Raw genomic sequence first — 72,089 nt, 5'->3', positions numbered from 1 at the left:
ATCTCATACTGGCTCTGCCATAATGAACAAATTAACACACAAAGACATGTTCTTTCCTTCTCTTTCTCTTCGTTTTGTTAATCCATCTTGCTGGACTGTCCTTGAGGTTGCAATCCTCTGAAGCTGGCAGGTAACAAGGCCTCCTTGGGTAGGCAGCAGAATAGGGATCAGGAGAGGGTGAAGGGAGGAAAAGGAATTGGGGAACTTTGCTTATTTGCCTTACACAGCACGACTCTCTAGATGGCTTGCAGACTCAAATAGGTATAAGAAAAAGCCTGCTTGGTTAACAAACAAAGTAATGGAAGCTGTAAATGATAAGAAGGATTCCTTTAAGCAGTGGAAAGCTAGTCCAAGTGAGGTTAATAAAAGTGAACACAGGCTGTGCCAAATCAAATGCAAGACTGTAATCAGGCAGGCAAAAAGGGACTATGAGGAGCATATTGCAGAAAACATAAAGACCAACAATAAACATTTCTTCAAATATATTAGAAGCGGGAAACCAGCCAGGGAGGCAGTGGGGCCCTTGGATGACCGAGGGGTAAAAGGATTACTGAAGGAGGATAGGGAAATGGCTGAGAAGCTGAATGCATTTTTTGCCTCTGTCTTCACTGTAGAAGATGAGAAGTGTTTGCCCACTCCAGAACCACTAATTTTGGAAGGGGTGTTGAAGGACCTGAGTCAGATTGAGGTGACGAAAGAGGAGGTCCTACAACTGATAGACAAATTAAAAACTAAGTTACCAGACCCGGATGGCATACATCCAAGAGTTCTGAAAGAACTCAAAGGTGATCTTATGGATCTCCTGACAAAAATATGTGATCTGCCTCCGTTCCTGAGGACTGGAAGGTAGCAAATGTCAACCCCATCTTTAAAAAGGGTTCTGGAGGAGATCCAGGAAATTACAGGCCAGTCAGTCTGACTTCAATATCAGGAAAGTTGGTAGAAACCATTATCAAAGAGAATGAGTAGGCACATTGATGAACACAAGTTATTGAGGAAGACTCAGCATGGGTTCTGTAAAAGAAGATCTTGTCTCACTAACCTGTTAAAGTTCTTTGAGGGGGTGAACAAACATATGGACAAAGGGGACTCAATAAATGTTGTTTACCATGACTTCCAGAAAGCTTTTGATAATGTTCCTCATCAAAGGCTCCTTAGTAAGCTCGAGAGTCATGGAGTAAAAGGACAAGTCCTCTAGTGGATCAAAAACTGGCTAATTAATGGGAAACAGAGAGTGAATATAAATGGGCAATCTTCGCAGTGGAAGACGGTAAGCAGTGGGGTGCCACAGGGCTCAATACTGGGTCCCATGCCCTTTAACTTGTTCATGAATGATTTGGAGTTGGGAGTAAGCAGTGATGTGGCCAGGTTTGCAGATGACACTAAATTGTTCAGGGTGGTGAGAATCAGAGAAGACTGTGAGGCACTCTAAAGGGATCTGTTGAGGCTGGGTGAGTAGACGTCAATGTGGCAGATGAGGTTCAATGTGGCCAAGTGCAAAGTAATGCACATTGGGACCTGGCAACAGTGATCCATGCAACGGTCACCTCGAGGTTAGACTACTGTAATGCCCTCTACATGGGGCTGCCCTTGTGCTGAACCCGGAAACTGCAGCTAGTGCAGAACGCGGCAGCCAGATTTTTATTGGGACTCCCGAAATGGGAGCACATACAGCTGAGGCTACGGGAACTGCACTGGCTGCCAGTTGTGTACCGAATTCATTACAATGTGCTGGTTATTACCTTTAAAGCCCTATATAAACCAATTACCAGAAGAGGTGCGGGCCTTGCGGAGCCTTAGCCAATTCCGCAGGGCCTGAAGGACTACCCTCTTTCAGCTGGCTTTTTCTTAATGTGGAATTTATTGTACCGTCGTCACGTAAAATTGTGTCAAGATGAGTAGCATCGAGATTGTAGCACTGAATTAATTTGTTGGTTTTAAATTTGATAGTTTTAATCAGATGGTTTTAATGTAATAGTACATTTTAATTGAGTTATATAATTGCTATGTAATTAGTGTATTTTTATTATTGTATTATTGTAATGTCTTCATTTTATGCCATGTAAGCTGCCCTGAGCCTGTTTTGGTGGGGAAGGCGGGATATAAATTAAAAATTATTATTATTATTAAAAATTCCAGCTACAAATACAAGTTGATGGGTTGTGAACTGGCAGAGACTGACCAAGAGAGAGATCTTGGGGTCGTGGTAGATAACTCACTGAAAAAGTGTGCGATTGTAATAAAAAAGGCCAATGCCATGCTGGGAATTATTAGGAAGGGAATTGAAAACCAATCAGCCAGTATCATAATGTCCCTGTATAAATTATTGGTGTGGCCTCATTTGGAACACTGTGTACAATTTTGGTCACCACATCTCAAAAAAAGATATAGCACTGGAAAAAAATGCAGAAAAAAGCAACTAGAATGATTAAAGGGTTGGAACACTTTCCCTATGAAGAAAGGTAAAACACTTGGGGCTCTTTAGCTTGGAGAAATGTTGATTGCGGCGGGGTGACATAATAGAGGTTTACAAGATTATGCATGGGATAGAGAAGGTAGAGAAAGAAGTACTTTTCTCCGTTTCTCACAATACAAGAACTCGTGGGCATTCAATGAAATTGCTTAGCAGTCAGGTTAAAACAGATAAAAGGAAGTGCTTCTTCACCCAAAGGGGGGTTAACGTGGAATTCACTGCCACATGTGGTGATGGTGGCTACAAGCAAAGACAGCTTCAAAAAGGGAATAGATAAGCATTTGGAGCGAGGTCCATAAGTGGCTATTAGCCACAGCTTATCGTTGGAACTCTTTGGGGCAGTGATGCTCTGTATTCTGGTGCTTGGGAGCGGGCACAGTGGAAGGGCTTCTAGCCTCACTGGTGAACCTCTTGATGGCACTTGGGTTTGAGGTTTTTTAGCCACTGTGTGATGGACTGGATGGGCCATTGGCCTGATCCAATATGGCTTCTCTTATGTTCTTATGCTTACCTCACTAACCCTCCACATTGGGGCATCCCTGCAGGGCAAACACACTCCCTTTGGAGTTCAGTTATGCTTGTCATAACCTTTCTCCTGGCTCCACCCCCAATATCTCCTGACTCCACCCCCAAACACTCCTGGCTCCACCCCCAAGGTCACCAGATATAACACTAATGATAGTCCAGAATGTAAACAAAAACTCATAGGACACCATCTGGGACTTCTGAAAAACTTTTAATTTAACTTATTGTGTTGTTTTTTAATTTGGGTTCTGTTTTTTATTATGCACATTTTGTAAGAACATAAGGGAAGCCGTGTTGGATCAGGCCAATGGCCTTTCCAGTCCAACACTCTGCGTCACACAGTGACCAAAAAAACAACAACAGGCGTCATCAGAAGGTCCATCAGTGGGGTCAGGACACCAGAAGTCCTCCCACTGTTGCCCCCCCCCCTCCCAGCACCAAGAATACAGAGCATCACTGCCCCAGAAAGAGAGTTCCAACAATACGCTGTGGCTAATAGCCACTGTACATCACCCAGAGCCTGGCGTAAACTGGGGTAGGGTTGATTGATTGATGATGATGATCTACATATGTTGTTCCTGTTCTTTTGGAGTTTTTTTATTCCATGAGGTACTGTTTCCTTTCAGATTTTTTCCTGCACACTTGGGACTGCTTTTGGTTTGAACAGAAATCCCTCCTTCTGGTCTGTCCATTCCTCCATTTTGCAGCTCTATCAATCATACTGTGGCACAGTTGCAACACAGATATGTGTCTAATTCCAGGAGAGTTCTGGGCCTCAGGTAGGATAGCACCTGGGTAGGGTAGCACCTGGGGATCTCTTGGAGTTACAGTTCATCTCCAATCTCTAGGGATCAGTTCCCCTGGTGAAGACAGATGCTTTCTAGGGCATTTTTAAAAACATACTTCTGCATCCCATTGATTTCAGCAAAAATTCAAAAGTGATACTAAATGGGTCTACTCTTGGGTTGCCAGATCCAGGTTGAGAAATACCTGGAGATTTTGGGGATGGACCCTGAGGAGTGCAGGGTTGAGGAAGGGAGGGGCTTCAATAGGGTGTAATGCCATAGGGTCCAGTTTCTAAAGCAGCCATTTTCTCTAGGGGTGAACTGATATCTACCACGTGTAATCTCATATCTCCAGCTACTACCTGGAGTTTTGCAGTCAGACCTAAGTCCTAGGGGCTTACTCTCAAGAATTTGTCCTTAGTATTGCGGCCTCAAAAGTGCCCAATTTTGGTTGGCTAATCTTGGAAGTTTTTCACTTTTTAGGAGTTGGTGTTGACTATGATTTAATCTGCTCATTTTGTACCTTGTGCCTATGTAACTGTTGTGTGGGATGAACTAACTAGAACATTCATTGCTGAAGTCTTTTTCTTTTTTGTGAGGAAGAGAGAGAGAGGGCTTTTTGCAATCTATCTCATAATTCTTGTCCTTCTTTTTAATTTCCTCCTCCCCTCTTGATAATTGTCTGGTCTTTGCTCGTGTTCTGAAAGACTTGCCCACACATCCTTCTGTTAGGGGGAAGCCAAGTGCAGATATTTGATAATCGGTCTTCGTGCTCTGTAAAGAACAGCTCGCACGCCTCTCCCGTGGACGAATGGGGAACACTGAAATATAAAAGCATGTCAGAAGGGGGTGGTGAAAATTCAGGACACAAGTCTGAGAAAACCAGCTCTTGCCTGCCTTCAGAACTGAGAAAAATGGAACACAGTGAAAGATATAAATTATGGTTGCTTTATTCATTTACTGGGTTTATAGTCCATCTTCCTTACTGAGACTGAGAGGGGATTACACAGCATAAATGGATAAAAATACAAAAAAAAAAAACATAAGCAGTGCACTAGGACTGGGATTACAGAAATCTGAATAAACACAGCATACTAGATATAGAAAGAGTGCAGGTATAATGCAGAAAAATGGTATTTCACAATTATACAAAACAATCCTCCACAGGATTTGTGACACATATGGTGGATGTATTAACAGAATGGCTGCCACAAAATGGCTGCTGTAGGAGGCTGAACCAGCATGGAATGGCTGCCACAGTTTACCTTCAATCACACAGTGAAGATCCTTCTGTTGTGGTGACTGCTGCCACCAAAGCAACATTTTTAAAAATCTGTGCGTCCAATCAAATCGCCAGTGGCCAATCAGGCATCTTGCTGGGCAAAAGCCCCATCTGGTCCCACCTACTTCCTAAAAACTCTTGGGGGTGCCAGGAAAGGTCTTGATTGGCATGCTGGGGACCCCTGAACCAAGGACTACAGGGTAATGTGTGCAGTAAACAGATATTTCCTGTATACAATGGTATATCTCATGGCAGCGTTTGACACAGTTGATCATGAATTTTTGACTCACTGCTTTGTTGACGTGAGTATACGTGGGGTGGTCTTACAGTGGCTTTCCTCCTTTCTCCACGGTTGGGGACAGAGGGGGCACAAGGGGGGGTCCCTCGGGGGGGGCACCAGGACCAGATCTACATGTTTTTGAGGGGGGGCAAAATTAAAAAATGACGACCCCCTTATGGGTTTATTCTATTTTATAGGCCCATAGAATAGAATGGACTCCATACCCAATTTGGCGACTCCCCTCCAGTGGCACCCGGGGCCAATGCCCCCTCGTCTCTCCCCTAGATCCAGCCCTGGGGGACACTCCTTTCCCCAATATTGTTTAACATCTATATGCGCCCCCTTGCCCAGCTGGCTTGGAGCTATGGGGTTCGGTGCCATCAATATGCAGATGACACCCAACTGGGTGACCAGTTGACCACTATCCCACAATCAGTGGCCACGGGGTTGGAAGCCATGGTAGGCTGGCTAAGAAAAAGCAGGTTGAAGCTGAACCCATCAAAGACGGAGGTTCTGTGGCTGGGAAGATTGGGGTTGGAGTTGGAGATGAGATTCCCAACTCTGGACGGGGTGCCCCTTACACCGATGCAGTCCGTGAAGAGTTTGGGAGTGACAATGGATACCTCCCTTTGTATGGAGGCCCAGGTCACACATATTGCCAAGGTGGCGTTTTACCATCTTTGCCAAGCCTGGCAGTTGGCTCCCCTCCTGTCTCAGACCTAGCCACAGTAATCCATGTGACGGTCACGTCCAGGCTAGATTACTGTAACTTGTTCTATGTGCGCCTACCCCTGAGTCTGACCTGGAAACTCCAACGGGTTCAGAATGCAACAGTGCGAGTCCTGACGGGAGCGTCACGGATGGCACATATTCAGCTAGTGCTGCACCAGCTACACTGGATTCCAGTTGAGTACTGACTCAGGTTTGAAGTATTGGTTATGACCTTCAGGGTCTTGAGTGATCTGGGACTGGCGCATCTACAGGACCGCCTTCTCTACTATATCCCTCTATGAGTAACAGCTTATTGGTCGTCGCTGGCCCTAAAGAGGTCCAGTTGCCTTTGACAAGAGCCAGGGCTTTTTCAGTGCTGGCTCCGACCTGGTGGAACTCTCTGCCAGCTGACACCAGGGCCCTGCAGAATCTGCTGCAATATTGCAGGGCCTGTAAGGCTTTCCAGTAAGGATAGCAATGGTTGCCAGGCTGGTACCTTATTCTCCCATCCCATCAGGCTAACCCTTTCCCCACCGTGATGGAACAACAGAATTGAGAAAAATCCATCGGGGTGCCCATAAGATGTAATATTTTATTTGGAATTTTTAAATGTTTTTAAATCAATGTATATTGTTGGAGTCAAGCAGCACCTTTAAGACCAACAAATTTTTATTCAGAATGTAAGCTTTCGTGTGCATGCCCACTTGGATCTATCCACAATGTATATCGTTATTAAAGATTTCAGGTTTTCACGGCTGGTAACATCATTGGGGTTTGTAGAATCTTTCGGGCTCAAGTGCAGTGTTCTACTGGAGAAAGTTTTTCTTCCAGACGTTTCGTTCTCAGCTGCGGAGAACATCCTCAGTCATGGCGTTGCAACCGGAGCAGGCGCTCTGACCTTCTTGGCTGCTGTGCATTGCATCAATGCTAGCTATCAATGCACAGCAGCCAAGAAGGTCAGAGCGCCTGCTCCGGCTGCAACGCCACTGAGGATGTTCTCCGCAGCCGAGAACGAAACGTCTGGAAGAAAAACTTGCCCGAAAGATTCTACAAACCCCAATATATTGTTATTGTACATCACCCAGAGCCTGGCTTTGGCTGAGATGGGTGATTAATTAAATGATAGATAGATAGATAGATAGATAGATAGATAGATAGATAGATAGATAGATAGATAGATAGATAGATAGATAGATAGATAGATAGATAGATAGTCTTCACAGGCTGGTGGATAGTCTTCACAGGTTTCAATCCTTTGAAAGGGGTGTAACTTTTCTTAGGGTTTCACTGCTAGCTGCTCAGGTCATAAACACTTGGATAAGAGATTGAGAGTTCTTTGGCAGTCTGTGGGGTTGGATCCAGATAGCTTTTGCCCTGGCACAAAAGGTAGTAGAGGGTCCTGCTTGACCCCCACCCCAATGGCTATGCTGGGAATCATGGGACCTGCATGGACAAAAGATGTGGAGTGGAAAGTTATGCTAAGAAGGGGAATTAGGTGAGACTGAGTGAAAAAGATGGCTAGACCCAACTTGACCTGATGGATAGAATTCTTGACTGCATTCCTGATGATGGCCAGCAGGGCATAATTTGAATGAGGATTGGGTCCCAGACTGCTTGTCAATCATAATTGTTGACAGGGCTTTTTTTTGTAGCAGGAACTCCTTTGCCTATTAGGCCACACACCCCTGATGTAGCCGGACCTCCTGGAGCTTACAGTAGGCCCTGTGCTAAGAGCCCTGTAAGCTCTTGGAGGATTGGCAACATCAGGGGTGTATGGCCTAATATGCAAAGGCGTTCCTGCTACAAAAAAAGCCCTGATTGTTGAGCAAAGGATATCAGCAAATGCTATGTGACTAATCTACCTCACAGGGTTGTTGGGAGAATAAAAGGGAGAAGTGGAGAATGTTGTATGTTACTTTGAGTCCCCACTGGGGAGAAAAATGGGATGGAAGTGAAATAAATAAAAGAAAACTGGAGGGACGAGTTTTTATTTTGCAGATCTAACTAATGTCGGCTTAGCCTGACCAGTTATATTGTCCTCCAACAGCAATTTCCTTCTATTTCTTCCAAGCAGGACGCAAATGGTATTCCTGTAAATTAACAAATTTTATTTTTCAGGCACAAAAGCTGCCCTCCCCCCCCAGTTGGAATGTAATATCATTCTGACATGCTCATGTCCTATTAGTGGTAGTTGAAACACACAAGTCATTTCCGGGAACCACATGGAACAGCAGATTCACCAATAGGTCATAATCTTTATTTACAAGGCCCATAGCAACCAGCCTGTACTGTTTCCTCTCCGATGGAAAAGAAGATCTTGTATTTTCAAGTTCCAGAAGATTTGTAGATCAAAAAGACAAAATTTACCCGCCCACCCCCTCCAAAAAGCTGCAAGTATTCCAGAAAGAGCAACCACCCACTCCTTTTTCACTCTCTAGAACCACACGCTGCGTTTCATTCGTGGACAGCTTTGCATCTTCGCCTCGAGAAGTCACTTTTCTCTCGTCGCCTTTGGAGAGAGAGCCAACATCCCTCCTTAACTAATCGACACATCTGCGAAGAGGAAGGCTGCTCCGGCCCTATGGAGCAGCAGAGATCTTGAGTGCAGCGTGGGCGGGAAGAGACAAGAGCTGCCTCTAGAATGAGAGAACAAAATAGAACTCCTTAATTTGCAGTCTCTGACATGTCTTGCTTTCCTCAGTTGCTTAGGAGAGAAGTGATGGTGGGGGGGGAATAGAAAAGAGATGAAACAAACAAACAAACCTCCGATTCAAATCCAACAAGGAGTGGGAGTTTTGAAGCAGGATCCTTCCACACATGAGCAAATTTCTCTGGGGTGGGGTCAAGTCAGAAGAGTAATTTTACAGGGTTGGTTGTTGTTTTTTACTACCTGCCAGTCATTTCAACAGTATTCCAAAGCACTCAATGTTCACATCTTCTTCCCACCCATCTGCCCTCAAAGTGCAGTCAGAGAGGGGTGCTTTTGGGATCATACAAAAAAAAAAAAGTCAAACTATGGCATTAGAAGAACATAAGAGGAGTCCTTCTGGATCAGACCTGTGGTCCATCTTGTCCAGCATCCTGACTCACATGGTTCCTCTAGAGGTCCAACAATAAGACATAGAGGTTGAGACCTGATCCTGAACAGAGGTTTAGTGCCTCTGAGGCGATTCCCCTTGGTCACCATGGCTAGTAGCCATTGATAGACTTGTGTTTGACAAAGGGAGCTTTGAATCTCGAAAGTTTATACCCTGAAACTCTTGTTGGTCTATAAGGGGTACTGGGCTCAGATCTAGCTGTTATTTTTTTTTACTTCAGACCAACAGGGCTTCCCTCTGAAACTAACATCCCTTTGAACATTTCACCAGTAGATATTGGGGCATCCAGGTGTGGAATTCTAGCAGGAACTCCTTTGCATATTAGGCCACACACCTCTAATGTAGCCAATCCTCCTGGAGCTTACAAAAAAGAGCCTTGTAAGCTCTTGGAGGATTGGCTTACATCAGGGGTGTGTGGCCTAATATGCAAAGGAGCTCCTGCTAGAGTTCCACCCCTGCTGTTTATCACACCCCTATGCTCACGCAGTGGATCCCATTGCAAGTCTACATGGGGTAATGGTTTGCATGTTGGAGTAAGATCAGAGAGGCCCAGGTTTGAATCCCCATGGAACTAGGGAGCTTCTCTCTCTCTCTCTCTCTCTCATTCTAACCTGACTCACAAGATGGTTGTTAGGACTAACTGAGGGAGGGAAGACATATGCACTGCTCTGATCCCCTTTGAAGGATTAAAAATGTGTAGATGAACAGTTCTATCCCCTGAACGATAAGCAGGTGTAGAATTCTAGCATATTAGGCCACCCCCCTCCAGATGTAGCCAATCCTCCAAGAGCTTACAAGGCTCTTTTTTGTAAGCTCCAGGAGGATTGGCTACATCAGGGGGATGTGGCCTAATATGCAAAGGAGCTCCTGCTAGAATTCCACCCCGATGATGAGATTTTATTTATTTAGTTATTTAAGGTGTTTGTCCCATGCTTTTCTCCCCAAAGTGGCCTACAGCATTGCTCTCCCATGTTGCTGAATGTTCTGTGTTGCCTGACTGGATGCTGCAGGCATTTGTTTTGCAGATATCACCCCCCACCCCCCGCTTAAGAGACAAGAAGGTTCTTTCAGTTGAAGAAACAGTAGACCAATGAAAATTAATATCAGTTCAAACCCTATCTGAATAAATGCTTGTATCTGAAGAAGTGTGCGTGCACATGACAGCTTATACCTATAATTAAACTTTGTTGGTCTTAAAGGTGCCACTGGACTCAAAATTCATTCTGTTGTTTCAGACCTACATGGCCACTCACCTGAATCCAAGTAGATGCTGTCGAATATGGCCAGCCCTGCCCCTCCATGGTGGCTCGCTTTTGATGGGCACCCATTTACATGTGTGTTAGAGACATGATACCTCTGTTCTCCACCAAAAGATTGAGGATTGGTTATCCTGGGGGAAAGAGCCCCGTGGCGCAGAGTGGTAAAGCTGCAGTACTGCAGTCCTAAGCTCTTCTCACAACCTGAGTTCGATCTCGGTGGAAGCTGGGTTCAGGTAGCCGGCTCAAGGTTGACTCAGCTTTCCATCCTTCCGAGGTCGGTAAAATGAGTAGCTTGCTGGGGAGGGGGGGGAAGTGTAGATGACTGGGGAAGGCAATGGCAAACCACCCCATTAAAAAGTCTTGCCGTGAAAACATCGTGGTGCGACGTCACCCCAGAGTCAAAAACAACTGGTACTTGCACAGGGGACTACCTGTACCTTTACCTTTATCCTGGGGGAAGGGACATGAACCCCATGCTGCACAACCACTGAATGGGACAGCGACATTAGTGCAGAAGTCCACAACACAGTGTATGGGGGGGGGGGCATGGCACCTTCTGAAGCTTTTCCTGCTGTCCATCACATGCTTTTACAAAGTGGGCAGGGCTAAGTTGGGGCTTTTCCCCAGGAGGACTTCTGACTGGCTGTGCAGATTAAACAGCATCCTGTTAAACAGAGCTTCTGCCTGAAATGTTGCAGGAGTCCCATTAGAGTTCATATATAACCTTGCTATCTGACATTTTGTGATTGCCTCCTCCTGTAGCAACCATTTTGTTATAGTGCCAACCTCCCTGCATCAGAATTTCAAAGGTGCCCACAAGCTTGAAAAAACTGGGGATCCCACATTAGTGCATTATACTTGTTCGGATGTTATGTTCTGGTTTTATGTACTCCATTGGTTATCTAAGGATTTGTTCTCCATCTTAAATGGTTTTCCTGGCAGACAGCACTGTCTTTTGTTTGGAAACTGGCTTGAGGCAGATTGCCACTTTGGGGTCAGGATTGGAGGCAATTTTCTCCAGGCCAGTTTGGCCGGAGATCCTGGAGGGTTTTTTTGTTTTTGGGGGGCCATCTTCTGGGCATGGAGCAAGGGGCACTGCCGGTGTGTGTGAGAGAGGAGGTGTGCAGGGGATTGGACTAGATGACCCTAGAGGTCCCTTCCAGCTCTTTGATTCTATGTCCTAAATCAGTATACAAATGTCCTAAATAAAGAATAAGCAAACTAACAATATTCAGCAGAGTACCCCTTAACGGAAAGAGAAATGCCGTAATATGTAGTCTAGAGCCTACAAGTCTATAAAGAATGTTTGCATTTCATCTGTCAAGCGAAAATTGGAAAACATCTCTATTTCTGAGAGTCATTCAAAAGGAATGTCCAATTCCTATTGTCTTGCAGAACTGCCTCATACCGTCAGACAAACTGAATTATATTGGTATCCTACTCTTCCTCCACAGAGGACAGGGTGCCATACAGTGGCTTCCTTTCCCACACTTTATTCTCACAAGAATCCTGAAAGATTCATCTATGAGAGAGTGAGTAGCTGGCCCGAGGTCACCCAGTGACCTTCATAGCTGAGTCAAGTGTCCTAGCTCCTAGTCCCGCCCTCTAACCATTATATAAGATTGGCTGTGCCCAGTATGGATTTTCCAGGACCTCAGACATAGGTTTTCCCTGGGAGCTTTTAACTTGAGGTCAAGATTGTATTTAATACACCCAGTTAATGAGCATATTGTTGGAACTTTCTGTTTGGGGCAGTGAGGCTCTGTATTCTTGGTGCTTGGACGTGGGCACAGTGGGAGGGCTTCTAGTGTCCTGACCTCACTTATAGACCTCCTGATGACACTTGGAGTTTTTTGGCTACTGTGTGACACAGAGTGTTGGACTGGATGGGCCATTGGCCTGATCCAACATGGCTTCTCTTATGTTCTTACACTGTGTCAACTAGGGATGGGCACAGAATGCGAAAATGGTGGTTTGTTTGTTGGTTTGCCCAATTCAGTGGTTTGGTTTAATTCATGATTTTTTTGGTTTTAGTTCCTGATTTTCTGAACGAATCATGGTTAATTTTTGAACAAATCATGTTTGGTTCAGGAAGATGTGGAAACCCTCCCTCCCCCAGAGGGCTAGAATGCACAGGCGTGCTATGACATGCCTGATGTTATGACATCACCTGGAAGTGACATTATTGCACCGGGCATGTTGCTAGGGGGACACTCTATCACTTGAGAAAAAACTCTATGATAACCATAACCATAGAGTTTCCCCAAAAACGATAGAGTGCCCCCATGGCAATCTGCCTGATGTGATAACATCACTTCCAGGTGATGTTATCACACCAGGCGCATCGTGGAGCATGAGGAGGATCCCCCACCCATAACAACACAAACTGTCCAAAAAACAAGCCGCTTCAGCAATTTCATTGAGTGTTCACGAGTTCTTGTATTGTGGGAAAGGGAGAAAAGTACTTTTTTCTCTACCTTTATCCCATGCATAATCTTGTAAACCTCTATCATGTCACCCCTCAGTCGACGTTTCTCAGTTGACGTTTCTGTTGCGCAATGATGTTGCTGTTGGAGGGCAGGGTTTCCCCCCCAGGCCTGCAGGCCAGTTGCAGGCAGAAGCCCTGAAAACCGGAGGAGAACCCCTGCCCAGACCTGGGGACTGGCAACACTATTTCTCTATTGTATTCTCACAACAGCTCTGTGAGGTAGGTGAGGCTGAGACCGTTTGACCCAACATCACCCAGCAAGCTTCCTTGGCAGAGAAGGGATTTGAATCAGGGCCTCCCAGAACCTAGTCTGACACTCTAATCCAGGGGTGACGAACTGATTTGTTATGAGGGCCAGATCTGACATAAATGAGAACTTGGTGGGCTAGGACATGTCAGGCTGGGCCATGTGTGTACCTATTTAAGATTAGGTAGTAGAGATATAAATTTTATAAAGGACACAAACACAAATATATATATTTTTAAAAAACTTACAACATGCTTAAAACATTAGCACTCATTGGTCTTAAAGGTGCTTTCTTTGTATTTCCCCCATGGGATCCAGGGAACTGGGAAAAGGAAACTGGCTCTTTCCTTCCTTCCCCAGGGGACTGGCGGGGGGAACCTCAGCCAATAGAAGGAAGAGAGGCTTGGCTCAGTAGCTCTGCCGTGCAAGCTATTCCTCCCCCCTTCCTGCCCAAGGGAGGAGCCTCAGCCAATGGAGAAAATAGAGGTTTTGCTCTGTAGTTCCTGTGCAATTGAGCAAGCCTTGCAAAGCAAGTTGTTACGCAGAAGGAAGCAAGAGAGAGGGAGAAGGAAGCAGTTGACAGCCAGTTGCTCGGGGGCCTGATTCGGACCCCGAACTGCATGTTTGACACCCCTGCTCTAATGAGAAGTAGATGACCCTGCCATGTCTCCAAGAGGACTATTGCAACTACAAGCTTGGGACCTGTACGAGTATTTTACAATGCTTAACAGAAGTAATGGACGATAGAACTCACGTCATGTTAGTTACTGTGAGCTGGGTGGGGAGTCCTTGGCTCTGTGGTCTAATCAGCTAGCCTGATTCAAGGCCCCTTGGGTATTGGCAGTAGGGTTGCCACCTTCAGGTTGGGAAATCCCTGAGGATTTGGTGGTGGAGCCTGTGCAGGGCAGACTTTGGGGTGAGAGGGAGCCCAGCGAGAAGAAGAAGAAGAAGAAGAAGATATTGGATTTATATCCCGCCCTCCACTCGGAAGAGTCTCAGAGTGGCTCACAATCTCCTTTACCTTCCTCCCCCACAACAGACACCCTGTGAGGTGGGTGGGGCTGGAGAGGGCTCTCACAGCAGCTGCCCTTTCAAGGACAACCTCTGCCAGAGCTATGGCTAACCCAAGGCCATTCCAGCAGGTGCAAGTGGAGGAGTGGGGAATCAAACCTGGTTCTCCCAGATAAGAGTCCGCACACTTAACCACTACACCAAACTGGCTCTCCAAGGATGTGATGCCATCAAGTCTGCCCTCCAAAGGTGCCCCTTTTCTCCAGGGCAAACCAATTTCTGTAATCTGGAAAGCAGTTGTCATTCTGGAAGAACTCCAGTCCCCACCTGGAAGGTGACAATCCTAATTTGGAGCCACCTCTAATTGCAGAATGGTGGGGGCTAGGGTTGCCAACCCCCAGGTGGGGGCAGGGGATCCCCTGGTTTGGAGCCCCCCCCCACTTCAGGGTCTTCAGAAAGCGGGGTTGGGGTTGGGGAGGAAAATGTCTGCTGGGCACGCCATTATTTCCTATGGAGACCAATTCCCATAGGGTATAATGGAGAAATGATCCACGAGTATCTGAGGCTCCGGTGGGGGGGCTGTTTTTTGTGGTAGAGGCACAAAACCTTCAGCATAGCATCCAGTGTCTCTCCAAGGTTCAAAAGCATTGGACTAGGGGGTCCAATTCTATGAGCCCCGATCCTTAATTATTTGCAGTGGAGGGAAGGCAATTGAAAGGTGTGCAGTTCCTTAAATTTGATGGCTAGAACTCGCTTTGGAGTTCATTTGTGCTTGTCACACCCTTGCTCCTGGCTCCACTCCAATGTTTCCTGGCTACACCCCCAAATTCCCCAGATATTTCTTGAATTGGACCTGGCGACCCTATTGCTGCCTCTCCACACCCCCTGCCTCCCCCTCTCCCATCCACACTGAGCCCTTAAGGAGCCCCACTTTCCCCTCAGCAGCCAACTCTGGTTTCTGCTTCCCTGCCGTGCCCAGAAACTGCACCTGGAGGAAGAACGAATCTCCCCTATCCTTCATTATTTCCAGTGGAGGGAGGCATTTAAAAGGCATGCGGTCCCTTTAAATGTGATGGCCAGAACTCCCTTTGGAGTTCAATCGTGCTTGTCACACCCTTGCTCCTGGCTCCACCCCCCAATGTCTCCTAGCTCCACCCCTAAAGTCTCCTGGCCCCACCCTCCAAAGTCCCCAGATATTTCTTGAATTGGACTCAGTAACCCTAGTGGGGGCTGAAAGAGTTTGGAAGCTTGAATTTAGACATAAAGTTTAAAGGTTTTCAGCCTGTCTATTGGGAAGCATCGGAGGAAGCAATGAAAGAGAGAGAGAGAGAGAGAGAGAGAGAGAGAGAGAGAGAGAGAGAGATTCCTTTCCTTTGGCATGCTTGGAACTCTGGGTCTGTGAGTTTCCTGCATTGTGCAGAGGGTTGTGCTAGATGACCCTGGAGGTGCCTTCCAGCTCTATGATTGTATGGATTCTATGACCCACTATCATTAGCTCTTCCCTGCTCAGAAAATTGGCACACTTAGCAAATGTAATACATGAGATGGCCCTGAATTCTGTGGTGAGTGCGCTGTTCATCTGGGAAAGCAATTTGCTTCTGCGATCTGGCCTTTCACCCCCGCAGATTCCAATTTGCAGTGTTCAAGTCTTGCTCCCAGGCAAACAGCCTTTCTCAAGATACTTGCCACCAGGAGAATTCCCTTTCAGTGAAGTGACTGCTAGGCTGTTATGCTAATATTTCCACATGATGCGTGAAGGAACTAGTTGCTCTAGGCCCGGAACAGTGAGTCAGGCTGGTGGCGTTCGTGTCATGATAAAGTTGCTGGAAGAACAAATGTGCTCATGGTTGAGTGGAGAAAGTTCTGGTTATGTTTCCAGCAACTATAATGTGGGTAAGGGGGGATACTGGTGAAGGTGGTCAAAACCGAGCCTTCCTTTCAGGTAAATAGGATACTTACTGATGGGTAAGGGCCAATGGATGCCAGCTAGGGTTGCCAAGTCCAGTTCAAGAACTATCTGGGGACTTTGGGGGTGAAGCCAGGAGACATTGGGGGTAGAGCCAGGAGCAAGATTGTGACAAGCATAAATGAACTCCAAAGGGAGTTCTGGCCATCACACTAAAAGGGACCACAGACCTTTTAAATGCCTTCCCTCTATTGGAAATAATGAAGGATAGGGGCACCTTCTTTGGGGGCTCATAGAATTAGACTCCCTGGTTCAATCCTTTTGAAACTTGCAGGGTGTTCTGAGGAGAGGCATTGGATGCTATGTTGAAAATTTGGTGCCTCTCCCTAAAAAGAAACCAGCTCCCCTAAAGCCCCAGATACCCATGTATCAATTCTCCATTATACCCTATGGGAATCGGTCTCCATAGGGAATAATGGAGTGCCCGGGAAACATTTCTCTCCCCCACCCCCGCTTTCCGAAGAACCTGAAGCGGGGGGAGGTCCTCCAAACTGGGGATCCCCTGCCCCCACCTGGGGACTGGCAATCCTATTGCCAGCTCTGGGTTGGAAAATAGAAGAAGAAGAAGAAATAGATGGAGAATTAGGGGGTGGAGCCTAAGGAGGTCTGGGTTTGGGGAGCAGTGGGACTTCAGTGGGTATAATGCCATAGAGTTCACCTTCCAAAGTGAATGGATCTCTGCCTCCTGGAGATCAGTTGTAATCCTAGGAGATCTTCAGTCGTCACCTGGAAATTGATAGCTCTAGGAAAACCTGTAAATATCAGGGATGGCTCTTGGAGAGATCTGTAAGGTTGTGAGTCGATTTTGGCAGAACTGAGCTCTCTGGTGTGCCCAAACCAGCTTTGATTACTGGACAGAATATGATTTCCCAATCTGGATCTGCAAAATACTAGTAAAACTCTTAGAGAAATGACAGAAAACCTGCCCTAAAATCCATGAAGTTCTCTGTGTTGTTGAGGGCCAATTCACAGCTTACAAAGTCCTTGTGTCTACCTACATGTGATTTCAACAATTGGGTTCTGGGAGTCTTGTGCTCAGTCAGAACTTAATGACTCAAATGTGTGCAGAACATGAGAACATAAGAAAAGCCATGTTGGATCAGGCCAATGCCCCATCCAGTCCAACATTCGGTGTCACACAGTGGCCAAAAAACCAAGTGCCGCCAGGAGAATTGATCCTGTGGCCCAGGACACTAGAAGCCCTTCCACTTTGCCTCCGCACCCCCAAGTACCAAGAATACAGAGGATCACTGCCCCAGATGGAGAGTTGCATCAATACACTGTGACTAACAGCCGCTGATGGACCTCTGCTCCATATGTTTATCCAATCCCCTCTTGAAGTTGTCTATGTTTGTAGCTGCTACCACCTCCTGTGGCAGTGAATTCCATGTGTTAATCACTCTGGGAAAAGAGGAGGTCGCCCTGTCAGGCTGTTTTCCCAGCCTGAAATGGCCCCAGGGGTATTTGACTTAACTCATTGATACCATGTAGCCTAGGGATCCCCAACATGGCGTCCGTCAATTCCATGGTGCCCCAACACCTTTCCAGATGCCCACCAAGTGTCTTTAGAAAATGGACAGGGACAAATGAGACTCATGCCTAGCAGAGTTTCTGATTGACCAGTGCAGATTTGATTGGTTGTGCAATTTTTTTTTAAATGCTGTTTTGGTTGAAGCTATTGCCAACAGCACAAAGATCTTCACCATGCAACTAAAAGTAAGCTGCAGCAGCCATTTTGTGGCTGGTTCCCCCTCCTGCAGCAGCCATTTTCTGGCAGACATTTTGTGGCTGCCCCCACCACTACCAGCTCCAAAAGATTGGGAATCCCTGATGTAGCCCATCAGTACATTTGAGTTTCCAGATTGGGCCATTCCAGCTCAAGAAAATGGTGCATAGGAAAGAATTTAAGACCTGTCTCCCTATACACTGTGGTCCTGCTCTGAATTGGGTCCTCACACATCTGGGGATTAAGTTCTGGGAATTGAAGAGCATAGAACTCATCAAGAACACTGGATCTACAGGATCAGGGTTGACACGGGTGAAGGGTACAAAGGCTTTGTAACATGTGAATCTGCTTTTAGCCTCCTCCCAATAGATTATTCCAGTGGTGGCTAAACTTGCTTAAAGAAGGGACACATAGAATAACTGTCAGATGTTTGAGAGCTGCAAGACGTGAATGTCAGATGTTTAAGAGCTGCAGAACAAGAAGGAAGGAAAGAAAACGGGGGAGCTGAAGGTGGAAATAAAGCAAATGTAACTTTAAATGCATTCTCCAAACCACCAGCTGGCTTGGCTTGGAGAAGTGATTTATAGAGAGAAATGCCTTCTCCAAGCAGGCCAGGGGTGATGGGGGTTCGAGAACCACACAATATGTGTGAAAGAGCCACCTGTGGCTCTTGAGCCACAGTTTGACCACCCCTGGATCATTCCATATGTTGCCCTTGTTAACTGCTCATCATTAACAGTCTGGACCAGTCCATGCAGACTTTTAATGGTTGATGCTCTAAAGAATGGTATTCTAGTTGACAGAGAGATTTCATCTCTTCCTAACCAATACAACGCCGTATTGCTTGGTTGTTTTGTCTCAACTCCTTTTCAAACAACGTGAGCAAATTGAATGGGGCGGCAGATTTCATAAGACTATATGTCACAGTCTTCGATTTGATAATTGGACATGGAGAGGGGAGGGTGGAAGGAGGAAATTGCTTAGAGTTTAAAATTGAATTCTGGAAAGAGAATAGGGTGCTGTGAGGAGCTGCGTTAATGTTGCCTCAGAATTGTTGAGGTAATTGTGGCGCACTAGAATGACCCCGGTGCTGGCCGCCTGCTCTCTTTAATTGCAACGGCTGTGGGATTTGGTCAGAGAAGAAATGCAGGAAAACAAGGGACAATTTTGCCTAATCACTCTTTTCTTCAATGAAATCAGTGTGTAGTTAATGTGCCATTATAAATTCTGGCAGAAAAGGCCCCCTAAACACGAAGGTTTGTTTAATCGGTTGGGCCAGAATCCAAGTTACCGGAGGGTTTGCAGCTCACACACTGCTGCCATTCACTCCTATGAAAACGCCTCCCCCCCCCTCACTTTTCCACATCTGAGGAAATAGCTGTGGCTGGCATTAAAATGTATTTTTGGCACAGATTCCTCTGAGGCCAGCCCCAGATGTTTACCGGCTTTTAAAAATAACTTTAACTTTTCAAGCTTGTCTTTTTAAAAAATATATTTTAAAATACAGAGAGTTATACATAACGGGAGCTGTGTGTACATATAGATAGATATGTTCTGTGATCGTGCTGAAGAAGTGTAAAACTGGGTACTTTCAGTCTCCTGAGGTTAGAACTGTTCGTTCGCCAGCTATTGTGTCCGTGGGAAGCCCGGCTGCCACTACAGTGTGGCAGCGGAGGCGGTTTTTCAGGGGAGATGAGGTGAGTGGGAGGAGGGACAGTTAACCCTTTTCCTGCCAGCCTCTCCACCACCCCCCCCCCCACATCCTCCCCACAGACATCTTTCTCCTCCACCTGAATTCTAGATCCAAATCTCTGACATGCGGATTGAAAGACCAAAGTAGAGTTACTTTATTCAATGCATCCGTACCCCGCCTTTCTTCCAAATGGGAACACAAAGCAACATACATTGTTCTCTTCTCCATTTGTTCCTCACAACAAGCCTGTGAGGAAGGTTAGACCTGAGTATGTGTGTGACTGGCCCAAGGTCACCCAGCAAGCTTCCATTTCAGTGGTGGGGATTCGACCCTGGGTCTCCCAGATACTAGTCCAGCACTGTAAACTACCATATCACTGTCTTAGGGCCTGTTCAGACGCACAGGCTGTCTTAGGGCCTGTTCAGACGCACAGTTTAATCAGTTGTCTCTGCTGTTTCCTACTGGATTAAAAGTGGCTGATCAGACAGCAACATCTGCCTCCTGGCAGTCAATCGTTGTCGCCCCCCTCCAATCCTTTTCCAAACTGGATTATTTTGTTACCTGCTCCTTTGTGGTGTTTTTTGAGTTGTCCGGTTTCACCTCGTAGTTTTCTCCATCTGGATAGTTGTGCTGCGATATTAACCAACTTCTGGATGTCTGAAGACTGTCCCAGAGCAAAAGAAGCCTCAGAAATCCGGTTTACGGGTGCCATTTTTTTTACTACTTAGCAATATGCGCATAACCGCATAACCACATAATGCTTTTTACCTATGCGCATGTGCATAATGTGTGCATGCGCATAATGTGCGCATGTGCACTATGCTCTTATGTGCCTAATGGTAGAGGAAACAAACAAGCAAAAGAACTGCATGATGCTGTCATGTGGATGGCAGAAGACTGTTTCACCGATTCGAATTGCAGTGTGGCAGTCTGATCGATAATATCCGGAACAAAGATTCTGAACAGAACCGGGTCAGCTTAACACGGACTCAACACGCTGTGTGAACAGGGCCTTAGACAGTTAAAAGTAGGAGTATCCACCAATTAGGGTGGCCAGTCCCTGATTTGGAGGCTCTCCTCCACTTCAGGGTTATCAGAAAATAGTGGGGGGGGGGGTGAGTGTCTGCTGGGCACTTCATTATATCCTTTGGAGATTGGTCCCCATAAAGTATAATGAAGAATCAATCCATGGGTATCTGGAACTTGGAGACCCCCTGTTTTTTGATGAAGAGGTACCAGATTCTCAATGTAGTATCTGGTGCCTCTCCTCAACAACAACCACCAAGTTTCAAAAAGGTTGGACCCAGAGGGTCCAGTTCTATGAGCCCAAAAAAAAGGTGTCCCCATCCTCTATTATTTCTGGTGAAGAGAAGGCATTTAAAAGAGGTGTGGTAGTCAGACCTCTCTTTGGAGTTCAATCATGCTTGTCACAACCTGTCTTCTGGCTCCACCCCCCAAAGTCCCCAGATATTTCCTGAGTGTGACCTGGCAACTCTACCACAAACAAAAAGAGTTTCAGTTTGATTCTGACTGATAAATGTTAATTGTGTGAAATGTTGTTAGCCGCCCTGAGCCGCCTAGGCGGGGAGGGTGGGATATAAATAAAATCTATTATATTATTATTATTATTATTAAGAATAGGTTACTTTTTAAAAATTTGACTAGTGCCCTTTTTTCTTGAAACCCTCTTTGAGAAACAGAAGAAAGAATGTGAACGAATATTCCATTTTATGCATTGAAGAGGTGCCACATTTTGTTAGAAGGAAAGGATCTTTGTCGTCTTAGTTGTGAGTCATCTTGAGCACGATTCTGAAGAGGCAGTGTAGAAAAAAATTCTAGACAAATTTAAAAATGATCTCAGCAGATGTTGGTGAAGATGTTTCACTTCTTGAGATGTTTCACTATGAGGATAGACAGTATTTATGTTCACTCGGAAATGGTTTTTAATTCTTCCTTTCTTTGTTCCTTTGCTCTTTCTGTCTGTGTTTCACTCAAATTTCCCTCTTGGCTTTCTCATTCTGCCTACAACACATCTCTGTAAAATTCAAATAGTCCATCCAACATTCTTTTTTTAGAATAAATGCGGCAAGTGATGCTCTGTATTCTTGGTGCTTGGGAGGGGCAACAGTGTGAGCGCTTCTTGTGTCCTGGCCCCACTGATGGACCTCCTGATGGCACCTGAGTTTTTTGGCCACTGTGTGACACAGAGTGTTGGACTGGATGGGCCATTGGCCTGATCCAACATGGCTTCTCTTATGTTCTTAACCATTGATTCATGTATAGCAAACCTAAACTCATTAGTGAATAATGGGATCATGATCATGTGAAGGTGCCCAGTATTAGCCCTGTTAACAGGATACAGTGAACACACATATTATCCACATACAGTGTATGCTTGATTTTTCTTTATACGTAAATCATAGCATCATAGAGTTGGAAGGGACCTCCAGGATCATCTAGTCCAACCCCTGGCCTGCACAGTGCATGACCTTGACAAATACCTCCCCCCCCCCCCCACACACACCCATCCCCAGTGAACCCTTCTCCATGCCCAGAAGATGGCAAAAACCCACCAGAAACCCTAGCCAAATGGGCCTGGAGAAAAATTGCTGACTGACTCCAAAGTGGCAATCAGCGTTTCCCTTGGTGTGTAAGGAAGGTCCACGGGAACTAAGCACTGACGTAACCTTTCCTGCCCTCCTTCTTGTGATCTGCCTAATTCACAGAATCAGCATTGCTGTCAGATGGCCATCCAGCCTCTATTTTAAAACTTCCAAAGGAGAGCCCACCACCTCCCTTGAAAGCGTGTTCCACTGAGGAACCGCTCTACTGTCAGGAAGTTCTTTGTAATGCTGAGCTAGAAACTCTTCTGATTTAATTTCAGCCCACTGTTTCTGGTCTGTCCTTCTGGAGCAACAAGAAAACAACTCTGCACCATTTTCTATGTGACAGCCCTTCAGGTACTTGAAGATGGTAATCATATCACCTCCCAGTTATCTCCTCTCCAGGCTAAACATACGCAGCTGCTTCAGCCTTTCTTCATAGGACATGGTCTCTACACCCTTCACCATCTTTGTTGCCCTCTGGACATGTTCCAGCTTATCTATATCCTTCTTAAAATGTAGTATCCAAAACCGAACGCATTATTCTAGTTGAGGTCTTACCAGAGCACAGTAAAGTGATACCATCACTTCATGTGATCTGGATACTATTCTTGTGTTGAAACAGCCCAAAATTGCATTTGCTTTTTTAGCCACCACATCACACTGCTGACTAAAGCTCAGTGTATGGCCTTCTAAGATCCTTAGATCCTTTTCACACATACTACTGCTAGGTCTCCAGCATCCTATAATTATGCACTGGATTTGTCCTGCCTATATGCAGAACTTTACATTTATCCCTGTTAAAATTCATTTTATTTCTTTTTGCCCAGTTTTCCAGCCTGTCAAGGTCATCCTGTCTCTGTCTTCTACTGTATTTGTGGCCCCTGCCAATTTAGTATCATCTGCAAATTTAATAAGTGTCCCGCCCAGCCCGGGCAGGGACTGCGCGGAGGAGACCCCCCGGCGCCTGCCAGCCGCTCCAAGCCCCCGGCATCGCCCCAAGAGCCCCCCCCCACCTCTCCAAGCCCCTGTGGAGGCCCCACCGCTCACCTCGACTGACGGGGCGAAAGCAGCCACCCGAGCGACGCCTCCCAGACGGCGAGCCCGGCTTCGAGTCCGTGAGGTCTGGCCGGGGCAAGACGCCGGAGAGCAAGAGGGAGAGCCATTCAGCTCGTCGCAGCACGAGACGCTCCCTTGCAGCACGCCGCTGAGGGCTGGGACGCCCGAGGCACGCCCAGTCAGCCCGGCCCCGACGCACCTCTCCTGGGCGTCTGGGGCTTTGAAGGGGGGAGGAGCCAGAGAGGGGCAGGTCCTGGGAGGGGGGAGGATGGGTCGGGAAGCATAAAAGGAGGGAGGGAGGAGGTCGCTGAGGAGAGCTGGCTGATGCGCAAAGAGGCTGCCTCGCGCGAGAGAGGGACAGGAGCCATAGCACAGCCAGGAGGGAACGGGGGCCTGCGGTGAAGTAACCCAGTGCCCACCCCCCTGTTTCTGAGACCTCCGGGGAACGCCCCAGAGTGCCCGGGTGGGGCAACGGCGACGCCGGGGGACCGGGAGGGGCACCAAAGACCTGACAATAAGCATTCCCTCCATTCCTCCATCCAAATCATTTTTAAAGATGTTGAACAAAACAGGTCTCAGGTCCCTGAGGCACTCCACTTGCCACTCCTCTCGAAGAGGATGAGGAACCATTAACAAGCACTCTTTGGGTGTGATCTGTCAGTCAGTTACAGATCCACCTAACAGTAACAGGATCCAAACTGCATTTTATCGACTTGTCAACAAAGATAGTATGTAGAACATTATCAGAAACCTTACAGAAATCAAGATAAATTATGTCTACAGCATTCCCCTGATCCAGCAAGGTAGTAACTTTCTCAAAAAAAGAGATAAAGTTAGTCTGACATGACTTGCTTTTGAGAAACCCATGCTGGCTCTTAGTAATCACAGCCGTCTTTCCTAAATGTTCCAGTACTGACCATTTAAGGTTTTTTCTAAAACTTTTCCAGGTATAGACATCAAACTGATGGGTTGGTAGTTACCCTGTTTCTCCTTTTTCTCCTTCTTAAAAATGGGGACAACATTTGCTTGCCTCCAGTCTTCCGGCACCTCACTTATTCAACAAGAATTCTCAAAAATAATGGCCAGGGGCTCAGAGATTACATCCACAAATTCTTTTAAGTACCCTCATCTGGCCCTGAGGACTTTGTTTAATTTAAAGAAACTAGGTGTTGATATACTACCCCAATGCTGATCGTAGGCTGCAGCTTCCTTCGCTCATCATATGGTCTGTTTGAGTAATTCACATGTTACATTCAGAGTATGTACAGCTGAACATATGATCGAAACTGCACACTTATCCAAGTTTCCTGTTTCATCTGTAAAGTGAACATGTGTTGGCTCTTTCTTGTATGCATGCACTTGCAGGATGTATGAATGTTCAATGAAATGTGTGAACAGGGCTATTGAAAGACAGGTTTGTCCTTTCCCCCACATACACTCTGCTGACATTCTCTTCCAGAGTTTGTGTTTCAGGTTCAACCAGATCAAGCAAAGATGGTTAGTCTCATTCTGAATTAAAAAATGCAAATTGTTAGTTCATGCTACCTCAGTTTGCCTTAGGGTTACATAGGAAAGAAAAAGAGGGGTTCAACTTCTGTTGTGTTTTGATGATCAGATAAAGGCTTATCAATTTGTTATGAACATTTTGAAGGACAAAAAGAACCCCAAGTTTTAAAAGGACACGTTTCTTCTCCTTTTAAATGCTAACAAAAAAGAAGGAAGCTTGGTTCTTTTTAGGAAATTATAGCAGAGGTTAAAGGATTAAACCTGCTTTTTTTCCCCCACGCAGCCCTGAGACAAATTGAGGCTGCACGAGTCTGCAGTTTGTACTTTATGGGCAGAATGAGATGTGTGGACTTCGTCTAGATTGTTTGGTTGTTCGAAGTCCTCAGAATCCTGGTTACCAGTAGAGTGCTAATTTGGGTTAACCTGTCTGCCTTCATTTGTATGACATCAGTAGTGGGAGTCAGCTTCTAAGTGGGATTCCATCATTATGCTTTATGTGAGAATGGAGGAGAGAGGAGCAAGTTATTTGTGTAAACCCAACAACACAAAACTCACAGCAACATGCATAGGATGATCAGCACCGGCCTGAGGGCACATGGCGCCTTAGGCAGACTCGCAGCCCACAGCCCCCCTCCACAGCACCCCCGCGTCTCCCATCGCGGTGCCACGCCCCTCCGTGCTGCCATGCCCCCCATGTCTCCCTTCCTCCCCTTCTCCTCCCTCCCCTCCCCACCCAAGGTCTATTTCAATGCCCGGAATGGCGGCTGAGCATTGCTCCCAGGCTATCTAAAGACTGGGTCAGCTGATTGGCGGGTAAAACCGCGCGGCGCTAACTATCTGTCAGCACCAGGGCAGGCCAGCAGCAGCAGGAAGGATCAGCATCCTGAAAGGCACTGCCGCTGCAGCCGTTCTGGGCATTGAAATAGACCTGGAGTGGGGAAGGGAGGGAGGAGGCAGCTGAGAAGCAAGCAAACTAGGCTTTTGCCTAGGGGGGAAGGGAGGGGAAGGCCAAATTCGGTACCCCCGCCTTCCGACACCCTAGGCAACCGCTTAGTTTGCCTAGTGGGCCAGCCGGCCCTGGGGATGATGAGGAATCCTGTTCAGACACTGACCTGATCCAGATCTGCCTGAATTCAACAAGGTTGTTGTATCAAATGCCTTCTGACCATAACCTGGGCAACGATTTTATTTTACTTGTCTATTCAGCTTGTGAGTCTATGTTATGGATGTTAGAAATGCTAATCGTAAAGCTGAGTACAGAAGAGCATTTACCTTCCTTAGAATGGATATTTTACCGTCAGCAGTCATGGAGGGTAAATACATAAAGCAGCCATATGAGGAAAGACTGTGTATCCATGGGGATGGGAAACTGGAATCCAAGGAACATGTTTTGTTTGAATGTAGGCTTTTCCAAAATATTATGTTGTTGTTCAGTTGCACAGTCGAGTCCGACTCTTTGCGACCCCATGGACAAAGTCACGCCAGGCCCTCCTATCTTCCACCATCCTCTGAAGTCTGCTCAAATTCATGTTTGTTTCATCACTAACGCTGTCCAGCCATCTCATCTTTTGCCATCCCCTTCTTCTTTTGCCTTCTGTCTTTCCCAGCATCAGGGTCTTCTCCGGGAAGTGCTCCCTTCTCATTTGGTGGCCAAAGTATTTGAGCTTCAGCTTCATCATCTGACCTTCCAGAAAACAGTCTGGGTTGGTTTCCCTTAGGATTGACTGATTTGATCTTCTTGCAGTCCAAGAGACTCTCAAGATTCTTTTCCAGCACCACAGCTCAAAAGCATCTATTCTTCTGCGCTCGGCCTTCCTTGTGGTCCAGCTCTCACAGGCATACATTACTACTGGGAATACCATCGCTTTGACTATACGGACTTTTGTTGGAAGGGTGATGTCTCTACTTTTTATTATACTGCCCAGGTTTGCCATAGCTGTCCTCCCAAGGAGCAAACATCTTTTGATTTCATGGCTACAGTCACCATCTGCAGTGATCTTGGATCCCAGAAATGTGAAGTCTGTCACTACTTCCATGTCTTCCCCATCTATTTGCCATGGTGTGATGGGGCCGTATGCCATGATCTTAGTTTTTTTGATGTTGAGTTTCAAGCCTACTTTTGTGCTCTCCTCTTTCACCCTCAATAAGAGGTTCCTTAGGTCCTCCTCACTTTCTGCCATTAGAGTGGTATCATCTGCTTATCTGAGGTTGTTGATGTTTTCCCCAGCTATCTTAATTTTGGCTTGTGCTTCATCCAGGCCAGCATTCCGCATGATGTACTCTGCATATAAATTAAATAAGCAGGGTGACAATATACATCCTTGTGGAACTCCTTTTCCTATTCTAACCAATCAGTTATTCCATATCCCGTTCTGACCATTGCTTCTTGACCCTTATACAGGTTTCTCAGGAGGCATTTGAGGTGGTCTGGTACTCCCATCTCTTTAAGGACTTCCCACAGTTTGTTGTGATCCACACAATCAAAGGCTTTAGCATAGTCAATGGAACAGAAATAGATGTTTTTCTGATACTCCCGTGCTTTCTCCATAATCCATCGAATGTTGGCAATTTGATCTCTAGTTCCTCTACCTCTCTGAAACCCAGCTTGAACTTCTGGTAGTTCCCAATCTACATACTGCTGAAGCCTAGCTTATAGGATGTTTAACATGACCTTGCTGGCATGTGAAATGAGTGCAATGGTTCGACAGCTTGAACATTCCTTGGCATTACCCTTCTTTGGAACTGGAATATAAACTGACCTGCATATAACTCCGATCTATAATTATTTTCCGGGGAGAAATATCAAATTTTATTTAGATAAGCTGCTAGCAGAAAGGGACCAAAAATTACCTTAAATGTGGCAAAATTTGCTATGCAAACTATAAGATCCCGGAAGCAAATTGCTGGGAGAACTACTTAACTAGTTTATTAACCCTAAGACTCAAAAACACAATGTATGTAACTGAGGTTGATTTTATACTTAGATGTTCTATTCTGAATATATATGTTTTTATCTAGAACGTATATTCCATCTGATTGATCTTTGACCTTACTAAACTATACCATTACTAGAAATGCTAACTTTTCAGGCCCTCTTTGGTATTGTAGGTTTAGCAGTTTAAAGTGTCCCCTTATTGCGGATTCTAATTATTTTTTGTATTTCACCTTGCCCAGTTTTAATTAGAAATGCGGCGGAGCAATGCTATATAGCTATAGATACATATATGAACAGTGATAATAATTCAGCAGCAAGAGTCTCCTATATGTGACTGCCCATAATTCTACAGAATCTACAGATCGGTTATAATACTTCTTTAGATTATTGGACCGATAGTCTGTGAGACTATCCCATTCCCAGGGCTCAGAGAGAGAGAGTACAGTGACTTGAACCCTGTGGTCTGTATTCAGTGATGGGAGGGTGTTTCCCTTGGGAGAAAATGGGTGTGCCTTCCACTGAATCTTTCCACCACTGCTGCTGATGTTCCACTTTGCCCTTCTGCTGTTTGTGAAGGTCACATGATTTAGTGGGCTGCAGTAAGAGGCGGGAGGTAGGAAAACCCCAGTCTGCAAGCTCCAGATAGCTCATGGATTGCTTAGGCTCCAAATCAGCAAGTGTCTTCCTTATGCTATCTTCAAGTACTTGAAGGGCTGTCATATAGAGGATGATGCAGAGTTGTTTTCTGTTGTCCCAGAAGGTTGGACCAAAACCAATGGGTTGAAATTAAATCAAAAGAGTTTAGGGTAGGGGGCCTTGGGTTAGTCATAGCTGTCCTTGAAAGAGCAGCTGCTGTGAGAGCCCTCTCAGCCCCACCCACCTCACAGGCTGTCTATTGTGGGGGGAGAAGACATAAAAGATTGTAAGCCGCTTTGAGTCTATGATTCAGAGAGAAGGGCGGGGTATAAATCTGCAATTCTTCTTCTTCAACCAGTTGCAGGAATTCCATCAGATAACCTTAATGGCTTTTTTCATGCACAGGAATAGTGGATCAGTTTTCTATTTGGCACTGGAAATAGAAAACTCTTCCAAAATACCACTTCCTTCTCTCCCTCCCTCACCACTGTCAGGCTGGTCGTATTCATCCTTTCCAGCAGTGTCTTCCCACTCTGTCATTCACACTTGTGCCACCCTGCCATTCACTCAATTTTTTTTTTTTTGTCTTTCCCAGATACATTTTGCCTTTGGCATATCTTGTGCAACGCTTCTTTACCAAAGCGAACGTCATCGGTAGGCCGGCGTAGGTTTTTTGGGGAACAACAGCCATTCATGTGATTAGAAGGTAAGTGGGATATTCCGGACTCACCTCGTTTCCCAGATTTACTCCAGCTCAGATGCTGGAGCGCTGTTAATATGTACTCGAGCTCCTCTTCCTGTTTTTGTCAGAAAGATCAAAAGAGCAGCCGCCTGTTTGTCTTTCCAGATCAGATCTTGTGACCTCCTGATGGGCTTGTAACTCTGACTGAAAACATTTCCTCCCAATTGCTATCTTCAGAATTCTCTCTTAAAAAAGAAAGACAAACAACACCCTCCTCTGTGTCTGTTTGATGACACTGGCAACCCAGTTCAGATACTCGAATATTCATCATGCTGCCCTCCCTGTGTGAATCCCACATATTTATTTTATTCATTTATACGCTGCTTTTCTCCCTAATGGGGAGCCGAGGGGGTTTACAGTGTTCATTTTATCCTCACAACAACCCTGTGAGGTAGGTTAGGCTGGGAGCATGTGACTTCTCAAAGATCACCCAGTGAGCTTCCATGGGAGGAGGGATGGTGGCTTAGAGGTAGAGCATCTGCTTAGTGAGCAGAAGGTCCCAGGTTCAATCCCCGGCATCTCCAACTAAAAAGGGTCCAGGCAAGTAGGCATGAAAAACCTCAGCTGGAGACCCTGGAGAGCCGCTGCCAGTCTGAGTAGACAATACTGACTTTGATGGATCAAAGGTCTGATTCAGTATAAGGCAGCTTCATATGTTCATGGCAGAGTGAAGATTCAAACCTGGTTCTCCCAGATACTAGTGCGTCAATTTTAAGCACTATGCCACACTGGCTCCCAGATCTGCAAATGTAGATACATTTCCTGATCTGGTGTTGTGTTTGTAAATATTATCATTAAATCCAAGGGAAAATGTAACAGTTATTTGGGTTTTGGACAAAGATCTGGGAGCCCCAGGTTCAAACCGTAGTTCTGCCATGGATGGTTGCTGGGTGACCAGAGCGAGCCATACCCTGAGTTGTAAACTTCCCAATTATGAAATGCAGGAAGTACGGGGAAGAGCATGTGGTATTGTTAGGTGTAGGATTTTACATAAGCATTTCACAGCCTGAACGTCTTTGTTGAATGACTCTGTATATTTGTGTGCCAGTTGAAGATCCAGTCTTGCACTGGACAAAGTGGAGCCCTTGTCACAAGCAGGGGATCAGAGGGGGCCTCTATAGAGCACCCACCCAGCCAATACTCTCCTTCTAAGTTGTGGGGTCTTGTGAGCAAAAATTCTACTTTGTGAGCTACTGCATGAATTAGTTTGCTCTGGGGCCATTTTTCCTGAGCTAAGACAAAAATGTGTGAGCCGGAGGCTACAAAACTGTGAGCTAGCACACACTAACTCAGCTTAGAGGGAACACTGCACCCAACCCGTGTGTCTTCCTTCTCAGCAAATACCTTCCTCCATGACTGTTTCTGTTCGTTTCAACCACATTGTTGCCCCACAAGAAATGTAGTACCAAAAAAAGACAGTTATCATCAGGGCTTTTTTTGAGCAGAAACGCACAGGAACGCAGTTCCAGCTGACTTGGCATCAGGAGGTGTGGCCTGATATGCAAATGAGTCCCTTCGGGGCTTTTTCTACAATAAAGCCCTCTGTGAAACAAAGATGCAATCAGGGGTGTAGCCTAATATGCAAACGAGTTCCTGCTGGGCTTTTTCTACAAAAAAAAAGCCCTGGTTATCACACTCATCTGAAGTCAGTCCTCTGGTGGCGTAAGATATCGAAACTGCAGCATGCTAAAACATGCTGTTTGTTGAAAATGCATCAATGTAAAATATTCTATAAATCTGACCCCATGCACCCTTAAAACAGAGCAGGGGCAGATTTTGGCATATATTGAAAGCAATCCTGAGCAGGTCTACTTGGGAGTAACTCGCATTTTATTAAGTGGGCCTTACTACCAAGAAAGTGCTTTTAGGATTTCAAGCCTTAGCATATTTAAGCTTGACTGTGTCTCCAAGAAAGTGACATCCTTTAAATTCATTGGGGAAAAAATATTCAGGCTGCATATTTGCGACTCATCTGCCAAAAATGAGCCAGTGGCTTTGTTTTATAAACACTGTTTACTCCTTTCCTTTCCATTGCTATGGCTACTATTTACCATTGGCAATGGCAGTACATTAAGAAAATGTAAGTGGCATATTTTTTTTCTTTAAAAAGTGTGACTGAAAACAGGGAATGCTTTATTATACAGCTGCTTATCAGTATTTAAATAAAAACACTGCTAGAAGGGATGAAAAAACACATCCAAACAAAATTCTCCTCTTCTGATCTCTGGCAGGATAAGAATTTGCATTTTATTGGTGCCTGAAGGAAGGAAAGGTCCCCTCTGCAAGCACCAGTCGTTTCTGACTCTGGAGTGACGTTGCTTTCACAACGTTTCCACGGCAGAAATCTGCTACCTGTTTGATAAAGGGCCAATCCTTATTGGAATGAGTTCTGTATTCTCAGGATATCTCATGATTTCTGTATATCTTTCTGCTTCTGCTTGCAATTAAATATGGAATGAATATTTTTTTAAAAAAAATGTTGAAAAGGCAACACCAAAATTCCGCAGAGACCACTTTGGGTTGGGTAAGTCATGATAACTCTTTGGACAAAATCATATACCAAGTGTTAACCAACCTGGGTTATTGCTTTCTTCAGAAACCTGATATAAGTGTATTTCAAACTGCCTTTCTATTTCTCACATAATTGTGTCTAAAATTATTCACCGGCAGACAGAGAAAGGCCAAAAGAGGTTTTATATGTGAACTGGGACTACACATGGAACAAAGTTTGAGTTTTTTGTAGAAAAAGCCCAGCAGGAACTCATTTGCAAAGCAGGCCATACCCACAATGCAACCATTGTTTCACGCAGTGCTTTTTTTGTAGAAGAAGCCTAGCAGGAACTCATTGGCATATTAGGCCACGCCTCCTGACACCAAGCCAGTTGAAGCTGCGTTCCTGTGCGTTCCTTCTAAAAAAAAAAAAAAAAAAGCCCTGTTAAGACCAACAAAGTTTAATTCTGGGTATAAGCTCTTGTGTGCATGCACGCTTCTTCAGATACCATGCCAATGAAAGCTTAATTTAAGCAGAATTAAACTTTGTTGGTCTTAAAGGTGCCACTGGACTCAAACTTTCTTCTGCTGTTTCAGACCAACCGGGCTACCCACCTGGGACTACATGTGTTATGCAGTATGAAGAGTGTTGAACTTGGACAAGATGAGACTGAGACCGATTCCCCACTAGCTTTAAGCCGCTCTCACACTCCTCTTCTCCACAGGGCTTCCGTCGGATTTCACACTATCTGCCCCGGGGCTGCAACTAGCTTTGCCTTTTTTGTACGGCAAACAGACACCAGTTTTTAGAGGATCGTATTTGCTGTTCAAAAGAGGCGGAGCGAGTTGCAGCCCCGGGGCAGATGCTGTGAAATCCGACCAAAGCCCCGTGGAGAAGAGGAGCATGAGAGCGGCATAAGGCTAGCGGGAAATGGGTCTGAGATTCAAATCTCTATGAGCTATGAAGTCACTGTATTTCAGGGCAAACTACCTCACAGGGCTGCTGTGAAGATATTTTACGCTCTTGTGGGAGCAGGCTGTTGTAAGAACATGAGATGTCCTCCTGGATCTGGTCAGTGCTCCATCTAGGATGCAGAGGCCTGTTATTCCCACCCCCCACCCCACCTGCAGCACTGGTATTCAGAAGGTTACTGCCTCTAAACTTGGAGGTTCTAGTTTGGCATTTGGGTTGATAGGATTTGATGGACCAATCCACCATGAATTTGTCTAATTCTCTTTTTAAAGCAGTCACTACATCATGTGGCAGTGAGTTCCACAAATTTATTATATATTGTATGAAAAAGTATTTTTGTTTTTTTGTCCCGCATCTACTGTCTGTCAGATTAATTAGTTTCCCCTGAGTTTTTCCTGGCCTCAAGCTGTTTAGGTCTGTCTCCACCCTGGAATTCACCCCAATAATCCAGTGAGTAGATTTGTGATATATCACTCACTCGGTTCGCCCTCATGTGCTCTCACCTGTGTCCTCGTCATCAACTGGGATTCAGTCGGTAGCCACAAAAGAATGGGCCTTCTCAATAGGTCTAAGACACTGGAATCCCTCCCTGGGGAGACTGAAGGGCTGTTATATAGAGGATGGTGTGGAATTGTTTTTTGTGGCCCCAGAAGGTAGGACCAGAACCAATGGGTTGAAATTAAATCAAAAGAGTTTCCGGCTCAACATTAGGAAGAACTTCCTGACTGTTAGAGCGATTCCTCAGTGGAACAGGCTTCCTCGGGAGGTGGTGGGTTCTCCTTCCTTGGAGGTTTTTAAACAGAGGCTAGATGGCCATCTGACAGCAATGCAGATCCTGTGAATTTAGGGGGAGGTATTTGTGAGTTTTCTGCATTGTGTGGAGGACTGGACTAGATGACCCTGGAGGTCCCTTCCAACTCTATTTTTCTATGATTCATCTTTCTCCTCCCTAGTGACATTCTCCTTCCCTTCCTCTCCCTACAACAGACACTGGATGACTCTAATGTTGTGATGTTGTGTTTGGGGAGGGGTTGTGGCTCAGTGGCAGAGCATCTGCTTGACTTGTGGAAAGTCTCTGGTCAATCCCCAGCATCTCCAGTAAGAAAGGATCAGATCATAGGTAATGTGATCTACCTGAGACCCTGGAGAGCTGCTGCCAGTCATAATGAACAATACTGAACTTTATGAACCAAAGATCTGATTCAATACAAGGCAGCGTCATGTAATGCCAGCAGGTTGTACCTGTGTATTTGCAAAACTGCAGATGCATTTTGTCTAAGATTATACCTTGGGACAGATCCAACCATCTCTCAAGGAGCCTTCCTCCAGCTTCACCAGCCTTCATCCAGTTTATGGTAGTTCCTCAGAGAGAAGAACCACCAGAGTTGGAGGAAGAACTCCTAAAGTTGGAAGAAGGTTTCAGGCTTTGCTCAGGTGTAAGAAGCAAGCTTTAACCCACTGAAAGGATGGAGAAATCTGATAGTATTGTACAGTAGGTTGCTAAAAGGAAGGGAAGATGGCCTGGTTATAGCCCAGTCTCGCCAGATCTCAGAAACTAAGCAGCGTTGGTTCTTGGATGGGATACCACCAAGAAAGACTCTGCAGAGGAAGAAAAGGGCCAACTACCTCTGCTTCTCACTTCCATTGAAAGATCATCAGGGAAGACTCTGCAGAGGAAGACAGTGGCCAACTACCTCTGTGTCTCACTTCCCTTGAAAGCCCCTTGCTGAGGTTGCCATAAATCTTGGATGGGAGACCACCAAGGAAGACTCTGCATAGGAAGACAATGGCCAACTACTCTGCTTCTCAATTCCCTTGAAAGCCCCTTGCTTTGGTTGCAATAAGTCTTGGATGGGAGATCACCAAGGAAGACTGCAGAGGAAGACAGCGGCCAACTACCTCTGCATCTCACTTCCCTTGAAAGCCCCTTGCTGAGGTTGCCATAAGTCTTGGATGGGAGACCACCAAGGAAGACTCTGCAGAGAAGGGCAGTGGCAAACCACCTCTGCTTCTCACTTGCCTTGAGAGCCCCTTACTGGGGTTGCTATAAGTTGGTTGTGACTTGTATGTATATATGTATGTATGTATGTAGATTGCTAACACGTAAGTAATCTGAGGTGTATAAGCAATCTGTAAATACTAGAGATGGGGCCTAAACCTCCAATAGATCCCCACACCCAATTTTCTCCTTTTTAGCCCTTTCATCAGCTGCTCCCACTCAACTTGCCCTGTCAGCTCCCTGCTTCGGTGTGGGCCAGTGGAAAGCTTTCATGTGCTGACCCTCAGCCCAGGATTTGATAATGGCTGTTTTGCCACTGTCTTCTTCCTGTCCCGCTTTTGTGTTCAGAGATCCCAGTTTCTCCCGTGATTGACAGTCTGCCCTAAAGAGTTCTTAACGTGCCTGAAAACCATTTGTTATCTTCCAGCCTCACGGAAGGGCAGCTGTAATTTTCTGTCTGTCATTTTATTTCTGCACCGTTTTCCACCCCCCCCCCCCCCCAAAGAGATAGCTAGATATTTCGGCATCACTGGCTCAGCAGACGGCATTATCTGCACTTGCTCTTCCCAGCCTCACACCCCAGTAAACATTTCTACGCGGAGCTCGTGAACAGTTTCAATCCGTTTCAGCTCAGAGCTAGTTCTCTGCCATGTTTCTGGCTCTCTGTTCTTTTTGGGGGAATGGCACAAAGTACAATTCGTCCTGCCATCTTGTGCCTCACACACAAATGCGAATCACCCCCTCCCTTCCATCCAATAAAAAAATGATCTAGATTTCATTAGCATGGAAGCTGAGTCATTCGGACATCTGTTGTGACACCAGCACAACATTCTCCACTTTCCCCCAGCTGGAGTGATTTGTCTTTGCAATTTTGGCCAGGTCTGCTACCAGCTGTTTATTTAGGGATGTATCCTAGACCAGGTGGCCAACAGCTGATGCAGGCAGCATCACGTTGCAGGCCGTAGCTCTGATTGGATCTGTCGAAAAGAAGTTAGTACCAGTTTAGAAGAAGCATGAACTTTCTCCATTGCCCGCGTCTTTTAAACCTGGTCAGAACCACTTGTGACGAAGGCCTCCAGCCAAGCACAGTAGCTCTCGCAATGTTCCTTGCCTTGACTGTTCTTACAGTCCCGACCAGGCTCCAAAACACAAGAGGGTTGTTGAGCTCCTCGGGAGCTACTGTATATCGTTGCTGAGCTACATTTGCCTTGGTAGTTCACTACAAGTTCTGTGGGATGTTTTAAAACCGATCTCCATATTCCAAACTCACTGCACCAAACCACTGTACAAAGAGGTGATTGTGGAAAAGAGCAGGAGTCCGGTAATACCTTAAACATTTGTGACAGGGTAGGAGCTTTCAGGAGTCACTGCTTACTTCTTTGAAAAGACAGGTATATAATGTGATAAGAACATAAGAGAAGCCATGTTGGATCAGGCCAATGGCCCATCCAGTCTAACACTCTGTGTCGCACAGTGGCCCAAATTTTTTTTTAGATACACACACATACACACATATATATATATATACACACTGTGGCTAATACCCACTGATGGACCTCGGCACCATATTTTTATCTAACCCCCTCTTGAAGCTGTCTATGCTGGTAGCCGCCACCACCTCCTGTGGCAGTGAATTCCACATGTTAATCACCCTTTGGGTGAAGAAATACTTCCTTTTATCCATTTTAACCTGACTGCTCAGCAATTTCATCAAATGCCCACGAGTTCTTGTATTGTGAGAAAGGGAGAAAAGTACTTCTTTCTCTGCTTTTTCCATCCCATGCATTATCTTGTAAACCTCTATCATGTCACCCCACAGTCGACGTTTCTCCAAGCTAAAGAGCCCCAAGCGTTTTAACCTTTCTTCATAGGGAAAGTGTTCCAACCCTTTAATCATTCTAGTTGCCCTTTTCTGCACTTTTTCCAATGCTATAATATCCTTTTTGAGGTGCGGTGACCAGAATTGCACACAGTATTCCAAATGAGACCACACCATCGATTCATAAAAGGGCATTATGATACTGGCTGATTTGTTTTCAATTCCCTTCCTAATAATTCCCAGCATGGCGTTGGCCTTTTTTATTGCTATCGCACACTGTCTTGACATTTTCAGTGAGTTATCTACCACGACCCCAAGATCTTTCTCTTGGTCAGTCTCTGCCAGTTCACACCCCACCAACTTGTATTTGTAGCTGGGATTCTTGGCCCCAATGTGCATTACTTTGCACTTGGCCACATTGAACCTCATCTGCCACATTGACGCCCACTCACCCAGCCTCAAGAGATCCCTTTGGAGTGCCTCACAATCCTCTCTGGTTCTCACCATCCTGAACAATTTAGTGTCATCTGCAAACGTGGCCACCTCACTGCTCACTCCCAACTCCAAATCACTTATGAACAAATTAAAGAACATGGGACGCAATACCGACCCCTGCAGCACTCCACTGCTTACCGTCCACCACTGGGAAGACTGCCCATTTATACTCACTCTCTGCTTCCTATTAATTAGCCAGTTTTTGATCCACAAGAGGAGCTGTCCTTTTACTCCATGACTCTCGAGCCTTTGATGAGGAACTTTATCAAAAGCTTTCTGGAAGTCAAGGTAAACAACATCTATTGGGTCTCCTTTGTCCACATGTTTGTTCACCCCCTCAAAGAAATGCAACAGGTTAGTGAGGCAAGATCTTCCCTTGCAGAACCCATGCTGAGTCTTCCTCAATAACCCGTGTTCATCAGTGTCTGCTGGATCACCATTGTCTACATGCTTGTTTACTTTCTCAAAGAACTCCAAAAGGTCGGCAAGGCAGGACTTCCCTTTACAGAAGCCATGCTGGTTTTCCTTCTGTCTTGGATTACAGTTTCTACTAATTTGCCTGGGACAGATGTTAAGCTGACTGTCCTTGATCCCTTTTTAAAAAAACGGTGTAACCAGGGCTTTTTTTTTTTTTAGCAGGAACTCCTTTACATATTAGACCACACACCCCTGATGTAGCCAATCCTCCAAGAGCTTACAGGACTCTTTGTGCTTTTTTTTTTTTTTTAAAAGCCCTGGGTGTAACATTTGATACTCTCCAGTCTTCTGATACAATGGCTCAATTTAGTGATAGTTGATCTACTAACCCATATATGTAACCTATGCCGCATCTGATTTCCTTAAGTACCATCTGAACCCAGTTTTTCATTTTCCCAGTTGGGCTGGAACTTCATTTCTTGTCACCTCAATTTGGCTCAGTTCTTCAGACTCCCTTCCTAAAAATAGGAGCTGTGACATGGGTACATGCCCCACACTTCCCACACTGAACACAGAAGCAAAGGAGTCATTGAGCTTCTCTGCCATCTCCCCATCTTCCTTTAGCGGCATTCCCTTTATTCCTGTTGTGTATGTGTGAGTCTGTGATTCAGAGAGAAGGGCAGGTTATAAATCTGGAGTCTTCTTCTTTTTAACACTTTTGAGAACCATTTTGGTGTAGTGGTTAAGTGTGTGGACTCTTATCTGGGAGAACTGGGTTTGATTCCCCACTCCTCCACTTGCAGCTGCTGGAATGGCCATGGGTCAGCCATAGCTATTGCAGGAATTGTCCTTAAAAGGGCAGCTGCTGTGAGAGCCCTCTCAGCCCCACCCACCTCACAGGGTGTCTGTTGTGGAGGGAGAAGATATAGGAGATTGCAAGACTCTCTGAGTCTCTGATTCAGAGAGAAGTGCAGGGTATAAATCTGCAGTCTTCTTCTTTTTAACACCTCTGGAAGAAAAATGCTTTTTAAAAGCATTAGCATATTTATCTTAGTAATCCTTACTGCAGTGGGAGAGAAAGCTATAAGTGATGGGTTGTCCAGGAGTGTAGGATAGGATGCATGAGGAGTCCTGTGCTAGATGCTAGACTTTCCTATCAAATTCCATGCACACAGCAATGCTGAAGCAGAACAGCCCCAGGAAGATGCTTTGCACAGTCCACGGTGACGAACTGGATGCATATTAAGAGCTTGGAAAACATGACAGTAATTATTATTTGCAACAAAAACATTTTGCCGCTGGAATCAAAATTACTTTGCCACATTAGAATTTCCCAAATGCTGCTGGGGAAACTAAATGAGACAAAAAAATAAAGCTAAGGAGAGCGGGACTTTGTACGGCTGGTGCTCTCAAGCCAGTCCCGTAGGGTGGCAGCTGTGATGGAAAACGCATGGGCTCTAGTTAATGCCAGGCAGGCTACCTGGAGCAGGCAGACCGCTAGCCGGTGGCAACCTGAGGAGCTCAATGTATATCATTTTTATTCCACCCTTTCCCGGAAGTGGATAACAACAAAAGTTAAAACAATTAAGAATTACAAGCTAAAACCATAGGATACAATAAAACAAACAACATATATGTCACAGGCAGTAGTTTCCGATTGGGCACATTATATATATCAATACAACAGTAGGCTCAGAGATGGAATAATAGATTAAGGTGGAATAATAGATTAAGATGGAATAATAGATTAAGATGGAATAATAGATTAAGATAAGATTATGCTTCTTGGGAGACTGCTAATTCCTGATAAGCTTTCCCCATTATTTCAGTTATGTAAACATTTGGATAATGTTGGCTTTTTCCCCTTAAAATTTATATTGGCTCTTGTCCAAATCTGCTCTGACCTTTGCAGCATGACAGAGGTGATGAACACCCGTGAACCTGTGATGGAGGAGTTTACCTTGAGCCAGCCTGAGGAAGAAGGAGGAACGTCAAGCCAGGTAAGCAAGTTGTGTAGAACCTCTGTACACATTTGGAATTCTGACACAGCGTGGTGGGCACAAGAACAAAATGGCTGCTGCAGGAGGTGGAGCCAGACACAAAATGATTGCCACAGCTTAATTTAAGGAACACAATGTAGATGAGAGTTACCAGGTCCAATTGTACTGGTGGGAGGGAGCCGTCTGGGAGTGTAAGGGGTTGGAGCAACATGATAGGCATGATGGCATCACATGGAAGTAACGTCATCACACCGGGGACATTAACGCTCTAGCATTTTGGCCAAAACTCTATGGTTACCAGCTGGCCAGCAGTGGATTGGATCCCCAAAGATGGGGGGATCTTTAACAGAGATTTAACTTCAGTTTAACTGAGAGCCAGTTTGGTGTAGTGGTTAAGTGTGCGGACTCTTATCCGGGAGAACTGGGTTTGATTCCCCACTCCTCCACTTGCAGCTGCTGGAATGGCCTTGGGTTAACCATAGCTGTCCTTGAAAGAGCAGCTGCTGTGAGAGCCCTCTCAGCCTCACCCACCTCACAGGGTGTCTGTTGTAGGGGGAGAAAATATAGGAGATTGTAAGCCGCTCTGAGTCTCTGATTCAGAGAGAAGGACGGGGTATAAATCTGCAGTCGTCTTCTTCTTCTTCTTGTTAATCAGAAACCTTGCTGGGCAAAAGCCCAACCTGGCCAAACCGACTTCTTAAAATTTTTTGGCTGGTGCCAGAAAGGGTGTTGGCAGGTGCCATGGTGCCCACAGTCACTATGTTGGGAACCCCTGATATATAGAGAAAAGTTGGTTGGTGCTATTTCTGCAGTATGTGTCAAGAAGATTTACTTTGCAATCCAAGGCAGAGTCACACCATTCCAAGTTCATTCAAAGTCTTCTGAGGAATGCACTGTAGAGTAAGCAAGAGTTATGAACCGGAGCTATACAGCTTGTATGCTTAACTAATATTTGCCTGACTAAATTTTCCAATGATTCTTGGTGGGGAGGGTATTTTCCAGTGGTTTCTTGTTTCCTTGAAGTCTGTGGCTAAGTTCCTTTTGGGTTCAATGGAAGCCAACAGTGTTTCATGCAACATAGCACCAGTTACTGCTGTTGTGTGCACAACATTTAGTGCTGAGCATCAACCGAAAAATGAGTATCCAGCTTGCTGGGGGGAAAGTGTAGATGACCGGGGAAGGCAATAGCAAACCACCCTGTAAAAAGTCTGCCATGAAAACATCGTGATGTGACGTCACCCCAGAGTTGGAAATGACTGGTGCTTGCACAGGGGACTACCTTTACCTTTTTATCAACCAAAAGGTAGATTGAAAGTCTGCATTCCAGATTTCAGGTTTGAACAGGCAGTTTCTAAGAGATTCAGGTCTGAACAGGCAGCTTTTGAGAGATGAAGCACAGTAATGATTTTGTACAATGTTACAAAGGGATGGAGTGATGCAGTCATAGAACTAATCATGTTAATTTGCCTTTAAAATATGCAATTTCCATTGTCGGCCCCTGACAACTCTGGTTGGTGGGAAACTTTACCGCAGAGAAGTGATTCTTCTGAGGAGTATTTATTTGGCAATTGCAAGCACTTCTTTTCATGATTTTCTTGCTTGAGACCAGTGGCTCAGTTGCTCCTTCTTGAGTGAAGCATCTCAGATAGCAGAGCTGGGAAAGGCCTGTTTAATATCTTGGGGAGCTGCTCTCTTATCATGACTGACACCATTTAAGGGTATAAGCAGGGCTTTTTTTGAGCAGGAATGCATGCAGTTTCAGCTGTCCAGGGGCCTAATATGTTAATGAGTTCCTGCTGGGCCTTTTCTACAAAGAAGCCCTGTGTGAAACAATGGTGACACAAGGGGTGTGGCATAATATGCAAATTAGTTCTTGCTGGGCTTTTTCTGGGTATAAGACCTTTTTTGCTCTGCAGGGCATCTCTTGAGAATGGTTCTCTCAGAGCAGATCTTATGAACAAAAACATGGCTGTCCAACGTGAATTTTATTTATTTATTTATTACAAATTGATGTTCTCAAACCAAGCTAAGAATCAAAGTGGTGTATCAGGCTTCTAATTAATTCTAGGCTCAGACATATATCTTCAGTGGGTCTAGGGTAGGAAGTCATTCAATCAGATTTTCACCTTGTTCCCCCTCCTCATTTGAGATAGGGTTGCCAATCCCCCATTGGGGGCAGGGGATCTCCTGGTTTGGAGGCCCTCCCCTCACTTCGAGGTTATCAGAAACTGGGGTATGTGTGTTGAATATCTACTGGGCTCTCCGTTATACCCTGTAGAGACTGGCTCCCATAGGTATAATGGAGAATTGATCCATGGAACTATGGGGGGATAGCTGCTGGCACCTCTCCTCAAAACATCCTTAAATTTAAAAAAGAGTGGATTTGGGGGTCCAGTTCTATGAGCTCCAAAAGAAGGTGCTCCCATCCTCCATTATTTTCAATGGAGGGAAGGTGTTTAAAAGGAGCATAGCCCCTTTAAATGTGATGGCCAAAACTCCCTTCAGAGTTCAATTATGTTTGTCACAACCTCTCTCTTGGCTCCACCCTCAAAGTCTCCAGATATTTCCTGAGTTGGACGTGGCAACCCTTGTTTGAGAGTTATCTGCTATGATGCACAGTGTCCAAAGAGCCCTGACCACTGAGTTCATACAAGACTGCTTGGACTAGCTGTGATGTCCAAGACCTCTCTTTCCATATATCTCCAGTTATTGCTGGAGGTAATGGATTTTTTTTTACCTTTTATACCAGCCAACGTGGTGCCAATGGATCCGTGGTGCCTGGTGTCACCTTTCCTGGTGCCCTCAAGTGTTTTTAGAAAATGGGTGGGACCAAGTGGGGGCTTTTCCACAGCAGGCCTTCTGGCTAGCTATTGGAGATTTGATTGGCTGTGCAGTTTTTTTTAAAAAAAAGGTCGCTTTGGCAGCAGCTGCTATATTTCCATAGTAAGGCCAGAGGCAAGCTGGACCTGCCACTTTACAGTTGGCTTTGCCTCCTGCGACAACCATTTTGTGGCTGCATCCACAGCACTGTTGGCAGAATTCCAGAAATTCCTACAGGTTCAAAGGGTTGGGGACGTCTGTGTTGCATTGTTAAGTGTACAAGGTAAATGACTGAGTCAGATGCTGCATTGCTCTTTAAAGTCTCAGATCTTTAGCCTGCAAAAGTCTATCACCTGTTCCATCAGATAACATGAAGAACTTAAGAAGACGTTTTACTTAAAAATAACACAAAAGGAACCCCCTTGTGCCAGGAACATCAAAACAGCCTTGGCTTGAGCTGTGCCAAGTGGCCCCTGCAGTACTGGCAGTGCCACAAGGTCTACTCGGCACAGACCTGATAATGGTTGATAATGACAGCATTTGGAGGCTTGCCACCTGTTATCAGTAAAATGGCTGATATCATATTGCCCTTGCATAAAACTACAGTGCAGTCTCATTTGGAATACTGTATGCTATTTCAGTCACCGTATCTCAGAAACAATATTGCATAGCTGGAAAAAGTACAAAAAAGCGGGGGGAGTCAATATGATTAAGGGGTTGGAGCACCTTCCCAATGAGGAAAGGCTGAAGAGACTGAGAAGTTTCAGTTTAGAAAAGAGATGACTAAGAGGGAACATGATGGAGGATTGTAAAATTATGCATGGGATGGAGAGCAATACTCCCTGTAAGCTGTGGAGACTTGCGAGCAAAAATTCTACTTCATGGGCTACTGGCATTAAAGTTGTGAGCTACTGCATAAATTAGTTCACCTTGGGGGCATTTTTCCTGAGCTAAGACAAAAATATATGAGCCAGAGGCTAAAAAACTGTGAACTAGCTCACATTAACTCGGCTTAGAGAGAACACTGATGGAGAGAATGGTCAAAAGTTATTTCTACAATAGATTTTAATCCTGGTTCAACCCTGTCCCTGAACTAACATTCTATACTACAATTGAATTTATTCCTGTTTTTATCTTGGGGGGTTTTTCCTTCCCATATTACACTGAGTTCACTCCAGTTTTACCCCACAATTGTCCCTGGCTGCTGTTTTGTCCAGGGTTTTCCTGTAAGGTAAATGAATGCGAGTCGAACTCAGAGAAATCCTGGATGGAAGTCCAAGTGTACAAAGGGCCAAAGAGAACTTTTTCTCCCTCTCCCAAAATACTAGAACTCAAGCGTATCCAATGAAGCTGATGGGCCATAGGTTTAGGACAGACAAAAGGAAATACTGCTTTACACAGATTATGTTGTTGATGATGATGATGTAAAAAAATAAAGGAGATCAGGAACTGCCATCTCCAAAGAAACCACACTTAAGGTTATTCTGTCCACTTGAGATTACTAAATTTATCATTTGTAAACTACAAACAGGAGGGAAGGTGGCATGGAATAGCTCGTTCTCCTCAGATCTTGGAAGCTAAGCAGGGTCAGTACTTGTCTGTGAGACCACCAAGAAAGACTGTTCTTAGGAAGACAACGCAGACCTCCTCTGCTTCCCCCTTGCCTTGACAGCCCCTTGGTGGGGTTGCCGTAAGTCTGCTATGATTTGACAACACTTATGTTCATGAGCTATGGTATTCCCAGTAGTAATGTATGGCTGTGAGAGTTGGACCATAAGGAAGGCTGACCACAGAAGAATAGATGCTTTTGAGATGTGGTGCTGGAGAAGACTCTTGAGAGTCCCTTGGAGTGCAAGAAGATCAAATCAGTCAGTCCTAAGGGAAATCAACCCTGACTGTTCCCTGGAAGGTCAGATGCTGAAGCTGAAGCTCAAATACTTTGGCCACCAAATGAGAAGGGAGCACTCACTGGAGAAGACCCTGATGCTGGGAAAGACAGAAGGCAAAAGAAGAAGGGGTCGGCAAAAGATGAGATGGCTGGACAGCATTACTGATGTAACTAACATGAATTTGAGCAGACTTTGGAAATGCTGGAAGACAGGAGGGCCTACCGTGACTTGGTCCATGGGGTCACAAAGAGTCGGACTCGACTGTGTGACTGAACAACAACAACAATCAAATGTTCATGAGCTACAGACATAGGTGTCCTTTAGGTTTCTCTCTCCTCTGAACATCCCTGGTCTCTTCTCTTCTCTCACTCTCTTGTCATGAATTTATTTATATTTATTTATTTACTTTATATTTATATCCCGCCCTCTCCACAAGCAGACTCAGGGCAGCTAACAGTCAATATCATTTAAAACAATACAATCCTACAACTACTAGAATCATTTTAAAAAAGACCATCACAATGGTGCTACATAAAGTAATGGCGGGTTTCAGTACATTCCTCAGCAGGCTATGCCATTTCAGAATCAATTCTTTTGAATTAAATTTTCACAGTTTTGTCATGACCGTCGGTGGTCCTTAAGTGTGAGACAATTTGCAGTGGATGGTGTTGCTCATTTTTTGTAGGATGTGGCAGCTCACTCCCGTCTCAGGTGTTGTAGACCAGTCGAAATAGTTCTGTCTTACAGGCCCTGTGGAATTGAGAGAGGTCTCGCAGGTTGCCCTCACCACAGAACTCGACTTCCTACTCAGATATTTAATAGACGAAGAACTGACCTATCCTCAGAACCCCATTTTACCAAAGGTTTACCTTTTCTCTTAATCATCAGGAACTGCACTTATTTTTAATCATTCCCGCCATGTTCTCTCCTCACACTCAGTTTATCGAGCTGTGAGTTTTACCACTGCACCTAAACAACAGGACTCATATTTAACGTTACCACTTTAATTAAAAGGAATATTCATTTTGTAGCTCTGAAACTGAGATCTGCTGTCATTGCCACTTAACAGGTGGTCAGACAGACTACACATACTTATTTACACTGGGTCGTTGCCAAAAATGTGCTCGACGCTTTTCAGACACACTGAATGAGGGAGCCTTCCTCTGACAGAACAGCCTGCCTTCTCCAGAGATTAGCACGATATGGCGAGTGAGCATGGGAGCAAAGTACGCGAAGACAGGCAGTGGTTAGATGAGGGGCAGTGTCTGAAGAACAGATCGGGCCATTACTTCACTGTATGCTGAATGAAACAGTGCAATCTGAAACAGAGTTGTGTCTTTCTAAGCCCATTGGCTTCAACAGACTTAGAAGAAGAAGATAGATAGATATTGGATTTATATTCTGCCCTATATGCTGAATCTCAGAGTGGTCACAATCTTCTTTACCTTCCCCACCCATCCACCCACAACAGACACCCGATGATGAAGAAGAAGAATTGCAGATTTATACCCCACCCTTCTCTCTGAATCAGAGACTCAGAGTGACTTACAATCTCCTATATCTTCTTCCCCCACAACAGGCACCCTGTGAGGTGGGTGGGGCTGAGAGGGCTCTCACAGCAGCTGCCCTTTCAAGGACAACTCCTGCGAGAGCTATGGCTAACCCAAGGCCATTTCAGCGAGTGAGGTAGGTGGGGCTGAGAGAGCTCTTGCAGAATCTCAATCACCTTGTTTGCAAATAAAAAACCAGATATTTTGTTGTAATTTTAAAAACAAAACCAGCATTAAAATTAGTGAAAGACACTAAAGAATAAGTATGCAATATAATCATGGTTGGTACATTTTTTTTCCAAAAAGAAAAGTATTGTGTATTTTAAAAAAGATAAGAAATATAATATGATTTCAACAGGTCCCTTTAGAAGACTGCAGATTTATACCCCACCCTTCTCTCTGAATCAGAGACTCAGAGTGGCTTACAATCTCCTATATCTTCTCCCTCCACAAAAGACAGCCTGTGAGGTGGGTGGGGCTGAGATAAGGACAACTTCTTCTATAGCTATGGCTAACCCAAGGCCATTCCAGCAGCTTCAAGCGGAGGAGTGGGGAATCAAACCCAGTTCTCCCAGATAAGAGTCTGCCCACTTAACCACTACACCAAACTGGCTCTCTTAGAAGGCTGTAGCTGTGATAAGGACTGTTCTAATGGTAGCCTATGGATACCAGATTTGCATGCTGATTCCCCAGTTTTCGCAATTAATTTTTTTCTATAGTCACAGCTGACTTAAGGCAACCCTGTAGGATTTCCAAGGCAGAAGGCGGGCCTGTAAGACCGAACTGTTTAGACAGGCATTTCTGGTTGACTGAAAATGAGCTGCCACCGGACATCCTACAGAAGCTGGTGGTCATAGTCAGAACCCAATACCGCCAGACTGGATCGAGATAGCGTAATAGTTTTAAACTGATAAATGTATTATGGTTTTATATGTTTTATGGAATGATTGTTTTTATGATACTGTAAGCCGCCCTGAGTCCGCTTGCGGAGAGGGCGGGATATAAATGCAAAGTAATAAATAAATAAATAAATAAATAATAAGAAGAAGAAGAAGATGAAGAAGATATTGGATTTATATCCCGCCCTCCACTCCAAAGAGTCTCAGAGCGGCTCACAATCTCCTTTACCTTCCTCCCCCACAACAGACACCCTGTGAGGTGGGTGGGGCTGGAGAGGGCTCTCACAGCAGCTGCCCTTTCAAGGACAACCTCTGCCAGAGCTATGGCTGACCCAAGGCCATGCCAGCAGGTGCAAGTGGAGGAGTGGGGAATCAAACCCGGTTCTCCCAGATAAGAGTCCGCACACTTAACCACTACACCAAACTGGCTGTCCACACCAAACTGGCTCTCCAGGTAGGAGGCATTCAGAGATGGTTTGCCATTCCCTGGTACTAGGCAGGGCCAACCCTGCTTAGTTTCCGAGATCTGACAAGATTAGGCTAGTTTGGGCTATCTAGGTCAAGATTGCTGTTTGATACACATTCAAAACACACACACATGAATCTGCCTCAGGGCTTTTTTTGTAGCCAATCCTCCAAGAGCTTACAATAGGCACTGTAAGCTCTTGCAGGACTGGCTGCATCAGGGGTGTGTGGCCTAATATGCAAAGGAGCTCCTCCTAAAAAAAGAAAGCCACAGTCTGCCTTATGCTGAATCAGATTCTCAGCCCATCAAGGTCAGTATGGTCTACTCAGATGGGCAGTGGCTCTCTAGGGCAGGGGTGTCGAACTCATTTGTTATGAGGGCCGGATCAGACATAAATGAGACCTTGTCAGGCTGGGCCACGTGCATGCCTATTTAAGATTAGGTAGCAGAGATATAAACATTTTTAAAGGACACAGTCAAACACGTCGTATCACATTTTCACGGCAGACTTTTTACGGGGTGGTTTGCCATTGCCTTCCCCAGTCATCTACATCTTACCCCCAGCAAGCTGGGTACTCATTTTACCAACCTCAGAAGGATGGAAGGCTGAGTCAACCTCGAGCTGGCTACCTGAACCCAGCTTCCGCCAGGATCGAACTCAGATCGTGAGCAGATTTTAGGGCACAGGACCTGTGCAAGTGCCCTGTGTTATCTGAATTGGCATGGTTGATGGTGGAGGGAGAAGGGGAAAGAGACACGTGCATGAATGTGTAAGATAGAAGCCTGTAGCACTTCATGGAACCAAGGAAACATCAGGTGGGGATACAGCCGGTGAATTGGCTAAAGGAAGGCATTTGAGAGAGCTCAACTGGACTGTTACAGCAGCCTTGTAATAGCCTTAGCCCTATACAGGTCACTTGCAAAAGCTTCCAAGTGAAGAACTATGACTAACATCTGAGAGTTTCCTTGTGGATAAAATGAGTTACTCCAGAGCACCTAACGTGGCTGATGGGTTGGCGATTCGTGGAGCCCTAAAAAAGGAGGAATATTCCACAAACATCTCTCCCTTTTAGCATGGCAGGCTGTGCATGTGCGACGTGATGGGGGGTTTTAGCTCTAGTTATGCAGAAGGCCATTCCAGAACTTTCTGTCCTTTGAGCTGTGGCTGGAAGAGGACTAAGAATTATCTGAAGAAGTGAGCAGAGACTCATGGAAGCTCATGCCCTGCCCGCCATCCTCCCCCCAAAAACCCCCTGTATCAAGTTATTTCTATCCAAAACGATCCAGTAAACTTAGCAGCAAAAATCGTCAGTTTTCTGCTCTAATGACCTTGCTTTTTTTCATTCCACAGAATATTGGTGTCAGTTCAACATATTAGTATTTGCTCTGCCTTGGGTTGTTATTATCACTCATTTCTCCCCACAAAGGGTTATTAAATATTGGATTTTTGCCCTTGCACAGTATTACTCATCAGAATGACGGGTCCTAGGTAACGTGTCATGGCAAGTAATTGTCACTCTAAGAAGGCATGAATAAATCATAGCTTGGCACTGCCAGGAAAGCACAAAAGGGTGGAAGATGAAAGTTTTTGATTTAGCAGCACAAATGTTGTCTTTTGTTTCCAGAGATCAACTGTGAATGTGAAACCTTTTCCTCTCACAGTCGCCTGTCGCCTCCATGGTAACTGCATCAGGCTGACAACTAGTTTTGCCAGCAGGGTGTGCTGAAGAGGCACTGGGGTGATGGGCCAAATTCCGCATTCTTAAGGGGGTTGTTGTTACAAATAGCTTGTTCTTTGGCAGCTGCTTTAAAAAATCATAGGCTCACAGAGCTGGAAGGGGCCATAAAGGCCATCTAGTTCAGGGGTCCCCAACCCCCAGGCCATGGACCAGTACCGGTCTGCGACCTATTAGCAACCGGGCCATGAGTTGTATAATTATTTCATTATATATTACAATATAGTAATAATAATAACAGTAAGAAGACGACATTGGATTTATATCCTGCCCTCAGCTCCAAATCTCAGAGTGGCTCACAATCTCCTTTACCTTCCTCCCCCACAACAGACACCCTGCAAGGTGGGTGGGGCTGAGAGAGCTCTTACAGCAGCTGCCCTTTCAAGAACAGCTCTGCAAGAGCTATGTCTGACTCAAGGCCATTCCAGCAGCTGCAATGTGGAGGGGAAATAAACCGGGTTCTCCCAGATAAGAGTCTGCACACTTAACCACCACACCAAAATAAAGTGCACAATTGTATCATCCCGAAACCGTCGCCTACCTCCTCCCACCATCCGTTGTCTTCCACAAAACTGGTCCCTGGTGCCAAAAATGGTTGGGGACCACTGATTTAGTCCATCTCCCAGCTCAATGCAGGATCAGCCTAGAGCCAGGCCTGGCACTAGGGGTTCTGCAACCACAGGTAGAACCCTGCGTCGGCGCCCCCCCCCCCCTCCACCAATTGCGCACGCTTTGCACGCACGTTGCAGTGACATCACCTGAAAGTGACGTCATCACAGAGGCACACCCCCTGCCCCCCTGTCCGTTTCACAGGGAGCGGAGCAGGGACGGCCTGCCTTGTTCTTCCTTCGCTTGGCTTGAGCAAAGGAAGGACACTCCACCGCCCCCCACCGCCCAGTCTTCTCCCACTTTGGAGGCCGCTGGGCAGGGGCTGCCTTGTTCTTCCTTTGCTCGGATTGTCTGAAGGAAGGACACTCCGCTGCCACTGTCCGGCTCCCCCCAGCCCTTTCCCATAATGGAGGCATCTGGGCAGGGGCTGCCTTGTTCTTCCTTCGCTCTGATTACAGACCTCCAGACTACAGAAATCAGTTTCCCCCAAAGAAAAGGGATGATTTGGGGGGTGGGCTCTGTGGTACCTCACTGAGATCCCTGTTCTCCCCAGGCTCCATCCCCAAATCCCCAGGAATTTCCCATCATGGAGCTGGCAACCCTACCAGAGGCCCGGTTGGAGCTGGCAACCTTAGGAAGCAGCTCTTAAGGCCACGGGGTCACTGCAATCTGGGACAGTCTGTGCCCAAGAACCCTGTATGCAGCCTGAACGTCACTACAGCTACCAATCCTTCAGTCAGGGCAGAAAGATCCCATGACCCCAGGTTCGGTTTAAATTTTTTAAATTGGCAACAGAATCAGGTGGGTTGCTGTGTTGGTCTGAAGCAGCAGAACCAAGTTCGAGTCCAGTGGCACCTTTAAGACCAGCCAAGTTTTATTCAAGATACAAGCTTTCATGTACATGCTCACTTCTTCAGATACAATGAACTGGAAGTTACCAGTCCATACCTAGAGGTAGAGAGATAGCAGCAAAGTAGTATATGGCATCATGAAGTTATTTAACAGATGCAAGGAGCAAACAGGAATAACAAGTTCGGGTCACCATTTGTTTGGGTTCAATACCGGGAAAGTTGGTAGAAAGCATTATCAAGGACAGAATGAGTAGGCACATTGATGAACACGGGTTATTGAGGAAGACTCAGCATGGGTTCTGTAAGGAAAGATCTTGCCTCACAAACCTGTTACATTTCTTTGAGGGGGTGAACAAACATGTGGACAAAGGAGACCTGATAGATGTTGTTTACCTTGACTTCCAGAAAGCTTTTGATAAAGTTTCTCATCAAAGGCTCCTTAGAAAGCTTGAGAGTCATGGAGTAAAAGGACAGGTCCTCTTGTGAATCAAAAACTGGCTGAGTAATAGGAAGCAGAGAGTGAGTATAAATGGGCAGTCTTCGCAGTGGAGGACGGTAAGCAGTGGGGTGCCGCAGGGCTCGGTACTGGGTCCCATGCTCTTTAACTTGTTCATAAATGATTTAGAGTTGGGAGTGAGCAGTGAAGTGACCAAGTTTGCGGATGACACTAAATTGTTCAGGGTGGTAAGAACCAGAGAGGATTGTGAGGAACTCCAAAGGGACCTGTTGAGGCTAGATGAGTGGGCGTCAACGTGGCAGATGCGGTTCAGTGTGGCCAAGTGCAAAGTAATGCACATTGGGGCCAAGAATCCCAGCTACAAATACAAGTTGATGGGGTGTGAACTGGCAGAGACTGACCAAGAGAAAGATCTTGGGGTCGTGGTAGATAACTCACTGAAAATGTCAAGACAGTGTGCGTTTGCAATAAAAAAGGCCAACGCCATGCTGGGAATTATTAGGAAGGGAACTGAAAACAAATCAGCCAGTATCATAATGCCCCTGTATAAATCGATGGTGCGGTCTCATTTGGAGTGCTGTGTGTAGTTCTGGTCGCCGCACCTCAAAAAGAATATTATAGCATTGGAGAAAGTCCAGAAAAGAGCAACTAGAATGATTAAAGGGCTGGAACACTTTCCCTATGAAGAAAGGTTGAAACGCTTGGGACTTTTTAGCTTGGAGAAACGTCGACTGTGGGGTGACATGATAGAGGTTTACAAGATAATGCATGGGATGGAGAAAGTAGAGAAAGAGGTACTTTTCTCCCTTTCTCACAAGAAGAAGAAGAATTGCAGATTTATATCCCGCCCTTTTCCCTGAATCAGAGACTCAGAGCGGCTTACAATCTCCTATGTCTTCTCCCCTCACAACAGACACCCTGTGAGGTGGGTGGGGCTGGAGAGCGCTCTCACAGCAGCTGCCCTTTCAAGGACAACCTCTGCCAGAGCTATGGCTGACCCAAGGCTATTCCAGCAGGTGCAAGTGGAGGAGTGGGGAATCAAACCTGGTTCTCCCAGATAAGAGTCCACACACTTAACCACTACACCAAACTGGCTCTGAACTTTTGGGCATTCGATGAAATGCTGAGCAGACAGGTTAAAACGGATAAAAGGAAGTACTTCTTCACCCAAAGGGTGATTAACATGTGGAATTCACTGCCACAGTTTAATTCTGGGGGAAAATATAATATAGGAAATAAATATGTCAGAGGAGGAGGAGAAGATATTAGATTTATACCCCACCCTTCACTCTGAATCTTAGAGCCTCAGAGCAGCTTACAATCTCCTATATCTTCTCCCCCCACAACAGACACCCTGTGAGGTGGGTGGGGCTGAGAGAGCTCTCCCAGAAGCTGCCCTTTCAAGGACAGCTCTGTGAGAGCTATGGCTGACCCAAGGCCATTCTAGCAGCTGCAAGTGGAGGAGTGGGGAATCAAACCCAGATAAGAGTCCAGGCACTTAACCACCACACCAAACTCTGGCTCTCAAGGTGCCAGACATTGAGATTGATGAGCAGATGTATCCTTAACTGTGGAATGATGAAAGTAATTAACAGAGACCCTGCCATTACCCTCCATCCATCTTCTCTCAGGCATGGAGGTGATTTATTTATTTTCTGGAAGTGTTTGTATGTGCATGCATACAAACAGAAAGTGGAAAAGGAGACATAATCAGTTCAAATCTGCATTCGAGTCAGTTTAGATCTTACAGTGGAATGGAAAAAACATGGGAAATGCACTTCATGGCTGACAATGCAGCCCTATGCAGCGTTACTCCTATCTAAATCCATTGACTTCCATGGCTTTAGACTGGAGTAACCCTACACAGGATGACACTGGCATTTTCTCTCTGTGTGTGTCTCTCATACTCCCCTCTCCATGACATGTCGTATCCTAGTACAGCAAAAGGTGCTTCTCTGTGATCTTTGGAGATGATTCACACTGACATGATGCAGCATCTCATACCGAAGCACAACTACATAATTGGCATAATCATGCCAAAGATGGCACAGATAACTAGACTAGAAATGGAAGATGTGATTCTACCCCATGTGAGAAAACAATCCATGGCAGGGTTCAACAGACACCTGGCTCTATTCCAGGGGTGGCCAAACTGTGACTCGGGAGCCACATGTGGCTCTTTCACACATATTGTGTGGCTCTTGAAGCCCCCACAGCCCTGTAAGTTGGATAGAAGTCGTTTTTTCTCTTTAAATCACTGCATTTAAAGTTAAAGTTGCTTTCTTTCCACTTCTCCTTCCTCTCTCCCCATCTATTTTCCTTCCTTCCTCCCTCCCTTTCCTTCCTTCCTTCCAACATCTGATGTTCCTGCGGCTCTCAGACATCTGACGTTTATTCTCAGTCATCTGATGTTTATTCTATGTAGCTTTTACGTTAAGCAACTGTGGCCACCCTTGCTCTTTTCTGTCACTTCCCACATGTATTAAGGGACATGTAATCAATGCAATGGGGCGATGGTAGAGAATGGGATTTCTGAGTGCACCTCTCGTATCCCCACCAAGTCCTTTGGCGATGGGAGCTATTTGCAGATCTCCTTATGCCGCGTGGGAGAAACAAGGCTCTGCTGAGCTATAGTGGGATGCCGTGGGGGGCAATTGCAAGCCTCCGAGTGTGCTCTGGAATTCTTCTGGAATTACAGCTGTTCTCCAGACTACGGGGATCCATTCTTCTGGAGAAAATGGCACTTTTGGAAGGCGGACTCTACAGCAGGGGTGGCCAAACTTGCTTAATGTAAGAGCCACATAGAATAAATATCAGATGTGAGAGCTGAAAGACATGAACACGAGGTGTTTGAGAGCAGGAAGGAAGGAAAGAAGGAATATGGGGGAAGGACAGAGAGGTGGAAAGAAAGCAACTTTAACTTTAAATGCCTTCTCCAAGCTGCTGGCTGCCTTGACTTAGAGAAGTGATTTAAAGAGAGAAATGCCTTCCCCAAGCCGGCCAATGGGGTAGTGGAGACTTTGAGCGTCACGCAATACGTGTGAATGAGCCATATGTGGCTCCCGAGCCACAGTTTGGCCACCGCTGCTCTATGGTATACCATGGATCCCACAAATTCCCCCCTCCACAGCACCGCTCTCAAAACTCCAGGAGTTTCATCAGACTGGAGTTGGCAACCAGGACAGATGCTGAAGGCCCATATCTGTCACAAAGACAATTGGTGTACTAGGGGGTGGGGGTCAGAGCATGCCAGCATCTTTGTTAGGACCAAGTAAGTATCTGTCTTGCACGTGTCACGATCTCACAACGTAAGGTGTCATTAAAACAATTTATCATACTTTCTGCTCCTGTTCAGAAATTGAGGGCAGTACTGATTTTTCCTCCGGGTAGCTGCAATGCATAGTAAATAAGGGGGGGGGGGGGGGAAATCATTTCCAAATCAATCTCTTCTATCCTGTCCTTCATACAGCACAACAGAATTGGCTTAACAAACACCTTGCCACCAGGGCTGCTCTGCCACTTGGCAAACTAGGCAATTGCCTAGGGCGCCAGTCTTTTGGGGGCATCAAATTGGGTGACCCCCGTGTGACTCAATGACACTATTAGTGCAGAGGGGGGGGGGGGGTGCCAGAAGTTAACCTTGCCTAGGGTACCAGACAGTCTAGGGCTGCCTCTTCCTGCCACATTATTAGTCATTCCTGTAACTGTATCTGAGGAGAGCTCCAGAGAACACCTAATCAGTCTTGCTTGCTTGACGTCTCCGGCAAATGCAGAGAAATAGAATACATTCAATTATTTTGTTTCTACCCTGATTTTCTCCCGAGTGGGGACCCAAAGCTACTTAAATCCTTCTTCCATTCTCTGTTTTTATCTTCACAATAACAACCACATAAAGGTAGGTTAGGACCAAGAGAGACTCACTGGCTCAAGGTAACCCGCTCAGGCTTCCATGGCAGAGTGTGGCTCTGAACCCGAGTCTCTCAGATCTTAGTGTGACACTCTGATAACACTAGATGGTTATGTAGTCTGGATAACCGATATGGTATAAGATGCTAGTGATACTGTACTTTCACTGAGGTTTTATTTCGTTATTGAACTTCTGTCCTTTTCTCCCCTGCGGTGCAGGGCTCAGTGCGGGTTGCAAAAAGTGGATAAAACAATTTGTCCTTCCAATTAAACTATACAAAACAAACAACACACCATTTTCCCTATGAAGAAAGGTTAAAGCGCTTGGGGCTCTTTAGCTTGGAGAAACATTGACTGAGGGATGGCATGGCATTTACAAGATTGTGCATGGGATAGAGAAGGTAGAGAAAGAAGTATTTTTCTCCCTTTCTCACAATACCAGAACTCATGGACACTCAATGAAATTGCTGAGCAGTTGGGTTAGAACGGATAAAAGGAAGTACTTCTTCACCCAAAGGGTGACTAACACATGGAATTCAGTGCCACAGGAGGTGGTGGTGGCTGCAAACATAGACAACTTCAAGAGGGCATTGGATAAACATATGGAGCAGAGGTCCATCAGTGGCTATTAGCCACAAGGTATAGATGGAACTGTCTGTCTGGGGCAGTGATGCTCTGTATTCTTGGTGCTTGGGGTGGGGAGCAACAGTGAGAAGGCTTCTAGTGTCCTGGCCTCACTGGTGGACCTCCTAATGGCACCTGATTTTTTGGCCACTGTGTGACACAGTGTTGAACTGGATGGGCTATTGGCCTGATCCAACATGGCTTCTCTTATGTTCTTACCAGATGGCAATCAGGTGCACGATGCTCTCACAATTTCTACATGGAAGTGTGCCCACGGTACTGGGTGGTGGGCAAAAATCACTTGTCAGTAACCTCTGATCAGATGGCATAACAGGACAGAGCAGGGGATGCCAGTATAACTAGAAACCCGCCACCTCAACCAAAGGCCTGGCAGAAAATCTTTATTTTATAGGCCCTGTGGAACTGAAGCAAACACCACAAGGGCCCTGATCTCACTTGGAAGAGTGTTCTACCAGAGTGGTCAAAGCTAAGCAGATGTCCTTTGGGCCAGGGCTCACCAGCCGTTTGTCTGACAAGCATAAGGCTCTTCAAGAGGCATATTGGGGGAGATGGTCCTGCAGATATGATGGTCCGAGACTGCACAGGTTTCCTTTAAATCCACAGATATCTAGTTAGACAAATACATTACCCAGGGCTTTTTTTGAGCAGGAACACACAGGAACGCAGTTCCATCTAGCTTGGTGTCAGGGGGTGGGGCCAGATATGCAAATGAGTACCTGTTGAGCATTTTTTACAGAAAAGCCCTGTGTGAAACAATGGTGATGTCAGGGGGTGGGGCCTAATATGCAAATGAATTCCTGCTGGGCTTTTTTTTCCTACAAAAAATCCAGTGCCAGCCTGCTTCTGAAATCACTTAAGACCTCTAACCCATTTTAATATAGATCTATCAGGAAAAGTATCTGAATTCTGCAAGAGTGAATTAGGGGTCCCCAACTTTTTTGAATGAACTTGAGTGGACTTTGGAGGATGGTGGAAGACAGGAGGGCCTGGCGTGACTTGGTCCATAGGGTCTCAAAGAGTTGGACTCGACTGTGCGACTGAACAACAAACTTTTTTGAGTCTGTGGGCACTTTTGGAATTCTGACACAAGGTGGTGGTCAGAACTACAAAATGGCCAATGTATGAGGTGGAGCCAACCACACATAGGGAGCCCAAATGCAGCAGAGAAGGGCAGTTTTGAAAATATAGTGGGAAAGAGGAGTGAGAGAATAAAACCAACACTTTGTTAACAGCTGAACAAAGTTTGGGCTCTGGGGCACCTTTAAAACCAACAAAGTTTAATTCTGGGTATAAACTTTCACGTTCACACACACTTCTTCAGATAACATTGAAACAGACTTCCTCAAGCTTTACATATAAGTAGGGTTGCCAAGTCCTCCCAAATTGCTAGAGTGTCCAGGAAAACGATAAGAGTTTTCCCGGAAGCTCATAGAGCAGCCAGCACACGATTTCAGGAGGGGATCCCCTCGCCGGCCCACTTCTGGTCAGTGGGTTGGGGACCTCCAGAGCAGGAGGACCCCCACCCAGGAGCTTGGCAACCCTACATATAGGAGGGGGAGGCAGTTAGTTGCGAGGAAGGGCTAGTTAGAGCCAAGACACATAAGTAACTGAGCTGAATCAATGTTATTTTCATCTGAAGAGCCAATCAGGTCTCCATTGGCCAATCAGAAGCCCTGCAGGGCACACCCACTTGCTGAAATCACCATGGAGCCCGTAAGTATCACTTTGAGGACCCCAGAAACAGATCGTAGAAATCTGCCCTTTAACTTTAATTTGTCACAAGAAATTTTGTTACTGCGCAGGAAGTACGGTGTGTTAGTGAGCATTCTTGCCTGAAAATTATTCTTGAAGTGGAAAGCTTGGCGAAAGCAATTAGTGAAATAAAAGATGGAGTACCAACTCAATGCTGTGAAAGCTGATCTTATGAAAGATTGATATAAGAAATTACAGGAGCTCTCGATTTCCATTTGAAGGATTTGGATATCTTTTGGGTAGGGCTTTTTTTTTGTAGCAGGAACTCCTTTGCATATTAGGCCACAGCCCTCTTATGTAGCCAATCCTCCAAAAGCTTACAAGGCTCTTTTTTGTATGCTCTTGGAGGATTGGCCTAATGTGCAAAGGAGTTTCTGCTACAAAAAAGCCCTGCTTTTTGGACACTTTAAGTTTTATTTATATATTGGGACTACCTGTTGCTTGTGTGACTTGTATTGCATGTTCCTATATTGAAAGTACTTTTTTATGAGAGTCATTTTTTTGTATATGCATAGAATCTTTATTAAAGTATTGGCGATAGGTGTACGTGCTTGATTAGAGGCTGGTTTACACGGAGGCAGTTGCCTTGCATCTGTCACTTTCTATCCATGATTCTCATTTGGTTTGCTTATCCCCAGGGCTTTTTTTGTAACTGGAACTCCTTTGCATATTAGACCACACTCCCTTATGTAGCCAGTCCTCCCAGAGCTTACAGTAGGCTTTGTACTAAACCCTGTAAGCTCCAGAAGGATTGGCTACATCAGGGGTGTGTGGCCTAATATGCAAAGGAGTTCCCGCTACCAAAAAAAGCTCTGCTTGCCCCTGTATGAGGGTGGCAGGAGCCACCACTACCACTGGATGCCAGCTGCCCAACTCCTAGTTGGGTCATGTGCAATTGGTGGTAGGAACCTACTTTCCTTTCCCCCACTCCTTGGGGAGTGGGGCCAGGGCAGTTGGGTCCCTTGCCAAGTCTGGGGTTTGGGGAAGCCACCAATGAGGCCTTGGCTAACACCACCCCTGCTCTGAAAGGGTGAAGTTCTCTCCCCACCCATTACTTCTTTTATCTCCATATATGAAAAAACATGACAATTCTCAAAAAAAAAAAAATCTCACGTAATCAGACAATATTCTTTCCAGACTGTGAAGAACCCCTAAAACAGTAATATCAACTTGCTTTTCCTTATTTTAAAAAATACAGCTGGAATGTGAGTCCATCTATCTTTAAATCTTGGAGAGTGGAGTAATTTCAGATGGCAAATGACAATAGCATGTGAATGAGAATAGCAGATGTGATTGGATTAGGGTGTGATAAACAGAGGGGTAGAAGGCATGGAGAAATCAGCATTGGTAAGGAGACAGAAAACCTTGGTCTCCATTCAGTCCAGGAGGATGCATTGTCTTGAGCTTCATTATCAGTTGCAGTATCTCTTTCTAATCTTCCTTTGAAATTCCTTTGTAAGAGAACTGCCACTGTCATTAACATTCTATTGTCATTTGCCTACTATTGTCATTCAGCATCTGAAAGCACTCTACTCTCCAAGATTCTGTTCTGTCCTGTCCTGTCCTGTCCTATCCTATCCTATCCTATCCTATCCTACCCTACGCTACCCTACACTACCCTACACTACCCTACTATTCTATTCTATTCTATTCTATTCTATTCTATTCTATTCTATTCTATTCTATTCTATTCTATTCTATTCTATTCTATTCTATTCTATTCTATTCTATTCTATTCTATTCTATTCTTAGCCCACCCTTTCCTGAATAGGCTCTGAGCGGCTATAAGAATAGAGTAGAATGGAGAGCCAGTTTGGTGTAGTGGTTAAGTGTGTGGACTCTTATCAGGGAGAACGGGTTTGATTCCCCACTCCTCCACTTACAGCTGCTGGAATGGCCTTGGGTCAGCCATAGCTCTGGCAGAGGTTGTCCTTGAAAGGGCAGCTGCTGTGAGAGCCCTCTCCAGCCCCACCCACCTCACAGGGTGTCTTTTGTGGAGGGAGAAGGTATAGCAGATTGTAAGCCGCTCTGAGTCTCTGATTCAGAGAGAAAGGCGGGGTATAAATTTGCAGTCTTCTAAAGGGACCTGTTGAAATCACATTACATTTCTTATCATTTTTAAACACACAATACTTTTCTTTTTTAAAAAAAAAAATGTGCCAACCATGATTATGTTTCATACTTATTCTTTAGTGTCTTTCACTCATTTTAATGCTGGTTTTGTTTTAAAAATTACAATAAAGGATCTGGACTTTTATTTGCAAAGGTGATTGAGATTTTTTTTTTTTTAATTGTAGTAATCTGTATCTTTATCTGTATAATTTTAGGCTTTTCCAGATGCTCATGAAAAGTACCCTAAGCTGTCGAAAAGACTACCATCCATTGTGGTGGAGCCAACTGAGACGGGGGATGTGGAAAGCGGAGAGCTTCGTTGGCCGCCAGATGACCTGAAGTCCATGGATGAGAAGAAAGCTCTCGCTAGTCAGAGAGCCTCTGCTCAGCAACAGCAGCAGCAGGATGTTGAAAGTATGAATATTTTTTGCTCATCTGCATTTTTTTTTTTAAAAAAAGTGGTGTTTTCAAAACAGCACAAGGGGTAGAACTGTACCAACTCACTGTCATGCAGCCTTTCACTTGAAATGATAATAATAATAATAATAATCATCATCATCATCTTTAATTTATATCCTGTGCTCCCCGCTGGATCAAGCTCAGGGCAGCTCACGTGGCATAACATAGTATGGTACATTTCAACAATTAAAACAAGGTATATAAAAAACATATTACAGATCATATAAACATATTATTATCCTACATTAAAACCATCTAATTAAAACCATCATATTAATTTAGTGCCAAGATCTCAGTGCTGACCATCTTACAGTCGTTCCATGGCGATGGTATTTCTTCTACAGTAAATTTCATATTAAGCAAAGGCCAGCTGGAAGAGGGTAGTCTTGCAGGCCCTGCGGAACTGGGTAAGGCTCCACAAGTCCTGCACCTCCTCTGGTAGTTGGTTCCACCAGTGGGGAGCTGTAAACGAGAAGGCCTTTTCCCTGGCGACTTCCAGTTTGGCCTCCTTCAGCCCGGGGACTGCCAAAAGATTTTGAGGGCCAGATTGCAGTATCCTCTGGGGAATATATAATAATAATAATAATAATAATAATAATAATAATAATAAATTTTATTTGTACCCCGCCCTCCCCCGCCGAAGCAGGCTCAGGGCGGCTATGGGGAGAGACGGTCCCTAAGGTAGGCAGGTCCTTGGCCATATAGGGCTTTAAAGGTGATAACCAGCACCTTGTAACGAATCCGGTACACTATTGGCAGCCAGTGCAGTTCCTGCAGCCTTGGCTGTATGTGCTCCCACCTAGGGAGCCCAACAGTAGCCTGGCTGCGGTGTTCTGCACTAGCTGCAGTTTCCGGGTTCGGCACAAGGGCAGCCCCTTGTAGAGTGCATTACAGTAGTCCAACCTCGAGGTGACTGTTGCATGGATCACTGTTGCCAGGTCGTCGCACTCCAGGAAGGGAGCCAATTGCATTGCCTGCCTAAGATGAATAAAGGCTGATTTACCAGTGGCTGCTCTGGGCCTCCATTGACAAGGCAGGCTCCAGCAGCACCCCCAAGCTTTTGACCTTGCGCGCCATTTTCAATGGCGCATCGTCAAAGGCTGGTAGGGGAATTTCCCCTCCCAGACCGCCACGGCTCAAGCAAAGGACCTCTGTCTTCACTGGATTCAACTTCAATCTATTGTTTTTATTATGTTTGTAATCTGCCCTGAGCCGGTATGGGAAAGGGCAGAATATAAATCTGCCAAATGGATAAATAAATAAGCATGTGTGAAAGCAGGACTTTGCCTATTGCAAGGCAATTTTTGTGCATGCGGGTGGGGAATTAAGCCACTTGGTTTTAATATGTGGTTTCGCCTTCCTTCTGAGGTAACTCAGTGTATTCAGTAGCTCATTTCTCTACAGGTACCTCACCTCATCAAGAAGCGGGAGAGAGCACAGAATCTACTGAAAGCAGAACTGAGGAAGACGACTAAAAGAACTTCATTCAACGGGCCAGATGTTGAAGCTTTTTGGTGTCGACCTAATTGGGAAGCTAGCACATTCCGAAGATGTGTCAACACGATCTATTTTAAAAAGTGCGAAAGGGTTTTTTTTCGATTAAGTTAGTACACGGTGAGGAGCACATGGGCTTTAGAACTGTTCCTTTCGATGTTTACCTTTTCAAGGCTGGGGTTCCATGTCACTTAAATTTCCTTTGGAGACAGTAAAGCACATTAGGGAAGTACATTGTAGTTACTACTATCAGTTCCACAAAGGAAGAAAACACACACACACATGAAAACACTCAATTACGTAGCTGCAATTAGCACTTCTGTAGTAAAATTGCCTTATTAAGGTAAGGCTGCCGTGGCATTATCGGCAGTGACACAAAAGGGGGTTACATTGCTACAGAACACCTTAAAATCTATTAAACCTCTCTTGTTTTAGCCATTTTAAAAACTAGCACTGTGATATTATGGATATTAATGAATAATATGTAATATATTGTTACCCTTTGTACCTTTTTTTTTTTGTATAGAGACATAAGTTTTAACGTTTGAATCTGGGCTATTACGGAAATTCAAGACTGCCTTTCAGTGACGTAGACCCATCATTTCTCCTTCTGCCCAATCCTTTTCTTTTTTTGTTTGGTCCAAATTCCAATGAACCAGCCTTTTATTAACAAAGCGTATTTTAAAAAAAGAACGAGACAAAAGTTTAAGGAACTCTTTTATTGATGTACATTTCTTGGAGGGAACTAGCATTATTTGTCAGTGTTTGTGAAGGGAGTCCATTTTTGTGTCCATTTGATTAGCTGGGCTTTGCTTACCTTTGTGCACATGACCAGCGGTCCAAATCCGGTCCTGGCGTAACCTGATGCCATATCAAAAAAGAAAGGTTGACATCAAGGCTGAATTTGCTCCAAGTGTTAATATGAAATACTGTTGCTATTTTTATGACATTTTATACATATATACTTCACATATATAAAGTGGATTCTCTTTGCAGATTTGTGCATAGGTCAGTCCTTGTCTGACCCTGCTAAAAAATTTTGTGTTCTATTTTTGGGGTCTGAAGACTAGGCATGAAGTGGCTGGAGTGGGCAAGGGGTGCATTTTATGGCTATTATTATTATTACTTCCTGCACATGATGATGTCCTACCTCCTTTGGGGGAGGGACGGTGGCTCAGTGGAAGAGCCTCCGCTTTGCATGCAGAAGGCCCCAGGTTCAATCCCCGGCATCTCCAGTTAAAAAGGACAAGGTAGTAGGTGATGTGAAAGACCTTAGCCTGAGACCCTGGAGAGCCACTGCCTGTCTGGGTAGACAACACTGACCTTGATGAACCAATGGTCTGAGTCAGTGTAAGGCAGCTTTGCGTGTTTGCTCATATGTGATAATTTATTCTGCTGAGAGTTTTTGTACAGTATGTTTTTTGGTGATCAGAGCAGCAAATACCAGCTTAGAACTTGAAAGGTGCCATCTAGACTATAGCATGAAATGGTTATTCCCTCCCACTCTCTGTGGGCTTTGTGTACTTTCCTCATCATAGTATAGAGTTCTTTGAGGAAATCCATGTCATGTAACCAGCATAAGGATGATATGAATGTGTAGGTTAGATAGACTACAAGTTTGTACCCAAGTTAAGCCTGATTCTTGATGCTGCAAGATGACCCTCTAGGGTTGCCAGCCTAAGCAGGGTTGGGGTTGGAGAGTAGAGGGACCTTGGCAGGTATAATGCCTTAGAGTCCACCCTCCAAAGCAGTCATTTTCTCTCAGGAGAACTGATCCTGGTTGCATGGAGATCAATTGTGAGAGTGGGGGATCTCCAGGTGTCACCCGGAGGTTGGCAACCTTATGAACCACACAATTATTTCCTTTCCCCTCCTCTCCCCTCCCACAGGTTTTCTTCTGCATTTAATCTCACTAGTGAGATATAGTGTTTACAATGCCCTGGAAACTAAGTTTGTCCTCAACAGAGTAGATACCAAAGCTCATCAGAACATAAGACGAGTCCTTCTGGATCAGGCCAGTGGTCCACCTAGTTCAGCATCTTGTCTCACACAGTGGCCAACCAGTTCCTCTGGAGGACTGGTAACAGGGCATAAAGGCCAAGGCCTTTTCCTGATATGAATCTAAGAAGAGCCCTGTTGGATCAGACCAGTGGTCCACCTAGTTCAGCATCTTGTCTCACACAGTGGCCAACCAGTTCCTCTGGCAGGTCAATAATAGAGCATAGAGGCTGAGGCCTTCCCCTGAGGTTGCCTCTTGGCTCCAGGATTCTGAGGATTAGTCACCCTCAGTCACCATGGCTAGTAGCCACTGATAGACTTATCCTCCATGAATCTATCAAATCCCCCTTTAAAGCTGTTTATTCCTGTGGCCATCACTACTACCGTTTCTGGTGTATGTGTACAGGTCATATTCTGGAGGAGAATGCACCCTATAAAAATTAGGGAAGGAGATAACGTGATTTGGTGCTTTGACTAGATCAAAGTGTGCATCGATGGCATTACCTGTATAATAAATAATAATACAATTAATGTGAGAATCAGGCCTTAATCTGCTTACTTCTTAGCAAAGGTGACTTATAGGTGTACTCAGGTTCTTATTTTGGTTACTTCCTGATTAAGTTTTGTGTGTTAACTTAAAAACATATGTATTTCTGTGCTTAAGAGAACACAGACCTTGGTAGGGCAGGGTCAAATACAGCTCTCTTAACAACAACCCTGTTTCTGTTGGTGCCCAGTTCATTCCCTCACTCTCTGGGACCAACATTTTGCAAAGTGCCAAATGTAATCTGCTTGTTAAGCATGAATGTTAGGGCTGCCCTGGACTGGGCAACGGTACCCAAATCCAGACGGTGTCAGCATTCTCTCACCCAGGGTTTGGTTCCTGAGACTGATATTCTATACTCTTATACTCTTTTGTGCCTAAAAAGAGCTCTAAGGCCCAAGCACACCCAGCCCAAGATAGCTCACTGGGGTAGCCATCTATCCAAATGCCATTAGATGCTCAGCTCAAAACTCTGGAATTTTCTTTCGCCGCTCACAATTGTTGTTTCATGAAATTTCGCTCAACGTAGAATCTATTGTCTGCTTCCTCTCAGACGGTTTTTCTTCCTTGGCTTCCAAACTGGAGTGTTTTTTAAAATGAAGCTTCCCAGGGCTTTTTTAATAGCAGGAACTCCTCTGCATATTAGGCCACGCCCCCTGATGTAGCCAATCCTCCTGGAGCTTACAGTAGGCCCTGTACTAAGAGCCCTGTCAGCTCTTGGAGGATTGGCTACATCAGGGGTTGTGTGACCTAATATGCAAAGGAGTTCCTACTACAAAAAAAGTCCTGAAGCTTCCAAACAACATTGCCCCCCCCACCCCCAGTTCTTCAAGATGTTTCTTTCCAAATATACTTTAACCCAGTCTTTTTGGAAGGAGTGCAGTCCAGGTATGTTAGTGCGCCCTCTGAAAACAAAAATGTCTGCTTTCCTGCTCTGCAAAGATCCCATGCACATAGCAGCCATTTTTCCACCATCAGCCTTCATAGGTGCCATTTACCCAGCTGCACCACCAGATGACTTTTAGAGGGTTTAAATTTTTTTTAGTAATTTTGGGAGTACTTTTGCAGATTTCTCCAGTCAGCAGAGCTCTTAAGGCCAAAATGCATAAGACGTCTGATACAAATGCTAGGGTTGCTAATCCCCAGCTGGGGATCTCCTGGTTTGGAGGCCCTCCCCCCACTTCAGGGTTATCAGAAAGTGAGATGGGGTTTGAATATCTGCTGGACACTCCGTTATACTCTATGGAGCCTAGTTTCCATAGGGTACAATGGAAAATTGATCCTTGGGTAACTGGGGCTCGGGGGGGGGCAATTTTTTAGCATAGCATCTTCTACAAAAAGAAATTCAAGTTTCAAAAAGGTTGGACCAGGGGGTCTGATTCTATGAGCCCCAAAAGGTGTCCCCATCCTCCATTATTTCCATGAATCAGATCATGGAAGCGCCACCCAAATCATAGTTGCATCTATGATTGGGGGAACTCACCTTCCAAGTGTTCCCAAGCTCTGTTTGGCTTGGGAGTACTGCAAGAAGGGGAGAGGCTTCAGGCTTCCCTCCCACTCTGTTTCTGCTTGTAGAAAGAGCCATAGGCCGACAGTATGTCAGTTCTATATGTCCATCCCCATGACACATGGAGCTTGAGAAAGGGGCAAACAAGACCTGAAACACCTCCTACAGAGAGCCAGTTTGGTGTAGTGGTTTAAGTGTGTGGACTCTTATCTGGGAGAACCGGATTTGATTTCCCACTCCTCCACTTGCACCTGCTGGAATGGCCTTGGGTCAGCCATAGCTCTGACAGAGGTTGTCCTTGAAAGGGCAGCTGCTGTGAGAGCCCTCTCAGCCCCACTCACCTCACAGGGTGTCTGTTGTGGGGGGAGAAGATAAAGGAGATTGTAAACCACTCAGAGTCTCTGATTCAGAGAGAAGGGCAGGGTATAAATCTGCAATTCTTCTTCTTCCTCCCCCATCGCAGCAATCCTGAGCTGAACAGAACACTTTGAAGGTGAGTGTGACAGGAGAGACCGTTCTACTAAGCACTCCCCTGGAATGATCACTCTGTCGCTTTTGTTGTCAAAATTTACTTTTCAGAAAATGACACAGTAGGCATAGGTAGCGATTTAAAACAAGTTTTGGTTTATTTAAACAGACTGACAGGAAGAGATGGAATATTTACATAGATTTTTGAGATTTAGAAGATGTAGGCAGACAGAACTGAACACAGAACTACTTCTGAGATAATTGACTTCACAAGATACAGTGTTATCCTTAACTTGGTTTAACTTTCACTAAAGGTATTGCTGTTAAAAGTTTATCTCTTTATAACTATTCTAGATTTCTGGGTAACATTCTCACTTTCCAGTCACACAATCTTGAGTGTACTCTGCTCTGTTCCTTGGGTTATAAGACTAAGGTTTTTCCCTCTTTCTCTGGCAAGATTGTTACTATCTTCCCTTTAAGATAAACAACCTGTGCCTTTGGCACCTTTTGAGAGCCTTTCACTGCCACCTCAGAACCCTTTGCCAAAGCCTAATCTTCCAGACTTCTAGTCTTTTACCCCTTGGACACTAAGCTTAATACAGGAAACTGTTTTCCTTCTCAAGATGTGATTCTTTGTTTTACAAATACAGAGACTGTCCTTAACTCCTGGGAATAGCCTTCTACCAGAGTCTCTACTATTCAGAGCCACCCCACATGGGCTCTGAATCAGACTCTGCTTTGTGTCCCTTGACACACACTAGACAGCATCACAAAACCCACTGTTCTCTTTTAGTCACCCTCCGACTCCTTCAACTCTGTAACTGCTTTCTCCAACTGCCTAACTGCCACCTTCTTTTGACAGTTAGAAGCTGTTCACCAATCAGAGTGTGTTCCATTAGCTGTCACTCACTTGCAGTTTCAATAGTTAGCCCTCACATGCATGCCTCTTAGCATGCATATGCTTGCTGTCCGTTACAGTGAGTTTCCCCAATTATGTGCGTGACTACAAGTCAGGTCAGGCACCTGTGACCTGACTCCTGTCACACATATCATGTATTTTGGACCTTATTCTTGGTAACTCACATTTTTTGTTTTCCCTCCCCATTTTTCCATCAGTTTCAACCTTGCTTCCACAGCTTCCAGTGTAGTACCTGAAGGTAGATGTAACATTTTAAAAGTGGCTAAGGAGGTTGATGGCACGCATGATGCTTTGTAGATGAACATACATTTATTTCTTCTGAGGTGACCTATGGGAATCCTGAATCTGTAGAGTTTTATGGATGAATTAATCTTGAATGGAAAAAAGCCAGGTCTGGAAATTCCTAATTTCTGGAATCTGACGCATCTGTCCTGTCCCAGTCTCAAAATGATTTGGTGCAAGAAGTGAAAAGTGAGCGATAAACATATATTCAGCTAAATGCACACATGTTGCCCTAAAAAAATTGCAACAGAGACTGCTTTTAAAATTCCACACTGGCCTTCATCCTAAATTGAATGCATAATTCCAAATTCTATAATCTATTGTTAACGTTTGTGTCTAGTGGCATCCAAAATAAGACTGTGTTGGTCTTAAAAGGTCCCACTGGACTCAAACATTATTCTGCTGCTTCCGATCAACACGGCTGTCCCCCTGAATCTGCAATCTATTACTTAACAGAATAAAACAGGTCATTTTAACAAGCTTGGGTTTTTCCAGTCCCAGAATCTAGAATTTTTAGAACTGCAGAATCCTTTCCCCCAGCATGTGGTACAGAAGAATATAACCCTTTCCAGTTTCCTTTTAGGGGCAACCACACCCTTGACATTTTCTTTCCAAAATCCTTATCTTTCTTGGATAGAAGTTTTCATAAGACATTTATATAAATGTATATATATATATTCTTAGTAACCAAATTTTAATATACTTGCTTAAAGAATTTTGTGCAGTGAATGTTTAGTGGTACAGTGAAAACTTTATTTCTGTTTCATCAGATCAACTTAAACGTATGTGTAATGATGTAATTCATTTTTGGGACGAGTGCCGGAGGTTGGTATCTTTTTTAAGAAGTAGATTAGACTATAATTTGTTACGTTAGGTTGGATCTTGCTCTTTAATGATGCTTCTCTGTCACCCACCTTGCTGCCTGAATGTCTGCAGATGAAAAATATCTGGCATCGCCAGGGCTGGCCCTGCCACTAAGCAAACTAGGCGATTGCCTAGGGCGCTGGCCTTCTGGGGGTGCTGAATTGGGTTCCCCCCATATGACTAGGTGACGTTATCAGTGTGTGGGGGGGGCACCAAAAGATAGACTTACCAAGGGTGCCAGACAGTCTAGGGCTGGCCCTGGGAATTGCAGAGACTGAGATAATCAGAGTGTTTCAAAACCCTCTCAGATGCCTAGCAGCTCTCCCTTGTTTTTCTTTTTCTAGGAGCTTTAATGTTGCACTGACAAAAAAAAAAAAAAAGGAGAGAAACATGACCTCCCAAAGTATCTTTTCAACAACCAAAGTGGTCTAGACATATCAGTTGGGAAAGATGTAGCACACTCTGAATCCAAAGGGATCCTTTCCCTCACAAAGGGATTTTTTGCTTGGGAGATGCCATTTCATGTGTATGCATATATATACACCAGAATATGCTTCCTTTCCTCTATATCCCTATCCTTGGATGATAATAATGTTCCAGGTCATTCAGAGATGTCTTTATTGTAACATTGAAGAAAACATTAGATAGGGCAGGGATCCCTGATGTGGTGCCCGTGGTCACTGTGGTGCCCGCTGACACTTTTCCTGGTGCCCACCAAATGTTTTTAAAAGGTGGGTGGGGCCATGTGTTGAGCTCTTGCCCATCAGGGCTTCTGATTTGCCACAAAAATCTGATTGGCTCTGCAGGTGAAAATAATGTTGTTTTGGTGACAGCTGTCACCTCAGTGTTTTATTCTTGCCATTCCCCCACTGTATTTTGAAAATTTGGGCTTCCTTGGTGTGATTGGCTCCTCCTCTTGCAGCAGCCATTTTGTGGCTGGCTCCGCCTCCTGCAGTAGCCATTTTGGAGTTGTGCCCACCCACCCATCCTTTGGCAGAATTCCAAAGGTGCCCACAGGTTTGGGACCCGTGAGCTAGTGGGCCAACCTTCCTGTGTTTCTGCTGGACTGGGGAGGTTGAGATATCTATGACAGCCGTGGGGTCTGGCCTGGATTCTGACCCAACTGATGATGGTTTCTGACCCAATGAGGAGGAATTATATGGACTGAGAAGGGATTTGTGGGACACCCACCCAGAACTTGAGAAATGCCACTGCCGACTTCTCCCCAAGTATGGATGCTGCAGTATTCTGAACAGAGGGTCCAGCCATGTTTGTCATGCAGTGGAAATACGCAGCCTCAGAAAGGATGTTGCTATTCTGTGAGGAAGTTCAGGGCTCCTGCTTTTCTTTGGACAGTGAGTTGGTGAAGCTTCAAATCTCTCCCTCTGCATCTCCTCTCCCCACCCCTAACCAAGTCACTTTCAAGTCACAGCTGCCTTACGACAATTGGGCTTTCAAGGCAAGAGACGATGGTCTCTCATTTGAATACTTTAAGTGAGACTTTGAGATTCAAAGTATAGGGTGGGATATAAATCCAATATCATCATTTTCTACTTACCAGGGCCAGCCCTGCTTAGCTTTCAAGATCTGATGAGATTGTGCTAGCCAAGGCCATCCAAGTCAGGTCTGGGTATGTTGCGGATCCAAGGATTCACCAACGTTATTTTGGGAACTATTGATTCAAACACACGGTTAAAAAGAAGGGGGCTCTGGGGCCTGTTTTTACCCAGCTTAGATCCAATTTGTAAGTAAAAGAAAACTGTATGATCTGCAAGGGAAAATAGCGAGAAGACAATCTAGTAAACTTGAAGATGCTCTCTCTATCAGGGGTCTCCAACAGGTAGTTCGTGGGTGACCCACAGCTTGCCATTTCCTGTAGGAGAGCTTGTACATCCCTAGATGAGAAGGTCCAGGAAAAGGTCATGACAAGATCTGCTCTGCCTTTTCTTTTCTTTGACATGTTTTAAATAAGATTTTTCTCTGTGCCACTTAGCAGATGGCTTCATTTCTGGGGCTCTTCCTAATTTGTTATTCTGCTGCTAGGATAGAACAAAGTTTGGCTACATGCTAGGGGTAGGGGAATAGCTTGGGATATTTCTCATTACTCCAAAGTAGCTCTCATTTCTTTTTTTAAAAAAAGAAGAAGACGTCCCCTGCTCTAGCATTCCATTTTTAAGACTCCTTTTCCCTAATTCTAATGTTGCAATTTTATTTTTGTAAACATTAGGTCCTCCGGTCCAGCTGCAATTAGCTGTTTCTCTGGCTGCAATTCAATGCATGTTCACTTGCCAATAAGTTCCATATAATGCAGTGATGTTTACACTGGAGTAATTCATATATAGGAGTGAACCAATCACTGATAACGGACAGGCATTTTGGGGTAGATTGGAGGCGTCCCAAATCGGGTTGGCTAAAAAAGAACCATCTCGAGCCCTCCACATGCTACCTCACGAGGTGGCCCTATCCCGTCTGTGGGGTGGCTTGGGGCAATCCCAGGCATCTCCAAAAAAGGGTCCAGGCAAATAGGTGCGAAAAACCTCAGCTTGAGACCCTGGAGAGTTGCTGCCAGTCTGAGAAGACAATACTGACTTTGATGGACCAAGGGTCTGATTCAGTATAAGGCAGCTTCATATGTTCATATGTTCAATCAAACAGGGGGTGCCTCAGAAGCTGGTCCGCTCTTTTTATTCCCCCATCAAGTCAAGCGCTCATGTGCTCAAGCACTCTGGGCATTTAAAACAAAAACAAAAAAAGCCAGAAGCGACTTGGGGTGGCTTGGCGTGATCACACCACCAAGGTGCGTCGCTTGCTTGTTTCAGTGTCCAGATGCCGAAGAGGCGACTGGCGTGCAGCTCTAAAATTTGCAACTACTTCGAAAGTGGTTGCTTTTTGAGCTGCTCTGAGGATGCTGGAGGACAGGGTGAGTATGGGATGGGGACAGGTGGTAGATTTTAATGTTTGGAAGGGCTTTCCAAGCAGGTTTCTGAGGTGTCTGAGTCACCCCTAACTGCCCATATGTTATCAGCTCCTGTGACTCTTGGTCAACTTAGGCTGTACTCCTATGCACACTTATAGTGTAATTTTAAGCAGAGTTATATTCTTCAAAGTCCATTGAGGTCAGTGGGCTTTAGAAGGTTGCAGCTCTGTTTAGAATAGCATTGTGGGTTTGGATTAAGCCCTATTAAAATTAGTGGGACATACGTACTACTCAATAGACATAGGATTGATATGCCCATCTTGTTTTTTGTGGGACCTATGGCCCAATCTTAGGTAGGTCAACTCGGAAGTAAGCTCTACTGAATTTGATGGATTTTACTCCTGAGTAAGTGTATACAGGAATGCCACTTGAATGTATAACTTGAGCTGGTGAAGTGAAAAACCTCTGCCTGAGAGAGCCACAGCCAGTCTAAGTAGACAAGTTTGGTGTAGAGGTTAAGTACACGGACTCTTATCTGGAAGAACTGGGTTTGATTCCCCACTCCTCCACTTGCAGCTGCTGATGTGACCTTGAGTCAGTCACAAGTTCTTGCAGAGCTGTTCCTCTCGAGCAGTTTCTGTCAGAGCTCTCTCAGCTCTACCTATCCCACAGAGTGTCTGTTGTATGGAGGGGAAAGGGAGATTGCAAGCCACTCTCTTCTCTACAATACTGACCTGGAGAGCCCCTGCCAGTCTGAGTAGACAATACTGACCTAGATGGACCAATGAACTAATTCAGTATAAGGCAGCTTCTTATGTGTTTATGTGACTAAGGCCTGTGTCATTGACCAGCTCCAAATGGCATATATTTCCCTTACCCTTCCTAAAGAGACAGCTAAAGAATATTAGAACCATTTTTACAACCTTTATGTATGCAAAGCGGCAGAGAAGATCCTTGTGGCATGATTACTTATATCATAATGCTGGGCTTGATTGTATGATAATGTGACTATTTTTTATTCTTTTTCATTATTTGTGGGTGGGCAATAGATTTTGAGCCTTCTGCTACTCAAGAAGAAAATACTCCATTTCAGAAATCAAAGGAAGCAAAACAAAATGAATTTCTTCTTTCCTGGGACTGGAAAGAAGGGGAAGTGTTTCATGAAAAGAAGAGCTTCTATTCAATTTTCATATCTATATACATCCTATTATTTGATCTGTATACAGCGGTGGTGTCTGTATGGGAAACCTAATGGTGGCTTTTGTATCATTATTTTTTTTCCGGATGAAAAAGCTTTGTAGAAACTAAAAAGGAGAAAAAAAGTTTGATCATATTTTTGTAGTATATTATATGCAGTGTGGGCAGGAAAAGGTTTTATGGAATAATATATTGTTGAATTCTGCTCCTTTGTAGTATTTTTCATTCGTTTTTGGTTTCTTGGGAAATGGCTGGGATTTGAGGGGGGGGGAATTATCATCTGTACAGAACTTTCAACTACTGTGTTTCCTGTAGATGTATTTTAGTCAATTAAAAGCCTACAACGGACCTGATTTGATGAGCTGGTATATTAAACATTTCTTTTTAAACCATATTTCCTGTTCTCCACACTTAAATCAGTACACTGGAGTGTTTCAATGCTCTGCTCAGTTTAGGATTTCCAATTCTGCCTCAGCAAATGCCGAGAGATTTGGGAAGCAGTGCCTAAGGAGGGTGGAGCTTGGAGTGAT

General features: G+C 45.1%; 1 protein-coding gene across 1 annotated transcript; it reads left to right on the top strand.

The window, feature by feature from the left end:
• The first annotated feature begins 28,875 nt into the window (after positions 1 to 28,875).
• LBHD2 (LBH domain containing 2) lies at positions 28,876 to 60,844 on the top strand. The gene is made up of 4 exons (XM_060261587.1): positions 28,876 to 28,989; positions 39,131 to 39,218; positions 59,126 to 59,324; positions 60,774 to 60,844. The coding sequence occupies exons 2-4, from the start codon at positions 39,132 to 39,134 to the stop codon at positions 60,842 to 60,844; spliced, it is 357 nt and encodes a 118-aa protein (XP_060117570.1). The 5' UTR covers positions 28,876 to 28,989; position 39,131.
• Positions 60,845 to 72,089: the final 11,245 nt, after the last annotated feature.

Source organism: Heteronotia binoei, chromosome 21 (assembly GCF_032191835.1).
Source record: "Heteronotia binoei isolate CCM8104 ecotype False Entrance Well chromosome 21, APGP_CSIRO_Hbin_v1, whole genome shotgun sequence".
NCBI lineage: Eukaryota > Metazoa > Chordata > Lepidosauria > Squamata > Gekkonidae > Heteronotia > Heteronotia binoei.
The sequence above is the reverse complement of the archived record's forward strand: the minus strand, read 5'-3'. Positions and strand labels throughout refer to the sequence as shown.

Coding starts and splice junctions, on each gene's coding strand:
- LBHD2 (XM_060261587.1), top strand. CDS start 39,132: ATGACAGAGGTGATGAACACCCGTGAACCTGTGATGGAGGAGTTTACC. Junction 39,219..59,125: donor AAGGAGGAACGTCAAGCCAG/GTAAGCAAGTTG, acceptor GTATAATTTTAG/GCTTTTCCAGATGCTCATGA. Junction 59,325..60,773: donor GCAGCAGCAGGATGTTGAAA/GTATGAATATTT, acceptor ATTTCTCTACAG/GTACCTCACCTCATCAAGAA.